Here is a 68,215-nt window from a genome sequence, read left to right on the forward strand (position 1 = left end):
CCATTAGAGTGTGGACATCTGACCTGAGCCCATCAGAACCCACTGGGACCCATCAGACCCATCACCCTTTTATTAGTTTTTAAGTGTCTTAACGGCCTTGGGCCTTCTTATCTGTCTGACCTGCTTTTACCCTACCAGCCCTCGCGCACTCTTTTAACTGTTCCCAACGTTAGAACAAAAACCCATGGTGAATCTTCATTTTATTATTATGGCCCACATCTGTGGAACAGCCTGCCGGAGAACCTCAGGGCTGCTCAGACTGTTGATGTTTTTAAACGCAGGCTCAAGACCCACCTTTTTAATCTGGCTTTTATCTGATTCTATTTCCACTCTTTTCTGCTGCTTCTATTGTTTTTACTGCTTTTAGTTGCTGATTAATAATTTCTTTTTTTTACTTTTTAATACATATTTATGTTGCCTGCATTGTTTTATTGTTTTAATTTTATTGTTTTTAATTTATTATCATTTATTACACTTCATTTTTTATATGTTTATATATATATATATATTATTTATTTACTTATTTCTTCTCTATTCCGTTTAGTATTGATTGTATTTTACTCTGTTATCTTTTAGTTTTTAGCTCCAGTGTTTTCCTCATGGGGGCCCTCCACACCGGGAGCTGTATCTGGCCTGCCTGCGGGGGGTGCCGTCCTGGGGGTTGTCCTGGCCTGGATGGTTGCCCTGCTCCAGGGCCTTATGGCCGTGGTGTGGGCTCCTATCTGTCTGGGTCGGGGTGGTCTCTGTGGTGGTGCCCCCTGTAGTCGTGGGCTGGGACGCCTCCCGGTGTGGATGGCTCCCAAAGAATGAATGGTGTTTCCTCATCTGGTCCCTCAGTGCTCAGCCATATTTTATTCTATCTTTGGGTTGGGTTGGGGTGGGCTGGGGCGTGGTGGGGTGTATGCCTGGAGTGTATGCATGTGTGAAATATGTTGTACTTGTGTGTGTGTGCGTGTGTGGGTGAGTATGAGGGGGTGGGGGATTAGGGTTGTATGTATTTTAATGTAAAGCACTTTGTGTTGCATTTGTTTTATGTATGAAAGGTGCTATATAAATAAAATTTGATTTGATTTGATTTGATCAGGACCTGATGGGTTGGACCAGGTTTGGACAAAAATTGTTTGGTCACATCAGTGCTATTTTAGTGAAACTCCAGTGTGAAATAGATAAAAATGATGGAAAAATTATGGATACTGTCTGTTGTGGGCAACTTCCTGTATAGTGCTGAATTTTACATGACGATGCTGAAGGCAACATGTAGGCTATTTCAGGCAATAAATGTGACCTACCAATGGAATGGCAAAATCTCAGGCTCGGATTTGGGTAAAATTTCCTAAACTGACAGGGTCCATCCTCTGAGGAGCATGGATGTGGTCACCGAATTTCATTGTTATCTCCACAATAGATGTCGAGAACTGTAAATAAGCAACTGGACAATATGGGCTGTTTGAGAAATTCTATGTAACATGCAAATAAGGATATACTTAGCTTCCTTCTCTCATCATACACTTGATAATGATCTTCATTTTTTTCCATTTCTTTTCACTTCCTTTCTTCCCCCTTTTCTTCTTTTTTCTGTTTTTTGATCTTGGTTATACACATTATTATGACTATACTATGTCTCTGTATGTCAGAGACACACAAGAAACAGTGTTCACACACACAAAAAAGAATTTAATCAAAGTGTATAGACAGAGAGTTACTACATAACACCTGTTTAGACCATTAAAATATGTAACAAAATATATGATAAATTCACTCATAAAATCACTGAAAATGATTTGATTCTACATTTCTATTCTAATTTATTAAAGCAGCACAATGCTCTTAAATAAAACAGTGCACTAATGTGAAAATTAAGTGGCTAAATGATACATATTGACACAAGAGAACTGACACAGTATTACAGAAAATAATAATTGCAATATGCAGCTGTATACATTTGTGTTTCTTTTTTTATGATAGTACTGTAAAAATACATGTAAAAATGATCACATTTGTTTAAAAAAATAATTTGACAGAAAAAAAGAAGAGAGATGATATAATGTAAGAAAGTGAACAAAAATATTTCCATAAAGTTTATAGAAATGGTAAAAAATACCTTTTATTATTCAATTAACTTTTTATTATTCAAATTCTATATTTAAAGGTGAGGTCAGTGATCAGGTTTTTCATTTTTATATTGAAAGTCAACTTTGGGGTGCAGATCATGAACAAGTTTGAAAACCCCTGGGTTAAGGTAATTAAGAACAAAGCAGTGAATTTCCGTGTCTGTTTGGCACACGCCTGAGAGGCTGAGGATCAGCCCCCAGCCTCCGGCCCGGCCCTCCCGTGTCAACACACAATAAAGATGTCCAAGCACTCAAGGAGTGGCAAGTGGCAATGCTGTGCCAAATGTCGCTGCAGCCATTAGAGAACACACAAATTTCATTTAAACTGACAGCTGGGGTTGAGAGCCATTCCTGCACAGCAAGCTATTACAGTGTTGTAGAGATAATAGTTTCCATATTGCACTTAAATAAACACACATGTAACAACCACTCACCCATTGTGAACATGTGTTCTCTCCGTGTTTCTGTAAGATGTGTGGGTGATGGGTGAGTCACTGAAGCTGCTTAAAATGAGAGGCTGTTTATTGTTGACTTGCACCTCTTCTGTTTTGCTCTTTCCAATGGCAGAGTTAGCTCAGTGTATGGGGTTAACACATAGGTTGAGATCGCACAATCAGGCTGTCATCGTCAATCTTTAATGTGCAAAAGACGGCCTCACAGGCCAGGTTTGTCTGAAGACACTGAGCATTAAAGACAAAAAAGCATTAATTTCACTCTTACTTCACTCTCTCTCCCTGACTCCAACTTCTAATAACAAACATGTGTATCTTACATGGAGAAAAAACGTTTACTTTGCGTCCATGGATTCTTTCCAATCGGGTGGGTGGGTGGAGTATGTGTTTTTGAAATTCCTTATCATATGGCAGTTGAATAAAAAATAAATAAATGAATAAAAAAATGAACACTACTATTGAAATGTTCCCCTCTCTAACTGAATGTCTTGCATTCTTCTCTCAGTGTATCCTCAGTTAGGCTGGTTTAACTATTAGATTACCGAGTGATATATTCATGTTTCCTTTGGTTCCAAGTGAATTCATAACTACGCTTAGCATGCAGAAGCATTTCCACTTTCTTCTTATAGATTTGGTGATAATGATGGTTAACCACAAATACGTTATAATGCAACTTAGAAGTGGCTGATTCATGGAGAGTAAAACAGCTGCACATATTACTTTGGTGATCATATGGTATTAGGATTTCAACACCAATATCTGTTTCAAAACCAGGGCATAAGCAAGCCAAATGCCTGCTTAGGGCTCCCGTGGCCACCAGAGGGCCCCCAGGAGCACGAGTAATGATCCAGGGGCCTGCCAGGGGGCTGTCTTTCAGAGGCTGTCCCAGGAAAAGTTTTAAAGTTAGAGTGAAGATACTGGCATCATATGAAACCAGATGACATAAGGAATCCATCAGTATCAGGTAAGCAACACAGCTACAACTAATAAAACTGATAAAAGGTGTGTTAGATTTAGGTGTGTGATGAATCAAGCATTGAGGACAGTTAATGGTATTGGCGGCACTGAGGCCGCATAAAAGGCCCCATAAAGGCTTGGGCCAGCTCTGTTCAAAACCCAAACCTTAATGAAGAGGGGCACTAATGTATGAGCTGCTGCATGATCCTGGAGAAGCGATGACTTTACTTTGCTAGAAAACAAGCAGTTGGGTTTTAAAAATGACTTGCACAAGGCGCTTTGGCTGTTCCCTTCGAGGAAGGACAGATCTGTTTCTAATCACTGTCATTTGCACTGTTACAGGAGGTGACACATAAAAACCTAAATGTGAATTCAGAGCACTTATGTTTTTATGTGTTTCTTCTCTTTCTTTAGCCAGTCTGCATATGTTTCTGTTTAAAGCAGCAATGCAAGAGTACTGTAATCTTGTAGTTAAAGGGATAGCTTGATTTTGAAAAATTTGATATGATTTCCCTCCCTCCCTAGCTGTTGTGTAGGACAGTAGTGGTGCTATCTTCCTCTCATTGTTACTGAGTGCTGGATACTGACTGGATGCTCCAAATGCTAACTGTTAGCCTCCTGCCATTGAGGTGGACTTCCCCCCAGCTAACATTCTGAAAAATAAACACCTTAATCTACTCAAAGAAGGTTTAACATCACTTTACAAGTGCCGCTTTCCTAAACCAAAATGCATGTACAACTATCCTCAGCTGCAATGGTGGCCAGCAGGTGCCTGAAAGGTTCGTGAAACACGTGAGATAGAGGGGAGTGGAGGAAAAGAAGCAGCTAGCCACAACATTACTAACCAGCTATCTGTTGGTGATCAGAGTGCTGTACGCTCAACAGAGCCCGGCTGTCTTTGTGTGAGCTGCTTGACAAAACCTAAAGCCCCAAGCTGAGATAACTAGTATCATGATGGTGGTTATCAACTGGCTTTGAGAAGCCAGGCTTTCACGGACGTTCACATTAAAAGGGGCGTTTAGTCATGTGATCTCCCTCTGCACAAAATGGACCAATCACGTACCACCTACACTACCAGTCAAAAGTTTTTTCTTTATTTTCATGACTATTACATTGTAGATTCTCACTGAAGGCATCAAAACTATGAATGAACACATATGGAATTATGTAGTAAACAAAAAGTGTGAAATAACTCAAAACATGTTTTATATTTTAGATTCTTCAAAATAGCCACCCTTTGCTCTGATTACTGCTTTGCACACTCTTGGCATTCTCTGATGAGCTTCAAGAGGTAGTCACCTGAAATGGTTTTCCAACAGTCCTGAAGGAGTTCCCAGAGGTGTTTAGCACTTGTTGGCTCCTTTGCCTTCACTCTGCGGTCCAGCTCACCCCAAACCATCTCGACTGGGTTCAGGTCCGGTGACTGTGGAGGCCAGGTCATCTGCCGCAGCACTCCATCACTCTCCTTCTTGGTCAAATAGCCCTTACACAGCCTGGAGGTGTGTTTGGGGTCATTGTCCTGTTGAAAAATAAATGATGGTCCAACTAAACGCAAACCAGATGGGATGGCATGTCGCTGCAGGATGCTGTGGTAGCCATGCTGGTTCAGTGTGCCTTCAATTTTGAATAAATCCCCAACAGTGTCACCAGCAAAACACCCCCACACCATCACACCTCCTCCTCCATGCTTCACAGTGGGAACCAGGCATGTGGAATCCATCCGTTCACCTTTTCTGCGTCTCACAAAGACGCGGCGGTTGGAACCAAAGATCTCATCAGACCAAAGCACAGATTTCCACTGGTCTAATGTCCATTCCTTGTGTTTCTTGGCCCAAACAAACCTCTTCTGCTTGTTGTTTTTCCTTAGTAGTGGTTTCTTAGCAGCTATTTGACCATAAAGGCCTGATTGCCGCAGTCTCCTCTGCACAGCTGATGTAGAGATGTGTCTGCCACTAGAACTCTGTGTGGCATTTATCTGGTCTCTGATCTGAGCTGCTGTTAACTTGCGATTTCTGAGGCTGGTGACTCGGATGAACTTATCCTCAGAAGCAGAGGTGACTCTTGGTCTTCCTTCCTGGGGCGGTCCTCATGTGAGCCAGTTTTGTCGTAGCACTTGATGGTTTTTGCGACTGCACTTGGGGGCACATTTAAGTTTTTGCAATTTGCGGTCTGACTGACCTTCAGTTCTTAAAGTAATGATGGACTGTCGTGTCTCTTTACTTAGCTGATTGGTTCTTGCCATAATATGAATTTTAACAGTTGTCCAATAGGGCTGTCGGCTGTATAGTAACCTGACTTCGGCACAACACAATTGATGGTCCCAACCCCATTAAGAAGGCAAGTAATTCCACAAATGAACCCTGATAAGGCACACCTGTGAAGTGAAAACCATTTCAGGTGACTTCATCATGAAGCTCACTGAGAGAAGGCGAAGGGTTTGCAGTGCTGTCAACAAAGCAAAGGGTGGCTACTTTGAGGAATCTAAAATATAAAACATATTTAGAGTTATTTAACAATTTTTTCTTTGCTACAAAATTCCATATATCTTGCTTCATATATTTGAGTACTTCAGTATGTATCTACAGTGTAGAAAGTAGGAAAAATAAAGAAAAAACACTGAATGAGAAGGTGTGTCCAAACTTTTGACTGGTAGTGTACTTCACTCAGTAGGAACATACTGTCATTATGGATTATGGACATTATGTCATTTTTTTTTAATTTTTTTTTTTCATTGTGGCCGCAAATAAGGCCAGAGAAGAACGTTTGCAGAAAATTGCTTATCATTTAAATTCAAAAATTATCTTCCAGTTTGTTTGCATTAATTAAACATTACACTCAAGAATTTAGAACTCACACTATCCTATAAAGAAGGATACATGTAAATCACTGTAGTTTTTGTCAATATCAAGTGAAATAAATGTAATTGATATAATTAGGCCTATGTGTGACAGACTTTGTGTTTTATTAGATGCAGTACCAGCAGTGTCAAATGAACTTGGCAGCAAATAAGAACCGAGCATAGAAATATCATTCAAAGCAGCATGTTGCTGCTGTGGCTTATTATTCTTGAATTTTGTGGATGATGTTCAGTGTCAATTTTAAAGGGTTAACTGGTACAAAAAAAGCAGATTTTAAGCTGAAACTCTGAACATAACCTGGTCCAGAGCAGGTTATGTTTGCAGCTTACGCTACCATGGTGATGAAGCCGAGCCGCCTTCGTGACACGGCAAACTCTGGCTTTAGACTCAACATACCTCGCTAACCCTTTAATCTTGCCGCATAATACATGTGAACATGTGTTTCATAAAGAAAACAAATGATGTCAGCTTCAGCGATCGACTTCTAATTCTTCACTATTGTACAGTATCAGTTGGTGATAGAGAGTATCACAATGGAGATTTATTCATATAAAAAGGTTGTAGATTATTACTTTAATTGCAAAACTTGATGATGCTCATAAAACCTGAACTAGACCTGGAAAAGCCCAGAAACAACAGGATGGAGGCTGTTTCTCCTCTGACACACAGCAGTGATCTGAGGAGAAACCCTCCTCCTTGGAGGTTTAATTCAAACCCTCTTTTACTCCAGGACTACACTAATATTTGATCTGGATTGATCAGATTATTTAAATATAGATTTGAGTTAAATCTAAGGCTATTTCAATGAATGAATGAAAGTGAATTTGAGTTATTTCAATGTAAAAGGCTCCTAGTCTGTGGCTAGGCTTAATCCCTGTCTGGGAACCTGCCCCCTAGAGTCCAGTTTTTTAGATTCATATTTAGTGGTATCAAATGCTCTGTTGTTTCTTCTAGGCCTGTTCTAAATATTTTGCAGAGAATAAAACCCTCCCTCTCAGCCACTTCAACATATTCACAAGACCAAAATAAATGAGGATTTGCTGCATGCATCTGATCAGTTAAAAGCTGTCTTACATCTCAATATACAGTAGAACAAAATCCAAAATGAAATTCACACCAAGGTCACACAAACGCTGCTCCTCAGGCATGCTGTTAAACCTCCCAGCTTCAGCTGCCTGAGCTTGGACACTGCTACATAACTTAGCACATAGCGACCTTTGCCCTCTTTCTAAATCATAAGTGATGTATGTTTCTGGAGAGTAATGCATCTTAATAAAATTCCCTGCTCCCACTTCACTGTAAAATTCAAGAACAGGAGAGCTACTCCCTCAACAAGAGGCCTTTTACATCTGCCATCTGAAAACTGCCTTGCTCCATGGTCTCAATGTGTGTTGTAATCTCATTTAACAGATTCTGCTTATAGATTATTTGGACATATTTTTATTTTTGAATGACTTCATTATGTATTTATATCTTTTTGATTGATCTTTATAGAAAATATTTCATGTGTATTTTGTAAGCTACACGCATTACTGTTTTTTATGTATGATGTCAAATCAGAGGTTAACCACCACAAGATAATACACGCCTCATATGGATGATTGACAGAGACAGTATGGCTGAAACACTGGCACGAGCATTAAATCATGAAGCTGTCTTTGTGTGCGGGATTTTTTTTTTTTTTTTTTTTTTAAATAGTTTTCATCTGTGAGCAATATTTTTCATGTTGCATTCAGATGTGAGTGTTTTTTGCCTCAGATGTGTATGTTTCAATTAACTGGTGAAGTGCTTTATTTATTTTACAAATGCACAATCTTAATTGCGCACGCAAAGAAAAGATTCACTGATGGAAATGTCATTTTTACATGGGAACTGGGAAACTTCAGATGCTCGCATGTGAAATCCAATGAAAGCAAAACAAGTGCTATGAGTTCACACATGGATTTAAACCACTTTTTTTTTATTTTTATAAAAGACAGCAGCTCTGAACCTTGCATAGATGGTCCAAGTGTTCCAACATCAACATCAAACACCAACTTGTATCCGTTATTGTGACATCCAAGGAAGGTTAAAAAGTATTAAAAATGGTAAAAACACAGTAACAAATAGTTGATTATTAAAAACAAACTAGAGATACAGGAGCGGCCACAACAGACTGCCACTGGTGGAGCCCCTCCTTCGAGCATGCCGAAGTGTCCTTGAGCAAGACACTGAACCCCTAACCTCTCCTGATGGGCAGCTTGGCACCTTGCATGGTATCCTCTGCCTCTGTGTGAATGGGTGAATGTAAGGAAAACATTATATTAAGCGATAAGAACGGACGGTAGACTAGAAAAACGTTCATTTACCATTTAAATTGCATCTCAGTGACAGTGACACAAGTGTCAGTGACACTTCTAATTATTAGGCTAGCCATTCACATGAACAGTAGGTAAACTTTTCAACCCAAATTTTAAAACTGAAAGATACAATTCCTATTAGATCATACATCTTCATTTACTTGGTATGTGAGATATTACAACACTATCATGTCATGTAATACATTGTAAATGTCTGTATCTTTATCTATCTATCTATCTATGATTACGATTGTTCTCCCTGGTGTTAGGCAGTCAGAGTGAGAGCCTGATGTTGGCAGCTGCTTGATCTGTCGCCAGGCGTTCATGGAGTGCTGCTGGCTTCTTCAGCAGGTAGACATGAAGCATGTCAGGGCCTGGAGCAGCTTAACTCTTCATGCTGGAGATTCAGTGTTGCATGTTTGCCACTGTAAAGGTAACTGGTTCTTGCTTAGGGACATTTCTGTAGTTTGCTCCAAGGTCCACCAGCCACTGGACATTGGTGTGATGCCTCCTTCTCACATACATTCTTCCAGTATCGCTCAGTCTCTGCTCTGGGGTGTGATGTTATTCCCTTGTTACTTTGCAGCTGGGTGTACTCCTTAAATGGTTCTTTGAGGAACAGGCCAATTACTCTTTTGGCTTCAACTACTCTAGTGCATCTCTTTAGCCTGGCAGCCAGAGCTGTGAGCCTTTGTTTGCCAGTTTCCATGGCCTCACTCATGGTCATCTTCTTGTCCTTCTTCAGCCCGATGATACTTTGAGCATTGAACTCCTCCTTGTTCCAGTGGGCCATTTGTCATCAGGTAGTCCTGGTCATGGAAACTCCTCACAATGTACAGAGGGCACCACCCAAAGTCCAGCAGCCGAGGATTAGCGGCTGTCACAGCCACTATCCAGGATGAACCAAGGAACATCCACGAGCACATCAGAAAGAGCACGAGCTGCTGAGTGAGCACGTCAGGCAGCAGAGGACAGAGAGGTGAGGTGTGTGTTGTACACACATGTACAACACACACACACACACACACACACACACACACACATGTATCTATTTGTATAATGTGTATATGTGTATATAAGTTTGTGTGTGTTTGTGTGAGTGTATATACCTATATGTATGTATGCATGTATATATATATATATATAGATAGATAGATAGATAGATAGATAGATATGTATATATCTATATATATATATATATGTTGAGTGTATGTGTGTGTGTGTGCGTGTGTGCGTGTATGTGTGTGTCTGTGTGTGTATATACATACATATATATACACTCACACAAACACACACAAACTTATATACACATATACACATTGTGTGTGTGTGTGTGTGTGTGTGTGTGTGTACCTGGTATTGCTAATGTTGTGGGGACATACATCTGTTTACACAGTCATGTTGTGGGGACTCGCCTCCCTTATGGGGACAAAAAGCAAGTCCCCATAAGTGAAAATCATTAATTTTAGGGTGAAGACTTGATTTAAAGCTAAGATAACTTTAGGGTTAGGTTAAGGTTAGGGTTAGGGTTAGGGTTAGGCAGGTAGTGGTTAGGGTTAAGGTTAGGATAAATCTCCAGGAAATGAATGTAAGTCAATGTAATGTCCCCAGAAGTGATGGAAACCAACATGTGTGTGTGTGTGTGTGTGTGTGTGTGTGCTTGAATCTGGGTGTTCCAAAACAAAAGGTTAAAAGATCAAGTGGATTCCTCCTTATTTCCTACACCTGAACATGATTTAATCTGGAGCTCCTACATTTATTCTGAACTGTGTCAAGTTTCTGCCAGACATGGTTTGTTAATACAGACCATGTGCTTAAGTGATCCAACCACCAATCGTGCACTAATACTCTTCCTCCCTCCACATCCGCAATCTGTCCACTGCTTTCAGTATCAAAGAAAATCAATGCATAATGTACACATGTTTACTCTCGCTTACACATGCACGCAGACATGTCCAGGTTTCGTGCAGGCACACCCTGACAGAGCAAATGGCGCTGCTGAAAAGGAGAGTCGGTGTGTCATGCATTAGCTCACATTCAAACCTGTGTGTCTTCAGTTGGCCTAAGAGCACTGGAGCGATTACAGGTTAACTGCCTTGCTCAAGGTCACCTCAGTGCGTTTCTCATTTACTTTCCACGAGCAGAATCTGACAGTTTCAGGGAGAGTGGCATGTCGCGGCTACACCTGGGCGAATGGACCTCTGGGAGGGGCTGATGCTCCCACTTGACCTAGATCCAATGATGCCGCTCCCACGTCGAGCTAGAGGTGTGGGCCAGTGCATGCACTCCTGCTTTGGTGTATCTTATTTGGATTCAGCACAGACTATATGTAAATAAAGCCTTTCAGCTGCAGTCCGTTTTTCTTTTTTCTGCATTATTTTTATTCTGGTGGGGAATGTTTTCATATTCCCTCCACTCTGTGGCCCTGGGGTGAGAAACACATTTCTTATTGGCTCAGCAGTATGAACTTTGCAACCAAAAACCTGCAATTTTGCAATCAGGGAACATGAGCTCATTTTTCATTTTGACAGCATAGGACAATGATGCTTTAAATTTTATTGAATCGGAGGAGAAACAAAACAAAACAAAGTAAAAAACAAAACAATGCATAAACAGAGAAGAATTGCATTTTTTTCACAATTACAATGACACTTTCATGTTTTTTTGGAGAATTCAGTACAAGGGATAAGCCAACAACTCCTTGTGAAGAACAATTCTTAGTTGGGGCATGAGGAATCCATTCATAGTGGAAATGACCGAACCAGGGAACATCTGGGCCTGATGTACCATTTTACATGATGTCCACTCTTGAGGGAACGTGCCTATCAACATGCAAGCAATAAACACTTTTTAGCACTGAATGCAATCACAAATTCTCATGTTTTACTGTGGACCTAGAGAAATAATGGCATGACTGATACGTAACAGGCGAATGTGACTGTCTGCACTCAGTTCAAGCTATGCCAGTATTAAAAAAGCTTGGGTTTTGTTTACATTGCCAGTGATACCTGTGAGAAGCAGAGCTAATACACAATGTAGTCTCTGGTTTCATTTTGTGACAGAGTAATGTAAAAAGGTAAGGAATTTTGCATTTGTTGAGAAATTTTGGAATGGATGGGCAAAGAGGAGGATATGCTCAGATCAGTGAAGGCACAAGAGATTCAGAAAGCCTGACTGCTTCTCACATATATAAGGGTACTGTGTACATTGAGCAGCAATTGTATGTGACAGAGGGAGGGAGAGAGGTGGACAGCGGGAGAGAGGGAGAGAAGCAGATGGTTGGGCCAGCAAAATGATGACATAAACCAAGCAGGCCAAAACAAAGGACAAAGATGTGATTCAGGATTAACGATGATAGATGATGAAGGAGAGGGGAAAACAGTTAGCGCCATTACTGTCGGCAGTGGTGGGAGGCGCTGTGAATTTGCCAATGCAATTGTAGTAAATGAATCGGCACCCTCGGGAGGTTTAAGAGTGAAATGGAGAGAAAGAAAAGATGGAGACCAGAGGATAAATGGGAGAAAGGGCCCAGGAGAAAAAGAGAGACAAGAAGATGAAGAGAGACAAGACAGAGAGTGAAGAATCCACAGCGGTGAGAGGCGGGTGGGGCTGGAGGGGGAGGTGGGGGTGTTGTACTGTGTCTGAGGAGGATCTCCTCTGACCAGAAACACATGGAGAGAAAGTCTGGCTCGGAAAGCAGCGTCAGGACAGCAGTTAGTCATTTAGGGTGGGAAAACAGCATGGCTACACAAATACAGGCCTACTTGTCCAGCCTGTGCAGGTGACACAGTATACAGAGGGAGAACGCCTACAGAAGGAGGGGGTTGGGGTGGGCTGTGTAAAGCAACACTGCTGTTTGTTTCCTGTGTCGACAAAGTATTTTCATCCAAACCATGATCTCTTCCTAACATAGCAGTTTTGGGGACTCATTTCACATTTTATGACTATGCTTTTTTTTTTTTTTTTTTTTGCTTTCCGCGAATCATTTAATGCTGTTTGATCCCCATAAACTTCAGCTAAGAAGAGATGCTTTTCATGCCACAGTGCACATACTTCTAGACAACGGTGAAAACAAACACCAGTCTCGCTTCACACAGGAATCGAACTTCAGTCTCACACGCAAACGTCCTGTCTTCTGTTGACCCGACCACCTCCTTATGTGGACTTTGTCACTCTTTATATTGCCTCACCTGGACATGCCATCTTTTCACAATGGAAGACCAAATCGTGTTAAATGACATGCAAATAGCAAAAAAAAAAAAAAAAAAAAAAAAAAAAATAGCATAGTGATAATACATGAAATTAACTTAAAAAGTGCAGTGGTATTTATACACCCTCCCATGATATCACATTGACTTGTGGCAAAGGGAAAGCTGCTCCTCTGGCGGAGTGATACAGGGAGTGCAGAAGTTACCGGATCTTTCTGAATGTTACTAAAAGGAAAAATACAGTTTTAAACATTAATTTGACCAAAACTATTCTCCATGTGCTTGATAGTTGCATGTGCACCTTTGTTTTGGAAAGTAACACTTGTAAAGTGATGTTAAACCTCCTCGAGTAGTTTAAGGCAGTTTCTGTTTTTTTAAGCGTGTTAGCTGGGGGGAAGTCCACCTCAATGGCAGGAGGCTAACAGTTAGCATTTGGAGCATCCAGCCAGTATCCAGCACTCAGTAACACTGAGAGGAAGATAGCACCTCTACTGTCCTACACAACAGCTAGAGGGGAAGGGTGTGTGTGTGTGTGTGTGTGTGTGTGTGTGTTTGAAATCTTTTTTTCAAAATTGATTAACTATCAAGATTTCCATGTGTGTTTTTCTGAAAGGTGTCGGCGTACCTGACCTCCCACAAATGAAAATATTTCAACATCCTTGATTACAGAAGCGAGTTCCTTTGCTGTGGCCACGACCGGAGAAGACCTTGCTCTTTGACGAAGATGAAAAGCTGCCCTTGAATAACACCATAAGGAAGTGAAATTTTCAACTTGGACAGGGCACTCGGTGAGAGAGAGGCACGTCCAGGGGTTAGAAAGGAGACCACATCCTCCTTTAATCATTCAAGTTGTGCTTCAGAAAAGAAATATCACAAAGAAGTTCAGCAACAAATGGAGCAGCTCACTCAGAGAGTACAAGTCAATCATCATGCTGATAGCACCGCATCCACGAGGTCTGCCATGCTGCCTGTACCAGTGATGCAACTGTACATGAAAAAAAAAAACATAGTGTGAGCTTTGAAACTGTTTTTGACACTGAATACCAGAGCAGCACGAATTTAGATTTTATTTGAATAAATATACTTTAATCAAACTGTCATCAGCCTCAAATGTATTGTAATGTGGCATATAATACAGTATATATAATGATGTATAAGCTTTTTATCAGCTTAAAAAGAAGGTAACTATTACAGAAAGCTGTGTAAATTGAGATGTGCTTAAAGGTGCACTAATTTAACAAATCAGAAGAGAAAAATCTATCATTTTTGAGCACTTTAAACCAAACAGAAGCCCTGAAGATGCTTTTTTGAACAGTTAATATGTATGTAAACTACAGTGAATTGGTAACTTTTCAGCTGGGGAGCCATTTTCCCTGTGAGGATAGTTTGTTTGTTGTAATTGTGTAACTGTAATGTAATTTTTAGATGTGCTCTAGAATTTCTCTCTCAAAGCTACATACTGACCATTAACCTCCAGCTCCGTCCCCTCCATGTGGCACAGGGAACAAGGTGACCATGTGAAAATACAAGAACACTGAGGAAGCAGGGGTCATGGCCGAAGATCATTTGGATGTGACTCAGGGTGTTATGAGCACAGGAAAAGGCTCAGTTAAACTTGTGACCATATTTAAGTTAAATAAAGGTCAAACAGCTGCATCCACACAGCTTCTGGATAATGTGAGGTTACACAACAGTCAAGTCATCCATAAGGCTATATCTGAATGCACAGTGGACAAGGATTTTTGGAAAGATTAGGACAGTTTAGTCACATGTGATAAAATTTCACACATGATGTTGTAGTTAGTTTGCGGGACAATTACACTGTCTCAAAAATGCACAACAGTTTTATTTTTTCATTCTTAGGGTCTGTGACAAAGTTATTGACTGTCATGGAGCTCATTTGCACTCTCACTAAAAGAATATGCTCTGAACAAGCAGGAGCATAACTCGTTCAGCTGCACGTGTTCGGTGTCATGTCTTCAAAGTTTTCACACGAGTGCACACAAGGGACCGCAGCTGAAGAGGACGAGGCACAGCAGAGCTTTGTTAAAAATGCACAAAAGTAACTGGTTAAGTTTAACTCTCTGAAACCCACAAACCTGTAGGTGGGCTTTTATGTTGAAAGGTTTTACTTCACCCTCTGAACAAAATTCACAATTTCTTTTTATTGCCATTTTTTGACAATTTTTGTGGGACTTTTTTTTTTTAAATTCTAATGTTGTGGTGTTTTGTTTTGTTTTGTTTTTAACAAATTTTATTTATTTATTTATTCATTTATTTATTACATATTCCAGTAATTTTATGGCAATCTTTAACAGTTTTTAGGTGGAGGCTTCTAATAAGCCCACTAGGTTTTTTTTTTTTGTTTGTTTGTTTTTTTGCCTCTCCCTACACTGGATGTCAGTTGTTATCTTTGTCATGTTTTATATGTGTGTATTTTTTTTTTTTTTTTTAACTGTGCAAAACATGAACCTAAATACAAACTTAATTTCATGGTAATTTTCTTGAATTTTTATTTCTCTAAGATTTGGGGTAATTTTGTGTAATTTTCTTGCAATTTCATTTGAAATAAAACTTAAAAAAAAAAAATGTTTTTGAAAGAAATCAAGTGGCATCAGGCATCAGTTTATGGTGGTGAGCCAGCTGTCTAGTAAAAACACCACAGCCTGCATTCACAGACTGAACAGGTCATTTATGAACACACAACCATGAGTGACAACAATGAAACAGTTCATCATCTTTCCTTTTGTAATCATCTGCCAACTGAACCCATTCAGAAATCCCTGTGGTAAACTATATTTTGCTGTAATGGAACTAAAATTTCTCCCAGTGCACCACTTTGGCACGGTACTAGCACCTCACTCTCTGCATTCCACTGCCTGAACATTTTATAAAAGTTAAATCCAGACGTTACAGTCTATACAAATCAAATGGAAATCTATGCGGCTCCTCAAAGGTTCAGTGACTGCAGTATGGCGCCCCCTGTTGAAAAAGAGTGTGGCAAGAGCTGGCTTTCAATTCCATAGTGAGTCACTCAGTGTGAGACGCATGTTTTTTTTTTCTCAGTCTTTAATGTATGTACGAGATAATTCATGCAAAAACTGAAGGCATGTGACACCTAAACGTGAATATGTGTGTATGAGCCCGTAAAAGCTTTTATTACATTTGCAGTTTTCCCTAAACTCCAGAGTAACATGTACATCAACACAATTACAGTCTAAATAAAAGCAATCGCTTAAAAGCTAATTTTCCATCTGCAAACCAAAAGCACATTGTGGACATAAAAAAAAGATTTACATGGGCAATAAATTTTGATTGTGCATTTAAAAAAGAGAAAGGATAAGCTGAACATAGAGCAGAAGTAGCTGTGGCAGGATGATGGGTTTAGTTGGTCTGTCCCTCAGCCAAAACATCGAGTAGAATGTGCTGTTAGATGGCCTGCATCTACAAATATGTAATAGCCTATGCCTCTTGGTTTGATGTGGCACTGGGATGCTGATTTGTTGCAATGTATTGCTGTGGTCCTAATAGTTATTAATGCTGTTCTCATCATGTATGTCGGGGGAAAACCTGCTCTCACTTTCCACCACAGGCAAGTCAGCGGTCAAAACCCGCACCTGCCATCTCTTTATTAGTGCACTTCTGAAAAAGTACTTGAAAGACTCCATATTAGTCATTGCGTGCCATTCCTTCTCTTATTGCTTCCAGGGAGCAGAAATTCGCCGAAATGCTTTCCATCACACACCCAGTTTGTACCGGATGCATCCTCTCTGATCTTCAGAAATCAAGACAACTCACTTATTTCTTCTGTGAATCATTAGGGAAATTAATAGGCGCCAAGGTCTAATGCCCTTGTTCTGGGTTGTTTTAATGAAATGGAAGTAGAGGGAATACTTCTCCAATGTTTCCAGCAAGTAAGGCTTTGTGCCAGTCCGGCTAAAGCACAGCCAGTCAGTGTGGAGGACGTCAGCCAGTTGGTGAGGGAGATGAATGGAGAATGAAGGTGGTCTGATGTACAATAAGAGAAGCAACTATTATTTGGAATAAAACTGAATTAGTATCTAGTTACATCACTTGCACCTAGTAAAAATTAGCAAATGACTGCAACACATTACCAGCCAACACTGGTGAGCAAATGCAGGAGTGTGTGTGTGTGTGAGTGTGTGTGTGTGTGTGTGTGTGTGTGTGTGTGTGTGTGTGTGTGTGTATGTGTGTGCGAGCCGCAGTGTGGAATGAGGTGCAGCTGGGTGCCACTGCGCGCTGTCCTTTCAGCACCAAGCCTTTACGCACGGCGACATGAGGCGTTCCACATGCGGCTCTGGGCTATAACAAAATGCCTTGAGGTTTCCCCATGTAATTATATCTGCCATCCTGTAATCGGATAAGATAACGATTAAAGTGAGCGCCCGATTTCCGCGGGCATTTCAATGAAGCGATGTTGTCACCAAGTGGTTAAATATCGTACGTACAATTAATCTTAATGTTTTTGGAAGTTGTGGTTTGACATTCAGGCTTTTTTGTTTGTTTGTTTGTTTGTTTGTTTGTAATGTGTCGCTTTGCCTTATCTTGTCTTTGCGATATAGCAAACTACTCCACACTTTCAAGGGGGAGGGAAATACAGAATGGGAGCCAATTGCTTGCCTTCACTTAAAGGGCTTTGTACAGACGACGGCAGGCTAGTACAAGTTAATCTACTTTGAGGAGTGCGGTAAAAATTCAGCTGTAGTGTGTTGGTCCGACCAGCAAACCGCTACTGTACCAGGCTTTATAAATCGGCGCGTAATTGATCTCCAAACCGTGATCGTTAGCGGTGCGTAATTGTATTTGTAATCTCCATTGTGGATTTAAAGCGCGCGAGCAACATGGATTTAAATGTGGTTCTGAGAATCGCCAGTGAGTTATGAGAATATTTGCACTGAGATGCCGGTATCTGTCGGTGGTGTGTGTCGGGCTGGAAATCTCAGTCGAAGGCAACGCAGAAAAACGCTTCCTGTAACCGCGTTTCGCAGATAGCCTGTAAGTGGAGTAACGGAAAGGAGGGGGCGCAGAAAACTTCACACGGCATTCGAGTGATGGTCGGGAAACTTAAATTGACTTTTTTTTTCCCTTCAGGAGTGCCCACAATGTTTCTTGTAATTAAAGTCATGGCGGAGTAACCCACTTGGGACAGGTCGCCTCATCTGCTTGCCAGAATAAAAAGTGAGCTTCACCTTGGCGAAGGATCTGACACTTGAGCCGAGACGCGCACAGGAGCCGGGGACCCGGCTCTCCTAGCTGTTTTTCAGATCTCTCCCCGGGCAGCCAAGGAATAGAGGATGACCACTGATGCTGGTCAGCTTCAACTTTAACTTCAGAGGTTTTTCCATCTGCTATAGAGACGAGGTGACTTGGAAAGGACATATAAAGGATTGGACACTACCAGGAACCTACAGTGATCCTGCGATCCACGGTTTTCTTTGCATTTTGATCACCACTGGACGCACAGGAAGTTTTCAAATTTGAACAGACCGAGGGCCTAAAGGTAATGACGCAATCTGCACTTTTTCAGTAGCCAGTTCTCTCACTCTGAAGTTTGCTAGACAACAAACGTATAACCAAGTAATTCAACCCAAAAGGCTCATGGCTAAAGCCCTTCTCGGGCTGACAACGGAGGCGTAAAAGTCTATCATAAAACTTATCTACACTGATTTATTTTACGTGGTTTGGCTAAAATAGCACATTGAATTGCCTCGATAAAAAAGTTTGTGAAGGGCGCATGGTTCAGTTGGCTTAGTGAGAACATGAGCGCAGCTGAGTGGGACACACAGGCAGGCAGATCCGGGCTGACAAGAAGTAGGCTGTAAAGGTTGCGCCCAAGTGATCAAAGTTTGGAGGGCCTGGGCTGCGACTCCGCTGGCAAAGTGTGTGCACTTGACATGTCTTAGCCTAACGGAGTCCAAATTGATCCTGCATTTTTCTCATTAAAACGGAACAGTGAGCAAAATGGCCGGACATATATTTGAAAGCAATATGTTGAAGATGTCAGAGGAGCGTTCAGGATGCTGCATGTGAGCTGTGCGCCCTTGCCGGTCAACTCGGTGACCTTTAGGCTGGTATAAGTCATTTGTCTAATTATATCAGCAGATTGCGGAAGTTTTCACTGGCAACTGAAGCGACACGCTCTGGGATGTATGCCCTGGGGTTACAGTGGCCTGATGTGTCTTGTGTGATGGTCCTCTCTTGCAGGTGGCTGGTTTAAAACTCGCCCCCCTCAAAAAAGACAGAGAAGGAGTTCACTTTTTCGGTCGGTCTACTGGAGCTATGAGCGGACTGCGCAGCTCCGTCACTATGGGACTAGTGCTGCTCATGTGCGCTCTTACCAGCCACTGTGGCGAGAGCGCGCCCACGGCAGCCCCTACTGTGAGCGGCAGGGACGCGCAGAGCCTCAGGCGGACAGCGGACGTCGTGAAACACGTGGAGGAGAGCCGAGGTCGGAGCAGGGCAGAGACGGTTTCCCCGCGAACATCCCCGGCGAGAGAGCCCTCAGCGGAGCCAAGGGATTTACGTAACCTCAAATCAGACAGAGGGGATCAAATTATAGGTGAGTTGCGTGTTGACATCTGGGCGGCAGGCATAGAGAAATTAAAGGGAAAGGGGGTGCATTAGGAAATACCTTATTATCACTCACCTCGTGAAAAGAGTTCGGATCAGCTTGCGTGTGTCAGTGAGTGGCCGGCACGCAATTCACGCATCTCTCAAACTATATAACCGATTCGTATTAATTTGCGCACAAATTGCATCACTACACAGTTTGCGCAGTCAATCAAATAATCGCAGGGTTGTAAAACTGTTTAGGCAAGTAAGCTGAGGACACAGGCTGATGCTCCCTATGCATTCCTTCAACAGAAATATTTCCCAGAGATCTCAGAAAGAAGCAGAAGTTTCTGCAACACTTAACAGGTAAGCACTGAGCCTCACCCTTGCCCTTGCATATGAATGTGCATAGTTTCTTGTGTTTTGTGTGTGTTTGAAAGGAGAGAGAGAGAGAGAGAGAGAGAGAGAGAGAGAGAGAGAGAGAGAGAGAGAGAGAGAGAGAGATTCCCTATAAAAGTTCCCTATAAAAGCAGAAAACATGAAAGACAGATTATCATGGAGGGGGGGCGTCACAGGTAATAAAAGAGAATGATAGCCGTGGGTAATGTCTATGGAATGGATGCTTGGGCAGGTGGCTAGAGACCTGGAATTAATCTGAAAACCTGCTCTCTTTCAGGTCCTCTGTACTTCAGTCCCAAGTGCAGGAAGCATGTGTACAGACTCTACCACAACACCCGGGATTGCACAATACCTGCATGTAAGCTGCAGTCATAATGATCCCCACAATGAGTTATGCTCCTCTTGGTTGATCCATATAGTCCCAGAACAACATGTTTCTCATGGACTAAAGGATTGCAGAGAGGCAGAGCGCCGTCTTTACAAGCCTGCATGTCGTATGTAGGCTACATTTTGTAAGTGTCTCCGTCTCATCTTTCTCTTCTCAGACTTCAAAAGATGTGCGCGGCTTCTCACACGGCTAGCCGGCAGCCCGCAGTGCACAGAGGGGTAGCGCACTCAAAGGTACTGGGCCACATTTCATAGCCTGTTCGTTTTGTCATGAGTGCTTTCCAGCGGTTTGTTTCAATGAGGAGACATGAGAAGTGTAGTCAAAGAAATATAGGAATCTAAGAAATATAGTAAAAGTGCTGGTGAGTTGAGATTGCACAAAGGGAGGGTGCACTGACCACAGCTGTGATATGCATGTGAAATACAGATCACTAGGAAACAGGATTCGTCTCATTGGGCCTGCCTATGGATTTAAGACACTTAAAGGCCAAGAACAGCCTTTTCTCCTCAATGATCAAAACTCCATTTGTTCTTGAAAATGGCACTAATTCATAAGTCAGGTCTTTTCAAGATACTGAAAAGTTGAAAGAAAATTAAGGGAATTTGTGTGGGGATTAGGAAATTTTAAGGTCCATCATCTGTTTTCCACTTGATTTCAAGTGGAACTAAGGGGTTTAGTTTGGAATTAAGAACTGCAATGTAAGGTGAAACTAAGGACATATTAAGAGTTTGATAGTGATATGTGACAAAACACAGGTAAAATGGGAAAACATGTAAAGACTGGCTTCTATGCTAGTGAAGGGTAAAGGGACATACCAGTGATTTGCATGTTTAGCCTAATAACTACAAGATGTATACTTCTATATTATTTTCCTCCCTTTCATTCCACTATGATATGAAAATGAACTTTCAGAGACTTCAAACTTTCTTCACACCAGTATTCCATCACTGTAATAAAGTCGTCCACATTAGTTTTCCTAAAAGCAGCAACACTGTTGTGTTTTGGATGACTTGAAATTGGGCGGAGTGAAAGGCTCCCTCCACCAGGGAAAATAGTCCCTGGGGAAACTTTCACTTTCCACAGCCAGTTGTCAGCTCTATGGTTCATGAATGTTGATGACTTTGTTTGCCGTAGAAGCAGAACATTTTAAGGTGGCTGTTTCAACCAAAAATTCAAATGTGAAAATTGAAGGATTTTGATTGTGTGTCGGGAAATGTTTAGTACCGCCACATGATTTGCAAATTGGTTTGTTGCAATATAAAAATCAGGTCAATTATAGTATTAATTAATCAAACATTCAAAATCACTGGGATGGTCTTTTAGTGCACAGGTCACTTTTTTCTCAGGTTTTAATGCAGAAAATCCCTGTTTCAGCTTGAAAATCTAAGTCAATCAGTGACATAGTAACATGTCGTTCAATGTGCTGTTTGTGGTTTGAACAACAAATAGATGCACTCTTGGTACTCTTAATTCCCTTCTGTTTCTCACAGTGTAGAGATAATGTTTTTCTCTGTCTTACACATGCATTGTTACAACCGCTGAAAGCAGTGATATGCGTGCCAACACATAACTGCGGCACAGCATGAGCGCCAGATCTTTGGCAAATGGTGCATGCTTCTTGATTTATTTTTCATGATTCATTTTTGGAAGGGAAATAATTTCCCAGACGCTGCCAAGTCTGAGACAGCACTGAATTTCACTTCCTCTTCATTGTAGGTTGCAGCCAAACCCGAGCGATCCAGAAAAGAAAAAGAAAAAGGAAAAAAAAAAAAAAAAAACGGACAAAAGAAGTGCCTTGGACAGTAACAGGGAAGCTTAAACATACTCTGACCAGCCCCGACTGCTATTAGGCGCGTCTTCTCCTCCAGAGTGGTCTGATCTGCTGAGGCATGGATTGATGCCACCCTCTGCCCTGCCTGGCCTCAAAGGTGGGGTCCTGACAGGAGGAAACAACCAGGCAGTCAAAACAGACCACCGTACAGATGGCGCAACAGAAGAGGAAAAACAAGTGGAAGAAGAAAAAAAAAAACTTGCAGCTGAGAAAACCAACTTGGGCCTTTTTCCTGCTGGTAGCCAAATGATTTTTTGCCAAAACAAAAAAGGGATTGCTTTTTTTTTTCTTTCTTTTAATTTTTCCCCAAATGACCCCAATGTAGTAATGTTTTCTGTATGAGTGTGACACGCCCTCCACGACGGGTTGTTGTGCAGTGATGATCTGGGTTGAGCCCGCCTCCTCCTCTCAGCACTACCTATTACTGGACAAAAGGCTCTCTCAGATCCCCACCCCCCCGGCTGTTTCTGCATTCTTTCATCCACTTATGCTCACACTGAGAACTGCGATTAAATTATTAACTGCATGAGCATTTCTTTGCCTCCCGATGTCTTTGGAAAAAGGCATATTAAAAACAGAGACGCTGTCTTAAGTGGTTGTTGCAGTCGAAACGGTGTGTGTCTGTAACTCCTGTGATTTCTTTGTTTGAGCGTGGTACATTATATATTTATATATTCAAAGTTGTCACAAGTTTCCGCTGTACATAATGTAGGCTATGACCATTTTAACCATGTGCAATATGTACATATTGTAAAGCAAAACATAAGAGGAATCCATCTAACGACCATAAATTAAACTGACATATATCAAATGGGTGTTCAAAACAAATATATTTAAAAAGTAAATATATTTAAATAAATTATAAGATTGGTACAAATATGAGGGGTGCTTGTTTTTGCGGTGTTTTTCATTGTGTTTTCTCAGCTCGGGAATCTGAGCCATCCTGTGAATGGCAAATGACTGGAGCAAAAGCCTGGGACAAGAGTCTTTGGCCAGTCGGATCTGCAGTGGCATGTTTACAGAGAGACGATTTAAAAGGGTCAAATCACAGAATGGGAAAAGGTTTTTTTTTAGCAGCAGAGGTCATTTGTAGATCCCCAAAGTTTCCCAGACTGGGAGTGTATCAGAGCTTTAATTTTACTCATATTAGGCAAGATATATTTGGTTAAGAAGTCTTGCCAATGGCAGTTTATGTCCTTGTCCCCCAAAAAGGACATAACTGCTGGAGAATCAATATTACGGGGAGCAGAAAGCTAATATTTTTAAATGTGCCTTGGTTAAATGATAACATGCTTGGAGTACTTCAACATCACGTTGTGTTGTGCAGACATCATTCCCCTGTTGAAGGGTGTATTTATCCATGTCATTTGGCTTGACGATGCTATCTGACACGAGCACCCTTCCAACTTGGAAATTCAACTTTGTGTTTTTCTACTAAATGTCCCTTCTCTTTTTATTTGAAGCATTATTTATTGAACTAGTCTTTTCCATTTGCAATTGGACATGATTGTAAGTATTTGTTGTAGCTTTTTCCACATAGATCAGTCTTATATGTCAGCAGAGCTATTAGTTCTGATCCAAAACATGCATCTTTGACCCCAGAAAACCATCCTGGGTAGATATGTCAGCCACCTTTTGCATCTTGTCAGTGTCTTTTATTATGTAGTGTCACACCAATATGATGTACTGGAACAGAATGCAAGGCAGCTCACATTTACATGGGAACCAGGGAATGTTCCTGTATACAGGCTCAGATGTCCAAAGGCTGGGGGTTAATACTGGTGAAATGCTGTATTTCAATGGTATTCAGATTGGATCGTCCAGACAATGATGAATTTTCCTCTGACTGATCCAGTTCAACAAATAATTGAGTATCTGCCTTTTTTAAAACTGTGTATCCAAGATAGGTTTGTACTGCACACCGACTCTTTTTCTCACGCACACATGCCCAGCCGTGTATCTGCGTTTTCAACTGCTGACCACCGGGGAGCTGCAAGTGGGGCAGCCGGGTGTTAAACGTCTTACCCGAGGGGAGTTCAAAGGCAGTTGTCAGAGTTGGGACAGGGGAGCTGCTGACATTTTCCCAGCCTGTCTGGGGTTATAACTTGGCAAATCTCAGGTCACAAGCTCCTTTCTCTAACCTCCAGATGAAGCTCTGGCTCTTCTCTCTTGTTGACTCACAGCCCTTTCTATTTTCTATCACTAACTAAGCCAAACCTCCATCAGATGTTAACAAATGATGCTAAGGTCAGTGGTAACTTGCATGGGCAATTCTGCGTCCTGCTTTAAATGATTTCCACAGGTCCCTCTCTGAGACATAGACATTTGAGACAGGATATTTTCTACTGAGACGAGAGTGTCCAACACTGTGTATTTCTCATTCTTTCTATTGCTAATAGCAATACCAGGTCAGTGCTAAGAGATCAGTGGTTTTCAAATCGTGAGTTGTAGTCCAATGGTGGACTACAGGTCAATTTTTTCATCAATTCATAAAAGAGAAAAATTTATTTTGAGGATATTCAATATGTAGTTAAGCTCTTATGTTGAACTACCATTTCAAACTGTAGTCCTCATCAGAAACATTTAAAATGTTAAAAACAAAATTTGTAAGTACATATGTGGATAGTAAATATAGTAGATAAGAAAAAGTATAAGTAATAAAATACTTAAAACTATCTAAATGTTTTAAATGTAAAATATACTATAAAATTTTTAATCTTTAAGAAATATTATAATTGTTATAATATTTTAATAATATAATAAGAATTTAAGAATTAATACTTTTACCTATGAAATTGGCTGTGAATTTTTTTTTTAATTTATGCAGCTGTAGAATGCAGATTGTTGTTGTTTAGATGAGAGCCTGCATCTTCATCAGCCAAAGTAATGATCTGAACAAAATTCATTTAGTTAGTGCATGAGAGCAGTGTGAATTACTGCACTTTTCATTGTGTACCATTAAACCGAATGGCTGTGAAGTCAGCCCATGTGTGGACTGTGACTTATGGACCAGTTCAGAACCAATGCTAGGTTAAAATGTGATGTGGAGAAAATGATTTAAAGGTTTAAAAAATCTTGACCCAGAAACTATATCACCACTAGATCCTTTCACTACCTTGAGGTGACTCTTTGCTGCTGAGAGAAGCCTGCTCCCTGTCTTACCGCCCAAATCTGCAAATCCAGCAGGGAAGAGCGGATGGATTTAGTGGCATTAGATTCAAAGGATCATTAGCAGTGATTTTGAATGTCTGGCCTGTCTTGACGCAATTTACCCACGTTACATTGCAACAAAGATTTTGCAACATATCAAAATCCCTTAATTTTTAAATATGATTTTTTTTTTTTATTTGAAACACACACACTGCAATGTTCTGCTTCTTGGCTAACCAAGTCCATTTCCCCAGGGACCATTTTCAAGAGGGGCAGAGAGTTTCACTATGTCCAATTTTATGTCATAAAAACACAACAGTGCTTATGCTTTTAGGAAAACTAATGTGGACGACTTTATTACAGTGATGGAATACTGGTGTGAAGAAAGTCTTAAGTCTCTGAAAGTTCATTTTCATATCATAGTGGAATGAATGGAAACCAACGACTGAATAAAAAGGAGAAAAAAATAATATCAGAGTTCTAAAATGCCACTTTTTTCTTTGGAAAAAGATCCATTTTGTAGTAATTGCACTGAACATGCAGAATCACTGGTATGGTTCTCTAAGTCAAGCTTGTTAGCACTTTGGACATGGATTTCATGCCCAGTGTTTTCACATATTTATAGAAGACAAATGTAAGTTTGAAAAACTGAGCCTGAAGTAACAAAATTAGTTTGCTGGTTAGCACCCAATTTGTCTCAATTTTCCCTCAACACAGGTCCAGCTGCATGAGACTCTGCTGTCAGAAAGACCTTGTTAAACGTCCAGCAGTCCCAAACGGGGCTCTAAACTGCCTAGGGTTGATTTAAGTCAGGACCCTTAATCTCAGCTGATAAAAAAAACATGCAATAACAACATGTAATGGTTGTCTTTTCATGACTCGTATGGCCTGACTCTTTGATAAATTAAGTGCATATTCCATATTTTTGTCAACTGAGCCTAAAAGGTCCAGGCAGGCAGTGTTGCATAGTGCACTTTTAATGCATTGAGTATTTTTGTTAGAACACCATGTGTGGATAGACCAGGTATGAGGAGATGAATTCCATATAAAACTGTAAGTTTTGGCAGGACATTAAATCAAGTGCTTAACACCCAACGAAATAGCAATCAAGATTAGCATTAGGCTAGCGTTAACATTGACCCCAGTGTCCCCTTCAACCTCACCCGATGAACCCCCAAGATCTCCAGTCAGGCTATATCATGTGTAGGATATCTGGATTCATTTTGATACTTAGGTCTATGTTTGCAATACATCTCATTTGTAAAGATAAATATGTCTGTGTAAAAAAAAAAAACAAAAAAAACCTCCTCAACAGTGTTTATTTATTCAGTTACTTTTTTATTCACCTGAATAACAGTCAACATACTCCTCCAAGCAGCATTGTTCTACCTCTACACGGTGTGGTCTGGTTAACAATTAACGACAGTCAACATGATGTCCTGGTGGTCGGGCTGTGATGTCTGGAGCTCTGAGTTGATGTGTGCTCTGGTGGCATGGCCAAAGTATATTTCAAGTGCACGAGCTGGGCGAAAACTGATGCTCCTCATCACAGAACCTGTCCTGAGGTCAGATGTTGTTAGGGGTTGTTGTCCAAAAATGCTTTGCAGCATCTCACGCACTGTTCATACACCTTTTCAAAATCCTCTTCACTTCCCTGGGGAACAAAGAAGGCAAAAACACAGAAGAGCAAGAGGTGAATTTAACCCTTTTTTTGGGGGGGATGAAGGGAGTGGGGGAGGAGGGGGGGGGGGGGGGGGGGGGGGGGTGCTGGTGATCAAGTAATCAAATGCTCTGAAAATTAAACCATCTCAAGTGTTATGTTTGGCCTTGATAGACCCGAGGGATCTGTTCTTGGGCATAGTTTGAAACCGCAAAAACCAAAGTAGCATTAAAATGTCAGTCTCTTACTCAACCATACAAACTCAAGCATTCTCTTCTTTTGTACTTACCCTCTGAGCAGCACTTGGCATGTCACTGAACCCACAATAAATTTTACAGATTTCACTTGGGTAACATAAAACATTTCCAAACAATGATATTTAAACCAATGACATCTTTCAAGTCATTAGCTTTTATTAATACCCTTTGACAGATTTTTAAGGAAAGCCTGTCTAACTCCTTGAGCAATCGGTAAAATCTTAAAATCAACTCTAAATCGAACAGGGAGCCAGTGAAGAGAGGTTAGGCTTGGGGTGATAAGATGTCGTCTGTTAAAACCAGTAGGAAGCCTCGCTGCTGCACTCTGAACTAGCTGGAAAAGAAAGAGTGACTTTTGGCTTATGCCCGAAAGGAGGGAGTTACAGTGGTCATGTCTTGAGAAGATTAATGTGTGGATTACTTTTTCCAGTTCAGAGTGTGAGAGCACTGGTTTAATTCTGAAGATGGTCCTGATTTGAAGGATCTATTTTAATCTGTGGAACAAAATTCAAATCTGAATCAAACAATACTCCTAAATTTCTGGCAACCAGCTTTATGTTAGCAGACAAGGGGCCAAGGCCACTCTCAGTGAGACTGATCGGGTTTGGGGACTAACCAGTACGATTTCTGATTTTGAATTATTGAGTTAAAGGCAAAATTTCGCACATAATTCTTGTGACGCATTGGTAAGATGAAGTTGGTAAAATCCAGGGATTAGTGAGTAGGTAGTAGATTAGGAGTGATTAGCTAAAATTAAAGAGGAAGGATGTTTGTGCTTCTTTGGCTGCCTTTTCATAATTCTTCATTGCATTGTTCCAGATATCAGAAAATACATGCAAGCCTGTTTTTTTTCCATTCATGCTACACTCCCTCCTTAACTGCTCAATGGCTTAATTTAACCAGGGCTGCAATATGCTTTTGGACTTTTTGTCTTTGTAGGGGGCAACAAAGTCCAAGACCATCTTACAAGTAAGGCTGAAAACAGAGAGCAGCTCCTTGGTGTGAAAATGAGGGTTAAAAGCAGTTAAAGAAGTGCAGTGAAAAGCTCAGAAAACTTGGTAGCAGACACACAGCTAAAAACACGATGGCAGACAGGTGCACTGAGATTAGAAGGTATTTGAATAAAACTGCTTTGCGGTCAGACACAAAGATATCCAAGTTGTCAGGGTTGACATCACTATACAGATCCAAGTCAAGTGTGTGTCCCTTAGAATGAGGGGGTTCTAGTATTGCCTGAGTGATGTTAAAATATGCCTAGTACCTGGTCCTGCACAGCTGGGTAGGTCAGGACGATGGATTTTGGATTTGGGAACTGATTAGTGGTTCCCATTCTCTGAATGGGAACCACTAAGGGAGGAAGAGAGGAAGTACTAGCAGCATGCAGAAACATCTGTCCACACAACATGCAATTACTTTGCAGGAATGTCACATTTTTGATACACTCCAGAGTGACGCTAACGTTAATGAATCTCAACCAAACAGCAGCAGGAGTACGGCTAAAGCTAGCGCAGCCAAAGCTAGCACGGTTAAAGCTAGCGTGGCTAAAGCTAGCATTGTCTAAATTCTGATGCTGAAGATGGTCATTAGTGAGAAATTTCTGCATTTTACAGGAAATTTTGTTTATTTATTTTTATGTATCTTCAGACAGCACTCTCTGAAAAGCTGTTTTGCACTAGCATTTGTATTACAGTGCTTGCAAAAATACATATCAATAATGCAGTTGGACGTTATCAGTGGGATGATATCAGATATTGGTAGACTGTGTAAATAAGACAGTCGGAGCTAGGCTAACGACCCCCATAGACCTCAACTCTTTATGCTAAGCTAACATGAAAAGCTACCCGCAGGAACCAAGACACTGGATGCACAGAGGTGAAAATGGCATCAAACATCTTGTGTCAGTCAGGACAAGTCAGAAAAACAATTTTGCCCAAAACATTGGAGTATTTCTTTAATTTTGCGGCTGTGCCATACCTTGAGTGAAATGAGGAGACTGATTGCACTCTTTTCTTGTAAGCAGAAATTTGTGTTATGCATTACTGCTACATTGTGTGGCCTAACTGATGTCACCTGTGTGTGCCACATTGGTTTGGTCCATTGTTGCTGTTTTTTGAAGACTTACTGTTTTCAGTTATGCAAGTAATTTTAATTTTTATTTATTTATTTTTTGCACACAATTGTTGGATTCTTAGTCTTACCCATATACAGTCCAATGTGCTAGAGTCCCATTCTCTCTGATTATTCCTATTCATTATTTCTATCACTATTCCTACTCTTGTATCCGTACCTTTATAAGGACAGATGTCATGCATGGCCTGTTTGCTCAACCACTGATCCCACTCAAAACTGGCTGCCATTTTTACACATGGTGTTAAACTGAAAATGCCTATGAAATAAAGTCTTTTACTTCAAATTCCCTGCTTTGCATAAGAATGCCTGAAGAATGTCTAGTTTTCAGTTTAAAAAAAAACAAAAACAAAAAGACAGCTGAACTGAAAATAACTTGCTTTGCCTGCAAAGCATCACTGACCAGCCATGTTAGTAACGGGCTGGGCACAGCTGGCTGACATCATGTTACAGTGATTTCTGCAGTGATTTAAACAGCTTCCTTGCAGTGCAGTATGGTGCTGCCAACGTGCACCACTGCCAGTAAAAATTTACGGTGAATATTTTCTTTCAGCTCCGCCACTCAAACAATCAAACAAAGAAAAATACAATCAGATAAAAATCAACCTCAGTGGAGTATAAAATTAACTGACATGACAGCACCACTTAGCCAGTCATCTAATACTAAAATAGTTGAGAATCTGTAAAACCACACCTGGAGCTGCTGCAAAAGCAGATATTTAATGTAGGCTCCAACTTCCACCTTGCAGTGATTTCCGCACCATGCAGTCATGCCCCGCGAGCTTGTCATCATCATCATCAAACTGCAGAGACTAGGGAGCTTGTCTGCATTTATCTTGACATAGACAGTTGCTATCTGGCTCTCCTCCCCGCTTGGCTTTGCTGTCATGCCTTGTGGTTGCTGGCGAAGGACCACAACCAAATACTGTTAAGTCTCCCAAGTATTTACATGACTCCAAAACCACATGGGCTTCAGGAAACTCTGGGCCTACACTTCAGACCGCCAAACAAAGAAACACATGCGCACACACACGGTGTTAAAGCAACACCAATGCCAGAACAAAAAGATGAACTGAAAGAATGGACTATATTTACATAAACTTCTGTGGTCAGCTACAACCTCTTCCTTCCAGCGTGGTTGCTAATAATGTTGGCATTATTTTATCGAAGGATCTTGTTCCAAAAAAATCTAAAACACAGCCACGATAACGTACACTAATCATTAGGCCAACTGAGCTCTAGCCACAACATCCATGTCCTCCAACAAGACCACACAAGAAATTGCCCATATTCAAGATGCAGTACTATTTATTTACTGAAGTTATCAAAATATGGCTCAATTAATCTAAAAACCTAACCCGACTGCTCTGGGAGCCAAACAGTCTGAGTCTTCCTTAACATTCCTAAGATGTTAAGATGTCTTTTTAAATGTCTATTAACAGCTGACCTTCAGGTATTACTGTTCTGCTAAGAAATGTCCGTGCCAAACCTTTACTTACTCTGTTCTTGCCACTTATGCTTTTCCCCAATTAAAACCATCATTAAATCCAATTCATTCTAATAAAAAGTGGCCAGGGACCATCACCAAAGTGTTTGGCAGAACGTTCCGCTGCAGAGGAAGTACTGAACATCCAAAGGAAGGGAATGAGCCACGGAGCATGAGATGGCAAATTAAACTGGACCACAAGAAGACATAATAACAATTCTGTTAAAATGGTATAATAAAGTCCAAATAATTATGTTCATTCAACAGTGAGTGAACAGAGTGAGCAAGGAGCAACTGCATGCTATAATTTCACTGGCAAGTGGAGCACGGAGTCTGAGCTGAAACTTCAACTGCTGTGGTCTTCTCCGGTTTACTGTGGAGCAGTGTATTAAATGAACCATGCCTCGGCACAGTCCTGCCCCTCCCCGTGTGGAGGGAACGCTCCCCAGAACCACTTCAAGTCTGACACCTCATCCAAAACCAGGGACTTAAAAAAATAAACTCAAAGTGGTTAATAAACTCAAGTGGCTAAGCTCTTGACGTTCAATGTCTTACTTTCTTCCACAAAACACGGAAAAATTTCCAGTGTTCCTGAGTGTTTATTTTTCAGTGAAGATCATTTGGGGTTGATTCATGTTGCTGGGAGTCCTGTTTGTTCACTCAGAGCTGACAGGATACTGAGGAGAGTGTTGGAAACAATCTAAAAGTGTTACTTAGCTCTGATGGGTTTCATGTTATATTAACACTGGCGCATTGTTGATTTTTTCCAGTCAGAGTTAGATGGCGATCACTCAAGCAAGCAGAAACAGGAACGGTGGTGGAAAGATTTACTGTGGTTTGGAAGTTGTATGTCCGACCTTACAAGCATGTCCTAATGGAGTGGAAGGCAGCATGTTGGTTCTGCAGCAGTTGAACATGAGGTTCAAAAGCTATGCTTATCAATGTCACTTCACCATAACCTGACAAAAATCAGAACGACTCTAAAAAGGCCATACTTACTATCAGGACACCCAGTGGAGAGGAGCTCAAGTTCATGAGCCGCTTGTTGCTTATTAACCAGCCAAAGCAATATGCACACACACACTGAAATAGGCCGTCCAAGTGCAATGGTACACATTTCATAGCTGAAGCAGTGCTGACAAGTTCAATATCAAAGTACTGTAAATGGAATGTACATGTTCATACATTCGACAGTCCGCATCAGACGGGGCAAGCAGCTTGCAAACATGAGACCTTTTTTTCTGCCATGAGTCTATTTTCTCCATCAAGCGGATTGGAACGACACGAGTATAATGAAGAACAAGAAAATACACCATATATACATTGTGTAGTATTTTAACCCAGAGCAGATTCACTTGATTTCTTTCAAACACATGAGAAAAAAGGTGATTAACAAATTAGTAAAAAAAAAAAATTACCAGAACATTAGTTAAAAATTTGAAAAAAAAAACAAACAAAAAAACAAACAAAAAAAACACAACATCTAAATATTAGTTAATTAATTAAATAAGTAATAAAAATAATATCTAGGCATTTTTATGTACCTGAAAAATAGCAAATACATTTTTAATACATAAAACTCCTTTTATGCTAATAAAAATTATATATGTAAATATGAGATCAGCAATGCTTGATAGAAGTCAGGTCTCTTGCATTTAACTCTTTGAAACCCAAACAAATTTTCATTTCTTTCAGAAGAAAAGAGAAAAAGGTAATGAGCAAAATCACAAGAAATTATCTGAAAATGAGCAGAAAACAAGTGAATAGTTACAAGAAAGAAAATGGCAAAAAAAATTGCTATCAAAAATTAAAAAAAAAAAAAAATACCTGAAAATCAGTATATCAGTCCCAGAAAATTAGCAAAGTCAGTAATAAAAAAATATGTGATGACACAGACATGCAGCTCACTCACATTTGAAAGATCTTATCAAGCATTCACATTTTTCCAGGAAAAAGTCTTTCCATTGAAGACAGTTAAGTGTGCTAGTGTGAAAATAGGCCGGCAAAAATCTGCGTCACAAGCATGACCTTAAGTGCTGCACTGCACTTGTATTCTTGCTTTCTCTGATTACTTCACACTGATGACCTCTGAGATAAATAGTCTCTCTCTGGTCTCTGAGTCTCCAGTCTGCCATCCCAATAATATTCAGTATTTACCAATATAGGGATCAGTAAGATAGACAGGAGATTTTTGGGAAAACACTGGGGGATCAACTTTCATATGCCTAAAAATACTCAATCTGAAGAATTTATTTCCACACTTACATAATATGGGTCTTTGATGATCAGCTGTTTCTCAGGGTCATATGAACCAAGGAGTTCAATCTTGGCTCGGTAGTTCTTCACAGAATTTGCCTTCCTTTTCAAGTCACTGTGTAACGTCAAGAGAACAGAGAGGTAAGACATTTATAAGAATGGAACAAGTGACAATTCAGAGTTCACAAGCATCTGAACCCCCAATCCCCAAGAAAAAATAGCTAATTTGCTATAGAGAATAAAGAGCACTTTGTATTTTTCACGTTTCACATTATCTAACCTTTGGATAAGAATAGTAACCCTGATCCATACAGACTGTTACCATAACCTAAAGAAAAAGTGGAGTGTTGCCATGACTGAGGTTATGAATTTTCCATGGTAATTCCTAATCCACACTTGGCCTTAGATTATACTATGAAAACATTTAATGCCATTTCAGACAGATCTTTTAAGAAATCCAGAGTCAACAACATGAACAATCCTTGGTTTTGTTCGGGACTTGCTGAAATGTTGCATGAAAGGGATGCTGTCTGGCGCAAAGCGCAACAACTTAATCATCCTCTGATTGACAGTATCTTTGTCTACAGCCTTACAGGTGTCTTACTGTTATTTGCAATGCCAAATCATCATTCCATGTTTCTGTGCTATCTGAAAGTAAAAGAAACCCAGCAAATTTTTGGAAAATGGTTAAATCATTATCATATAATCCTACTCATCCTTACCCAGTGAAATTGTTCAAGGTTGTACCACTATCTCAAGTGCAAGGGAAATATGCGATGCACTGATTGAACACTTCATTGCATCCGGTTATTTATTTTAAAATGCTGAATTTCCTCACTCTCTCTGATTATAGTGCACCTTACTGGGCAAACAAATTGACCACTCTGACCATTTCACTGAAGCCCTTTATGAATCTTTAAGTGTTTAATACTCTTTATTCTATTGATCCAAAAAAGTCTCCAGGGGCTGATCAGTTACAGCAAAGGCTTTATAGCAGCTCCATTTTTGGTTGATTGCTTAACTTATATATACACAACATCCCTGACTTTTGGAAAACAGCCTACGTCATACCTTTGCATTAAGTGGGTCAGTCCAATGACCTAAATAATTACTGACCAATTTCTAAACTGTCATGTCTATCTTAAATGTTAGAGAAACATTTTTATCTCAACACTCCATTTTAAACCCTTGTCAATCAGGATTTGGACATGGGCGTATCATGATGGCAACATCAAAAGTCTTGAATGATGTTGCTAGAGCACTAGATAGCAAGAAGGATTGTGCTAACCTTTTTATTGAGTTATCTAAGGCTTTTGATAGTCTGCCATCAATTTTTTGAAATGCCTGGAATCTACTGGATTTGATGAAAAGTCTTGTTGTTTTGCAAATTATCTCAGCAGTAGAACACAAACTGTTGTAGCTGAAGGGTATCAATCCAGCTTTATGAGTGTTAATGAAGGTGTGCCACAAGGTTCAAGCAATTTTTATAAATCACTAAGGTGAAAAAGTTAGAAACAATACAATTCATCTGTATGCGGATGATGCTATTATCAATACAACAGCACACCAGAGGATTCAAAACTTGCATTTTGATTTCTTTGCTATACAGCAAACTTTAATTGATCTTAAATTACTGTTAAGCTTGGATGAACCAAAACGCATACTGTTCGGTGAACTGGCCACACAACAGAGGCCACATTTAGGGTCCTAGTGGCCTGAGGTGAAAGCTCTTCCATAGCCTCTCACTGTTGGCCCGGTGTATCCCACACCTTCTTCCCGACCCAGCAGAGACAAAAAAGGCCATTATCCAAAGGGTTGGAATCTTTAACGATTATGAATCACCAACCCTTATTCTTGAGGCACTTGGTGTAAACATTCTTTAGGCAAGTTTGCCAAATGTCCGGTATTCCAGGACCAAATCATGTCTCCACAAAACAAAGACACCACAGCTTGCAATATCCTGCTGAGACCGATGTGAGCACGAAGGTTGTCGAGCACACTATCCAACGCCTACTTCAGTGGCCATCTCAATGCTGAAGTGGATGCAGAGACGGTTTTGCATGTCTATGTGGTCTGGAATGTAGCCGACGTCTATCCCCTCCACCTGTTCCACCATGTTTTCTCCAGTGTTTACATTTGAAAACCTCATCTGGCCAGGCTGCAGAGTTGGCAGTGTCTCATTGTCACATGTTATCATTGCCCAATATTATTCACAAAAAGTACAACTAATATTGTGAGAATTAAGCATAAATTTGCATAAATTTAGTAGAGCTAACAGAGAGGCGATTGGATAGGTCCATGCTGTCTACAGCTGAGATATTTTTACAGCTGTTTGTTGCATAAACTGTTGATGTATACTGTAACTTTCATGGCTTTTATATGTACTGTAGGGTGTCAGGGTGTCCTTGTTCTCAAAGGCCCTCCCTGTTTAACTAAAGGTTATAAGAATAAATGACTGGTTACAAGTTAGCAGCATGCCCTCACATAGAAAACGCACCGGCATCATGCTGGGAACTGTGGCAGGTTTCTAAACTGGATAAAAGCTAACAGGAAATTCTTCAACACCAGCTCCCACAAGACTAAACATGATCATCCTCATGTATCAAACTAGACAGATATCATCAATTTGGAGGTGGAATGACCTCAAGAACAAAGAGGTAAATGGTCTACTCTAGTAAAATTAAAACTCTAACAGCAGGTTGACCAATTAATGAAACTTGCTAATAAATAACAAAGAGATGGATTCTGCTAAGGGAATTAGCCATGGACAGACTGCCTTTTTGTCTAGGACTGGGTCTCTTTTTCCCAGTCTGGACAGCTTAACACTTGTGGAAAAAAGGAGGTAGAGAAAGGAAAAAACCTGCCCCAAAGAGCAAAGACGAGGCATCCAAAGAACTCAGTAAGCTGCTTACAGATCAGATCCGCCATAGGCATGTGATCTCAAAATGATCCCTAAACGTTCAAAGTAGCAAAAAATATCCCTCCCCCTGCCCTCTGGAAAGAGCTTAAGAAAGGATATTGCTCATTAAAGGGAGACATTAACCTACACATTAGGTATAGCTCACTGTTTTACCATGGCTTTCATGTGTGTATGTCAAGGAGAAGCGCACATCCCTCTTTCAGTCAGCAGGCCAATCTCTTCACCTCTTTGAGACAAATGGTTTCTTGATCCAAAACAACCATTAAAATGTAATATGGAACATTTAACAACAGGACGTAAAGTTTCTGCAGGTTTAAGTGCATTTTTATGAGTGACTAGCTCAGGCCATTTCTAAATTTTGAGTGAGCTGTAATGTGTCCAAAAGTGCTGGTCATCATTACATACAAGCTCTTTAAGAAGTGAAAAAAAGGGGAATTTCATTTGTTTCATAACGTAGTTCCCTTAGAATGAGCAGTGAGTGGAGTTGCACTCCATACAATGCTTTAGCATAGAAAAACAGTTTTAGCGATAACATTTCTCAACTATGATCCCCATTCTGCTCTAGATTAAAATATCTGTACCTCAAATTGCTTTCATCCATGCAAAGAATGTAATCGTAGCTCATGAAATCCTCCTTAGTCACCTGGAAGTGGGAGGGAAATGCAGAACAAAATAAATGTTAATTCTGGCAGTGAGTCAATGCAAAACATAGTAATGCTATGCAGGGCTTGCCACAGGTCCTTAAGAGAGATCTCCGTATTTGCTGTGGTAAAAATCAATCAGTTCTAATAAAATGGCAAAAGATCTTGGCTCTCGGAACACACATTCAACATAAATTCTAAAGTCAGATAAAACTGGGATTAGTGCCAGAGGAGGAAAGAGGTGGGGGCGAAAGCGCGCAAGCGAGAGAGGGAGAGAGAGGGAGAGAGAGAAGGGTGCATCAACGAGGTTATGGGATCAAAGCAGCACATCTGTAAGTATGCGGAGCGGTGTTGTGCAACATGTTCAACATACCCAATGATGGTTTGATGAAATAAGGAGCCATGAAAAACACACAGCCCCCGAAATACTGTTAAGGCTTTCAAGGGTCAATTTATAGGAATGCCAAGGGCGAGGCAAGGGCAACAGAAGAGAAATGAAAGAAGAAATGGAAAATGAGAAAGAGAGACGTGAAAGCCTTGATAAGATGTCTATCATGCTCCAGATGTTTAGATATGGACATTTTTGGACAATACAGACAGCAAGGTTCGCCCATGCAACAACAATTAGTTGATCATAACATTAGATCTGTGTGATGCTGGAATTAAAATCTCACAAAATCTGTTTCCATAACCATTTAGTTATAGTTTCTCTTTGCAGCTTGTAGCGTTTCGTGTTTTCCATTACAACATGCCCATGAGCACCCACGCTTTCAAACAGGGTGGTAACCTGTGATGGTGTTAATCACCAGTTGTTGATCTCTGCTCTCTCACTCTCAAAGACACGCACACACACACACACACACACACACACACACAGAGTGGTAATCTCATGCTGAAAGCCTTATGTGAGCCTCTTTCGAAGGTAGACGCAGGCCTTGGTTTGATTTCTGAAATACCTGACTGACAGCTAACTGGGAGGCTGTAACTGTACATGAGGAATTGGTCGGGTGACTAAGTTCACAGTTCAAGCTGAGACCAAATGGGAGGCGGAGGCGGGCGGTTAGTTGTAAAACAGGTCAAGAGCTTCTTATCAAAACTTCATTTTCACCACCGCCAGTGGAGTTGGACGGGGTTATGCTCTCACCCAATTCCATCTGTTTGTATGTTAGCCCTGCATAGCATTACTATGTTTTGCAAACGTTATTAAAAGATTTGCGTGAAACTTGGTGAAAAGGCTGTTCGTGGGACAAGGAAGAACTGACTCATTTTTCATATCGATCAGCTGAAATGGGCTGTGGCAGTGGGCGTGGCTTCACATAAAAATGCATGCAGATTCTCAAAACATCACAAAACTTTGTAGAAAGCTTGGTCATGCGGCAAGGAAGCAATGATTAGCCTTTCACACCGACTGGCAGTAGGTCTGATTAACATTTGGTGAATATCTAACATGTTGACGTGACTTATCTTGACAGCTGCAGAGACTTTGTGTATTTATGTGCTCTACTCAGTGTTTGTTTCGAGATTTTTTCTTTTCTTTTTACAGACTTGCACTTAACATTTTTGGATTGTGCTTACAAAATCAAAAAATGTTTGCAAAAAAAACAATTTGTTAACAAAAAGCAATTTATGTACTACCAGCAAAAAGAGCAAATGCCTAAGTCTAGTTTTCATTTTTGTTTTTATACCAGTGGTTCTCAACTGGTCCAGCGTCAGGGTCCACACTCACTGAAGTCGCTGAGTCACGGTCCACACATCAGCTTACTTAAGGGCCATTCACTTTGACTGTGCAAAATGAGAACTGCAAATGCTCTCATGAACTGTTAACCCTCTGAAATATACTTCTTTCAAAAAGCTTTTCTTTTTTCTTTCTTTTTAAAAACAACTCATCATGTGTGCAAATGTACTTACAAAGCCAAAAAAAAGCAGTGTTCTAAATCCTAAGAAACATTCTGTGGTTATTAAAGAATTGTTTCATATATGAATGTAAACTACTGAGAGTGGGTTGAAAGCACCTCTACTCCCTGATACCTGGCTCCTGTTTTTGAGTCAAGAGGGTCTTTAATAGACGAATTTTGATGTTCCACTGGCAGTGAACTTGGTGGAAAGACTGGCAGCCCTCGGGTGATTTTAAGAAAATAGTTACAGTTAATGCTCTTAAAGTCATGGTCCTAGTGCTGTACATCACCTGGATGTAGGTGTGTGTATTATTGACAAAAAATAATATCAATATTTTTCCGGATTTTGCTGATAACGATGATATTTTGCATATAATATAGATATTTTGAAATGCACTGTTAAGGAGAGGTACGGCTCAGATGTTCTGCTCGACCACAAAACTGTTGCTGTGCAGTTTAGACTCCAGTTTTGCAACATGAATCATACAATTTAGGCAGAGCTGCAGGACTGAAATATTTCCGACTTGTCAGGATGTATCTTGGGTCAAAACTAGTCAAAAGTTGTTTGAAAGCATCTCTCTTGGCCCCTTGAATTGACACCATATCCTCTGCAGTGTAAATGGTGACCTCGTTTGTTATTTCTTTCCATCTGGGGCCCATCTTGACATAAGGCACTCTTTTGCAGAATGACTCTGCCAAACTTTGCTGAGTGTGTTTTTGTTTTGCCGGTACCTTAGCTGCTTGGTTGTTTTCGACCACCTACTCCTGTAATTTTTCACATTCTTCATATTCTGTGTAATGCGTTATTCGCAGACAGTGAAACAAGTTAGTTGTGGAGCTGTCTTTAACGGCAGCCACTTTCTGACATAGTCTGCAGATTGGCATCTTTTCAAAGCCAAAGCACCTCCATGTGAGTGAGGATGATCCACGCCTCGCAGTTCAATCTGACGAGGTAGACTCTGAAGCTGAAGTGTCTGTGTTTTGTCTCCTGGTGCTGTTTGTTCACTCATTTTTAACTTCAGCCATGCAGGCAACTACGCTAGCTTGTGTGCTTGTTGTTTGTTGTGATGCATGAACACTGCATGAGTTCTCACACTAATCTGTCCTTCTTGGCTTGATCATATGCAGTGAATGTGTGTGGACCCTGAAGGCATGTTTTGATTGTTTTTTGCAAAATGAGTGATGTACTGGATTTTGTCATTTCACACATCATTAAAACAACAATTATGGTATTATCTTATACGATATACATGGCACACCCCTATAAACAAGGTGTATTTATGATTCAGCCAACACAACATCCCGAAGATTTACATTCCTCATTTTTCTAGAGTTAAGGGAGCTGGTCACATTCCGAGGTGTTGAATGAATGAACATCACAGGATTTGCATTAGGATTCATATTTTAAAATGCATCTTCAATTCAATGAGGTGACAGTCTCTGCACTGCACTGAGCATGTAAAACTGGTCTGCACTCAATCAAGACTTTGATGTTGATGGGTAAATTTAGGTAGACGAAAGATGAAATGTGGATGTGATGACAGCAGAATGATTGGTATTTGGCTAAAGGGGGTGCTCGTTCATCAAAAGTTGACTCAAAGATAGATGGCTGGTTAGTATCAAATTGAAAGTTCAGCTCTGTTAAACTGAGCATTCATTCTGTGATTTCAGATAAGCCTTAATAGCTTACCAGAAATTCACTCTACACTCCACATAAGCTGTTATGAATCACTTCGGATAAATGCTTGCTTTAGAAAACAAATAAATGTGTTTATATGGGGATTCTATGGTCTCAAAAATCTCACACTTGGCTAGCCAGCTTGGACACTGGCAGCAGCAGAAGTTCAGTGAAGTTCAGTGAGAAAAGATGTTGGGGAAAAGACAGAAAGAACAGAGAGGGAGGAGCGAATAGAGGGTGGGAGCAAAAGCAAATGCTACAAGAGCAAAAGATAGTGAAAGAGGAAAAGAGGAAAGAGGGAAAGCTTGTCAAATTTCATTGTGTGGATTGTGGATTTGGCTGGATTTAACACAAAGGCTGAGCCCCTCCATCCCTGCTTTGAGGAGATTAGATTAGGGTTTGAATGAGTGGGTTTGCAGAAAGTCGGATGAGTAAGACAGCAGATCCCAAGCATAAGGTGAGACCCCTGAGTACTGTCAAGGAACTGACTAAGACCTTCTTGGGGATGTGTGGATGGGTGGAGTAGGTGTTTCACTTAGGATGTGTCGGCACAGGCTTGAGGCCCTCCAAGCACATCTTGGTGTAATTAAACCCATTGAAGCCTGTGCAAATTTACTTGATTTCTTCCCAAAATATGTTAAATAAATTAGGAAAAAAAAAACACTGGAACATGACAAAAAATTAGGAAACAGCAGCAACAACATTATTCCAACTTATTCCTGGATGTAACAGTCTAGGTGGCAAGGTGATGGGGTAACTGCCTAAAAGACCTTTTTCACAACAGCCATTATGGCATAAAACAGGTACAGGTACACACAGGTAATGACATTAATTAAACTTGTGCTCCATTTAGGTCTAGCTTAGGCCTAATATACTTGCGTTGGAATGGGAGCACCAAGATCAGTAAATCTAGTGCAAATTGGTTGTTTAGACACTGGCGAGTAGGGATCAACCAATTTTCAGTCCTGAAAAAATATCCCCACAAAAGTCCCACAATCAGAAATTTAAGAAATTTAAATAATTAGTAATGATAATGATAAGTAATTGGTTTAATATTATGGCTGATATCAAAACCACTCAGAGGCCGCCTCATTTAAACACAAGAAATCTGATGTCTATCACGTATCACCAATCTGACATTTAAATATCTAATTTATGCCTTTTTATTACTTTTACCAATATAACATTCTATAACATATTAATTAAACATTTATCAATTCAACGCAAGGTTTGTTTCACATTTTCTAATGTAAATTTTGACATTGCAATTTTCAAATTTACTGCAAATGAATATCTGACCTAAATATTGATCGATCCCTAGCAGCTAGTATCTTGCACACATGCACACTCATACAGTAACAAGGCGAGAGACCCACGGGGCATCTAGGTGTACCTGTCGGGCCCTATGGTTGGTTTCAATGCCATGCCTCCTTAGGCAGGCCAGACCACGGGCGTCCGGTGAACTGCCTGTATTCCAGTCAGACGTAGCGCCACTGTCTATGACCCACTGCAACAACAGAGAACACAAAAGGGCGAGCTAGCTACTGCTGAGACAGGAGAGGAACAGGGTGGTCGTACCTGCCTGGCCACATGCCGCATGGGCACGCTGTGACTCTTCATGCAGGCTTGACCGCGGTGGTCTGGAGGGTTTCCTATCTCATAGGTGGAGGTGGCAGCACTGTCTATCCTCCACTGTACAGACCAGAGCAGCGTGGGTGTGGGGGCGGGGGGGGGACAATAACACAGCAAAATTGATTCACACACCCTCACCTTCACATACAGGCAAACACACACAAATAAAACTGCACATGCTGGACACCACTGTGCTCCTGAGGGCCAAATTAGTAGTGTGACAGTAGTAGTGTGAAATGAAATACACTTTAGGCTAAATGGAAAAAACACATTCTGCATTAACTGTAGGGATGCACTGATTTATTGGAGAAACATTGGTATCGGACGATATTTGCCTTGTTGATTATTGGCCAATAAGATGGCATTCACCAAATCCGGTAGCAGATATGTATCCGTCCATTTTTGTCCAGGGCTTGAGACGAATGGTGTCCTGTCAATGGAAAAAATATGTTGGGGATGGACAAACTTCCACAGGACTCCTCTCGGAACAAACAAGATTTTCGGGGATTTTATTAGCATTATTTTTATTATGCCTGTCAAATTGGATCGAGAGCACATCTGCAGTATAGCGACTACAAAATAATATTTTCCACTGCCAGGTGTTGACTACAACTGAGCGTCTCTTCTCCTGCTGTTACTGTTTGTAATCACTGGCTGTCCTCTTAGTTGACTGAGGTGTGAGACCGATGAAAGATATGATCATTCTGGTTCACATGGTACCGACCGTTTGTCTCCTCAAGCCAGAAAAACATGTTGCATTATTTGGATAGAGTACTTGGAGGCACCGTTGCACATGAAACTGACACACAAACCTACCGCAAACATCACAGAACTGTATCTTTGAATCTGAGTCGGCCAATGAGTCAGGACTGAAAAGGGATGAGGATCAATGTCTGAGTTGGAACATGGTCATAATTTCTTGAGACCCGGGTCTCACTAAGCTGCGTCCTCATCCTCAGTGCTGTTGACTCATTAGAGGTTTATCCAGTTACACAATGATGCGTTCAAGCTCCATTCACTAAACATGTGTATCAGCAAAGATAAATTACTATTACAAAGCTAATTTTGGCAAGAAGTTAGAATTAAAGAGTCTGTATTCGTTGTGGGAGTAAGCAGTTGTTTAATGGGCTAGAAAGGCTTTTGGAACAGCTATTTTCCACAAAAAAAGAAGGTTATATTAAAAATGGTTTCATAAAATTGTATGATTGAATTTGTGCTCATCCAAAAATAGCACAATGAAGCCTAAAAGACTTTAAAAAAGATGAGTCACAAAAAATGTATGTACTGCTATCGGTTATTGGCCAAATTGCTATTTTACATATCGGTATCGGTCCAGAATTTCACAATCAGTGCATCCCTAATTAATTCACAATCATTACTGATGCATGATTTACAGCCAGGTCTTTAATGTCTTACTAGGTTGAAAAGCAGAGCTGCTTTCTGCCCTTTTGGCATGTGGCATCAATGACCTCAGTATTTTGACAACAGCAGATGTTTGAAATTAAATGGTTTCAAACTGAACATTTCAATGTTTTATGAAATGTCAATATTGCCAATAAGCAAATATTTTACTAATGGTGGAAACTAAAGCCATGGCTTGCAATCATACACAACTGTGCAGCTTTAATTGTATGTAGAGAGATTCAATACAAGAACACACCAACTCCTGAACATTAAGCTCCATCCTGGACTTACCATTGAAAAGAGTGACAGCAGATTCACCTATGCATGTCTAGTGTTTAGCAGGGCTGTAGCCGTCTGGTCGGTTGGTCAATGGGTTGGTTGATATGTTCTTGTACGACCCAACTGGTCACACAACCATTGGTGTTACTTTCATAAGCAGAAATGTGTGTTATTTTCCGATGACCTGATGTATTTTTGCCTGTCTCTACTTTTAAAACCGGATGTGACGTGAGCACGTTTTGATGTAATCATTTTCAAGACTGATGAAATGCATCGTAGTTTGTCTTCTCTAGATTCTGGAGATGAATGCAGATTTTTTTTTCCTACCGACCAATAAGCTTGCTGGAGACTGTGTCCAATTTCATTTGAGCAAGTTTTGATTGACTGGTTGACTGAAGCCCTTGTATTTAGTACACCTCAATGCATATATTAATGCTCTTAGAATGATGCTAACCTACAGATGTCTGACAACTTAAAGGAAAAATCAACATTAAGTGTTGTTGTGAGGTGTTGGGTCTTCACAAGCTAAAGATCCTAAATGCTCCGTGGCAAAGATTCTCCAAGTCCCTGGAACTTGACTGGAGGGATGGAACACCATTAATCTGAAAAATCTTCAAAATAGAGAGGGATATTATAGTAGGAGGGCAGTGCATAAACCCCAGCACTCTAATAAGACACTTCATGTTGTCTTTTCCTTTAATTGGTCATCCATCTGTATCTGTGAATATAAACAATTTACAACCTGAGGCCAGAGTACAACTGATCCTCACAGACAAAAGACAGATGAATCTCTGACATGGTTTAAGGCATAGTTCACTCATTTTGGGGAAAAAAATGCCTTATTGGACAACTTAGAGACCTCCTGAGATTTACTGGCACCATGACGTGTGAGTGGGAGAGCTTGAAAGAGGGAAACAGGGGTTTTCTTCGCTGTGTATTGTAGTGGATTTAAAATTTGTAGTTTCTTATGTGTGAGCAACAACTATGGCAACTAAGAGACAGATCGACGGACAGCTTGGACCGCAGAAAACTGTTTTAGATAGATGAATGGATGGATAGATAGACTTTTTTTCTTTCAACAGTCAACATTTTTACACCATTTTGGGCTGTAAAACCCCTCAACAATTTGAGTGGATAGACCATTTTAGTTTCAGAAAGCAGCACTTGCAAAGTGATGTGTAATCTTCATTATCACTGGGGTGGAAAGATGTGTCTTTTGAATTGTGTTGTTTTTTTATGGGGGGGCGGGTTGGCGGTTGGAATTTGCTTTGTCAAATTCTGAGACCTTTATTGCATGTCGGTGAGCAGCACTTCTGGCAAAGTGAAGTAAAGCTCTGTGCTGATGTCATGAAATTTTGAACATACATAACTGTCATTCTCTAGCAAAACCTAGAAAAATAATACTGGTGTTGAAAATAACTGGAATTATCCTTTAAGATTCATGCACAGTTAATACAGGTAAATGTTTAGTTTCCAAGTGACAGCTCAAAAATTACCTTGACTCAGAGCAGCTGCTGAAAAAAATGTAAAAGAAAATAACCTGCCAAAACTGCTGAGCTTGTGCGCAGTGAGGACACACAGTCACAGATTTCTGCCTATATGTGTAACTTCAAAAAATAAATAAATAAAATTTAATACAAAAAAAAAAACATGAAAAAAACATTCAGCTCACTAAATAATCGAAAGTGTTCTTGTTAAATCTTATTTTAAATGTTGAATATTATTTTAAGTGCTCTGAAAAAAATACAGGACAACCAGGAGTTAGGCCTATTCTATAACATCATCGTGATCTTACCTTATCAACAGCGCCAGCATCTGTGGCCAGCTTCCTGAACACTGCCTCAGCGATGGGGGAGCGACAAATATTCCCTGTTCAAATGGAAACAGCAAATTGCATTTTCAATCCCAGCTGTAAACTGCAGTCAGTAGTGAGTGTATGCACATCTGACACCCACATACATTAAACTACATAAATCCAATTTTGTGAACACGCCACTAAATTTATTTAAAAAAAAAAAAAAAAAAAAAAAACATAGCAGCACAACAGGTTGTATGACTCATAATTGTAGCCAGTTCCAGTCACCCTTTTAGAAAATATATTTTATTTTTAGCTTTTCAAATCGAGATGTCACTTGACTTTTTGGTAGGAAACTTTAAAAAAAACTGCTGGAGACTAATTTGGGATGGCAAGAATAAGCCTGAACCATATCAAAGAGCACAGAATGGCATGGTGCATTACAGGATGAGTAGGACAGTTGTTTTTTTGTGTTCAGTCACAAACTGCAGTGCTCACTAGAACAACATATCCAGACTCCCCATGTTACAATAGTGCTTGACTTGACAAACAATGACATGGCGTCTAAAATATATCTCCAGAAGCGGGAAAAACAGAAAAAACTGTACTGCCGATGCCACCTGATATATTAACTTCTTTAAAAGTCTCTGTCCCCTGCAGCCCTCATGGGTGCCATTGGTCATGCCTTTGAGAAACCTGGCGGACATGAATGAGGACCTTTCTCCAAATCATCTCGGTCCACTGCTTAATTTGGTTATTTCAATGAAATCTCGAGGTTGAACACTGCGTCAGTTGTTATTTGCTCAATTCTTCTCCCAGAGAAAGACAGCATGGGGAGCACCTAGAGCTTTAAAAACTGAACCGCAAAAAAACCAACACGTTCAACCCACAACAGTTCGTGGAAAGTGCAGCGTTACCAACACATCCACTGTGTGAGAGCCAGCTAACCACACACTGAGCCGAGGAACTCATGAATGCACTGAAAATATTTCCATGTTGGTCTTTTAAATAGTTTAAGTGGACTTAGGCTATTTGTTGATTTCATACTGTTATCGCAAATCTCTTACTGAAAAAAAGGTTATTTTTGTAAATAAGACAAAATTGAGAGAACACTGGATAGGGTAGTGTTTTTTCTCCCTGCTGTACAAAACAAACTGAACCAAAATTGTGACCCAAAAGCCGTAATACAAACTGATACCCCCCTGATATATATGTATATCCAATCCAATCCAATCCACTTTATTTATATAGCACAATTTAACAAACACAAGGTTTTCCAAAGTGCTGCACAGCAAGATAAAACACCACAAAATAACACAACAAAAGCAGAATAAAAAGGTAAAAAAAAAACACAGTAGGATAACACGATAAAATAAGATAAGATCAATTAAAATAAAATCAGATAAAGTAAATAATAATAATAATAATAATAATAATAATAATAATAAAACAAAATAGGATAAACAAAATAGGATAGAATAAACAAAATAGGATAGAATATGTAATGTATGTAACTACATATCTATATACTTGAACTTGATATATATATAGACAGATAGATAGATAGATAGATATTTTTTAATTTATTTAAAAACCTCTTAATTTTAGAATTTAATATTAATAGCAGTTTGCCACAGTTTGGAGTACACTGACAGGCATTTTTTTTTCTTTAATAAAACGTATCAAGTATTGATGCTGACAAAGCAGTTTTATGTTTTGCAGTTTTCCCTGTTATTGTACTAGAAATGAACCGAATCGTGATGTCTGAAGCGCGGTAAGAACCGAACCCAGATCAGCTCCAGGAGCCGGTCCGGGTCCAGAGTCCACAGCTCAGCACCCGACATCATGTCAGCTGACACGGATCTGTTTTCCTACAGTCCGAAGACACTGAAGTGATGAGCGCGCGCTGTCACACTGCTGAGTCATCAGCACGCGAACTTACCGACGAACTGAACCACCGGGAGCTCGCGACAGTCCGAGCTTAGTTAGCCCTCATTCATTAGTTAGCCCTGGCAGCTAACGGGCTGTCACTGGCTAAACTAACGACATTCAAGTCTCTGTAACTTTGACAGCACTTCGTTAATGATCAGCGTGACAAGGGGGGTTAATTCCCGGGAACTCTGTTGGGTTTAAATAGACGTTTCTTACCCAAGCAAACGAACAAGACTGACTTTCCACTGCTTGATGCCATGTTGCTCTGAAGGGTCCTAATGACGCGGTGGTAGGTGACCAATGAGTGCCTGAACAAAATTATTTTCCAGAGCAGGTAGGAGTTCATATTGGATATACAAACAGACAGGCAGGCAGACAGACAGGCAGGCAGAGAGACAAAATCATTTCCAATGTATTTGTATTATGCCATATTTTGCAACAATAATAATATGTGAAATTTGAAATAACAATATGAAATCAACAAATACTCTTTCTAAGGCAATAGTCTACTTTGACTATTTAAAACAAACATAAAATACTTTCAGAATATTCATTAATTCCTCTGTTGAGTGTGTGGTTGTATGACTCTCAGAGCAGATGTGTGTGTGTGTGTGTGTGTGTGTGTGTGTGTGTGTGTGTGTGTGTGTGTGTGTGTGTGTGTAACACTGCACTTTTCAACTCAACAAGCTAGATGGATGGATGGATGGATGGATGGATGGATAGTTTACTATATAGTCATAAACTATATATAATATGCATGTGGCTACACTTACTTACTCATTGATTCCATAACATAATGTATCTGTTATGAGTTTGTAGGCCATTTTGGTCATGATGACCTGGTTTTGTAAATTTAATAAGTCAAACATGACATTTTGATAAGGGATAATGGATACGGGACAGATATGGAACTATATTCTGATGAAAAATTTGAGACATGAATCAGAATCTGACTCACCAATATCCTTTTGAATATCCTTTTACTGATAGATTAGCCAATCCCAACTTCTAAGTGTTTTACATGTTGGGGTTAAGGGGCCCAAAACATATTTCCTTTTACAGAATGTGTTTTAATGATATGGAGACAAGACAGAGCTGCTACAGCATGCAGATCTGTAAGTAAGTAAGTAAGTAAGTAAATTTTATTTATAGAGCACTTTTCCTAGATACAATCACAAAGTGCTGTACAGCATAGACAAAATGCAATAAAATACAGAGCTATTAGACAACAGCACAAAGACAGACAACAACACAACAGCAAGTAACCTCACAGAGGCCCCAGAGACGTCAACAGTGAAAAGCCTGTCTAAAAAGATAGGTTTTAAGTTCTCTCTTAAAACCTTCAGTGGACTCTATGCAGCGTAAAGTCACTGGAAGTGCATTCCAGAGGCGAGGGGCACTAGCCTGAAAAGACCGATCACCTTGTGTTTTAAATTTGGTTCGGGGGATCATCAAGAGTTTCTGGTCTGATGACCTTAGGGAACGTGAGGGAGAGTAGGGTCTCAGTAACTCAGTTATGTACAAGGGAGCTTGATCATGGAGGGCTCTGAAAGTAAGAACTAAAATCTTAAAATGAATCCTAAAAGTAACTGGTAACCAGTGTAAAGAATATAAAATTGGGGTGATATGATCCCTTTTTCTAGAACCAGTTATGAGCCTTGCTGCTGCGTTCTGCACAGTCTGAAGGCGATTTACAGCCTTTTTGTCAAAACACATAAAAAGAGTGTTGCAATAATCAATACGAGATGAAACAAAGGCATGAATTATCATCTCCATTTCAGGTTTTGAGATCATGGACCTCAATTTAGCAATATTCCGCAAGTGATAAAAGCAGTTTTTCACCAGCTGTTTACAGTGGTGGTCCAAAGACATGTCCTTGTCAAACACAACTCCTAGGTTACGTAGGCTAGGTTGGACAGAGAGACCTAATTGACCTATGTGCTGCTTTATGAGGGGAATGGCAGTGTCTGGGGCGATAATCAGTGTTTCAGTTTTGGCAGAGTTCAGTTGGAGGAGATTGTTATTTAGCCATTTTTTGATGGCAGTCAAGCAGGCAATTAAGTTATCTAATTTATGTAGCTCGGTCTGCTTGAAAGAGCAGTAGAGCTGTACATCATCAGCATATAGATGATAGGAGACATCACTGAACTCACTGATTATCTGACCAAGAGGGGTCATGTAGAGTAGGAAGAGAAAAGGGCCAAGGACTGATCCCTGTGGGACCCCACAGGCTAGACCTGTTGGGTCGGATAAAAACTGACTGACATGGACCAAAAAACTCCTGTCAGTCAGGTAAGACCTGAACCAATCAAAGACAGTACCAGTAATCCCAAAAGTGTCTCTCAGTCTATTTAATAATATTTTATGATCCACCGTGTCAAATGCAGCGGTGAGATCGAGCAGTACTAGGACTGTATATTGACCAGAGTCTGCTGCCATCAGGACATCACTAGAAACTCTCGTTAAGGCAGTCTCGGTGGAGTGTTTTTTACGGAAGCCTGATTGGAAGGTGTCGAAAAATGAATTTTCATCCATAAAGGCATTTAATTGTTCAGCTACTACCTTTTCCAGAATTTTAGATAGAAAAGGGAGCTTTGAAATGGGCCTATAATTTTTTAAATCAGTAGGATCCAAGTTTGATTTCTTTAATTTAGGTTCCACTGCTGCCTGTTTAAAGAAAGCGGGGACGACACCAGTTTGAAGGGATTGATTTATAATCTCTACAATGCAGGGGCCAATAGAGCCAAAAGTTTTAAGGAACAGTGATGTTGGGAGTATGTCCAGAGGGCTAGAGGACGGTGTCATGGTAGCAAGGAGCGCACTGATGTCTGACAGTGAAACCAAAGAAAACACAGACCATTTACACCGAGGAGGCAGAAAAGTGCACGGGTTTAGAGTACTTTGAGGGATATTTGCCCTGATGTCATTGATCTTGTTTACCATAAAACTGGCAAAGGCATTATAATCAGTCGTAGAAGGGGCCAGGGCCGTGGGGACATCAGGAGATATAATAGAGCTAATGGTGTCAAACAAAAACTTAGGATTTCTCTTATTTAGAGAGATAAGTTGGGCAAAGTAAGCAGCTCTTGCGGTTTTTAGCAGATTGTTTAGAGCTGATCTCAGATCCTTGAGGTACAGCCTGTGGACCTCAAGCTTCGTAGCTTTCCACAGCCGCTCTGCCTTGCGGCAGCTTCTCCTGTGATTTTTAATCTCTTCATTTATCCAAGGACAAGGCTTCCTAAGAGAAGTGGGTCTCGATTTGATTGGGGCTACTTTATCAAGTACAGACTTGCATCGAAGATTAAAACACAGATCTGTGTGCCTGTGTCCTGCTGTACATTTATACCGATGAGCTGCAGCAGGCAAACAGACGCTCATGTCTAATGTCTTGAGCAGCTTGGGCCCTGTTGGACTGCATGATGCATCTCTCACCTGTTTTGTGTTTAGCTCAACCTTTGGCTACAACCTGTCTCAAAGAGCCATCAATCACTTTTAGATCTTGCTTGAGGAAATCCACCCTTAAAATATGGTTCCATATTGTGCACATACATGAAGAAGCTGCCAATCTGTTTCCCCTGCTTGAGCTCAGCTCGTCCCTCAGACCGTCACGGATCTCTCTCTCTCTCTCTCTCTCTCTCTCTCTCTCTCTCTCTCTCTCTCTCTCTCTCTCTCTCTCTCTCTCTCTCTAAGAAACAGGGTGTGCTATTTTTAGTGGGGTGGAGCATTCCTTTAGGTTTTCTGTATCCTGAGCAATGACTTCATGGGTCATTGTAAGAAATATGCAGATGAGAAAATCCAGGATTTAGACAAACTAAGACGTTTATCACAAGATTACATGCTGGCTACTGTTGTATAAACTACTTACTGCACTGTGGCACAAGCTTTTGTCTCGACCTTGCGGACGGACAGTTGGACGAAACCTACATGTTCAAGAGGTGACTCAGTTGTCTAATAATGCAAAGCTTTATTCACAATGGACATCCAATAGGAAAAAAGCTGCTTCCTGTGGGACTGTACTGGGTAGGTGAACAGCCTGATCATATGTGTATCTGTCTGCAGCTAATCTTGCATACCACTGAGCCTGTCAACCTAATATTTTCTGAGCACAGTTATGAATGTATGATCAAGGGCCTCTACCAGTATCCAGCGCTCAGTAATGATGAGAGGAAGATCGCACCACTAACTAAGAGTTTCAGCTGTACTCAGGCCTCAGGTTGCAGATCTCTTATGTAAGGGATAATCAAATAGTAGGGTGTGCAGGTAGGTGTGCATTAAACATTTTTAAGGCATAACGTGATGTGAAGTGCCTTAAAACCTTTTAACGCATACCTACTTGTTTATTATCCCGCTTATACCATAGTCATGTACCACCAATATTAAGGAAAGAGGAGAAAACAATACAAAAAAATCCATTGGTGTGTTTCCCCTCCTAGTTGTTAGCTTATCAAGGCTATAACTCAGCTGTGTATATGAGTAAGCTCTGACAGCTGTGCCTTTTAATGTTGCTATGGTTACACGCTGGATAGCAGATGACTTTGGAACAGTGAATAAACTTGAGCTGAACTACTACTGTGCAAATCATGGTTTTAACAAGCACCTCACGGCCAATCAGAGTATTCACCCGGTCCATGGTACAAATTCATTTATTTGCACAAAACATGAAATTCTATAATAGTATAAGGAACAGAAAGGCTGCAAGAGGAGCCCTGAAGCCCATGCAGTTTGTGGTGTGACTCTTCACATACTTAAAATGACCAGAAGGAATAATGTGCTATTCAGCAATCCTGTCACATAAAACAGTGTAGCATGCTGATTTGACATCATTACTGTTTTCATTGCCATCCCACAGTGCCGTTGTTCTCATGACAATCTGGATTATGGGACATTTTAGGGCCTCAATATAGTGCTGTAGTGTGTTTTTACTTTGGCCCTGTTTTCAAAGTTTCTTAAAGTTTCTCAGAGGTTGTAAGTGCAAATGTAAAGAGCCAGTCCGAGTTGCCAAACTCTTACAACTCGAAATGCTGCTCTTGGATGCAAAGTGCATAACTCTAAATCACAAGGTCACTTCTTGGAGAACGCCCACTTCATTTAAGTACAATATTCCAGTGCCTGTTGCTGCACATGCACTTCATTAAATCAGTTTGACATGGATTTTCAATCATTGCTTCTAATGACAACTGCAGTATCTAATGGTGTGGTGTCATTTGTAAAAATACACCCTTCACACAGAGTATAATGCAGAAATGAGAATGCATGACAAATTGGTGACATAATGTACATTCACTCAATAAGTTTCATGTTGTACACATGTAGTCTTCCTTTTAAATAGTGTTTTTTTTTTTTGCTTCATATTAGACACTAGTCATACTGACTGTCAGTAAGCTGGAATTTGATCCAAAAATCAATCAATCAATCTATCTATCTATCTATCTATGTATCTATCTATCTATCTATCTATCTATCTATCTGTCTGTCTGTCTGTCTGTGTGTCTGTCTGTGTGTCTGTCTATATTACAGTAAAATTGACAGAATTTTGCAAAATAAAAATATCATACAATACAGTGGAGAAGATAAAATAAAATAAAATAAATAAAAATCAAAATTTTATATTCAGAGACAGGAGCCAAAGAGTGAAGTGGTGCTTACATTATCCAGCAACATCAGCACAAGGCTGTAAAAAAGGAGAAAGTGCAGGACCAGCTAAACATGCCAGCATGTGGGATTACATGGGACAACGGGCATTTCACCATTCTCCATTACTCAGCCTAGCTGAGGCATACTGTTACACATGGAAGTGAAACATTTACGATCACCACCAATGAATTCTGGACGCCTGTATGTATTGGCAGAAGATTGCCAGGGATGAACAAGGCAAGTAAAAGTATATTGCAAGAGCGGATAAGTTGTGATTTTATTAGAGCACCAGAGAAAATGGATCATTGCTGCATGTGCACAAGTAAGTAAGATACTCTGAAATCTTTCCTGCAGCGTGTCTGCTGTGTGTGACTCATTCGGTCCTTTATGTGGTGTCACCATATATCAAATTGGATGACAAGAGGTCCCATGCTGTGTTACGAGCAGTGATACATCACCAAAATACTCAACTTGTTGAATTTTGGGACGTGCCTTCAGTGTTTTGAGAGCTTGATTGTGGTTTGTGCATGATCAAGCAGCGCTTTAATGTTGGAAGTTGCTTTAGGGGTTTTCAAAGTATCATTTCGTGTTCATAGTCCACTGTTGGCTCTCAACAATGCAGCAGCAGAAGTTCAACATCGTATCAGCTGACTGTCAACAAGAGTTTCAGCAGGTTCAGTTAGGCATTTTAAGTTCACTCTCCTAAATGTTCAACAGCTTAGGTTAAGTTAGGTTAAGGTTTGGGTTCAGGTTAGACAAATACAACAACGAGCTTAGGGTTAAGCGAATCACATTAAAACCTGCTTAATGTTTGGGTTACAGGTCATTAAGGCAAGGATGGTGCACCCATTTCGAAAAATGTGACATTTATTTTGTAAAGTTTGAGTTTGAAGATATATGTTAGAACTTTTCTTGTGTGGTCTAAGCTCTCTGCACAGGTCCTCAGTTAGAGCGGTGGCTGGCAGGAGCCTGAAAGCTTCATGAAACATATGAGACCGAGGGGAGAGGAGGAAAAGAAGCAGCTAGCCACAACATTATTAACCAACTATCTTTTAGTACTCTGGAGAAAGTTGTTATTTGTGTCCTCCAACATGTGCACATGTGTTCACTGAAGAAAACAAACCATAGGAGCAGAGTGATACAGGAAGAGCAGAAGTTACCTGATCTTTTACTCAAAAAGATCAATAACAGGAAAAATACAATTCTAAACAGTAATTTCAGCAAAACTATTGTCTGTGTACGCTTGATAGTTGCATGTGCAATTTTGTTTTGGAAAGTAACACTTGTAAAGTGATTTTAAACCTGCTTTGAGTGGATTAAGGCACTTAATTTTCAGAATGTTAGCTGGGGGGAAGTCCACTTCAATGGCAGGAGGCTAACAGTTAGCATTTGGAGCATCCAGTCAGTATCCAGCACTCAGTAACAATGAGAGGAAGATAGGACCACTACTGTCCTACACAACAGCTGGGGGGGTGAAATATCAAACTTTTCAAAATGGGCAAAATATAGAATTGACTGTTCATTGAGGCCAGCAGTGAGATGGGGGGGGGAAGGGAGGAAGTGAGATAATATTATATTTTACAAAATGGGTGAAGTATCCCTTTAACTTACAAATCCAGACTCAAAACTCACCTGTTTAAGATAGCCTACTCTCTTTAACTGCTTTGTTCCATTTTTCCATTTTTTCTTTTTTTTACTGTGTGTAGCTTTTATCTGTTGTTTTATTGTACTTGTTTTATCTTTGTAAAGTGTCCTTGAGTGTGAAGAAAGGCGCATATAAATAAAATGTATTATTATTATTATTTATTATTACAAAGCAATTTTAAATGGAAAAAAGTGTTTATTACCAGCTGATAGTAAACAGATATCTGATCCCATCCGTTAATTAGTAACTGATATGACCTTTTTGTCGGCTAGAGACCGGTTGACTACATGCTACATTTCTGCTGAGACAAATCTTGTCGATTACCATTCAGCAAGACAGTCAGCAGTCATCTGAGATGTTGTAGTCAACTGTGGATCATCTAATAAGGCACTGCTGTTTAAAAAAAAAAAAAAAAAAAAACTCAGTATTGAGAAATGTTCATAAACAATTGTGAAAAACAAAAACCTTTTTTCACGGTTGATTTTAATATAATTCTTCCAACAAAAGTTCATGCTCTAACAGCAGTTAACAGAGCCATCCGAAGAGACTCTCATTTTACTAAACAGCTCTATTCCTACTAAATAAAATGCCAAATTATTTTCAGTTTTTGAAACCATGCGCTGTAAGAAAACTACAAAAAAAAAACCCAACCTATCCCCTCAGGAATACCAACAATAAAACATATTTACTAGAAGGTTCCAAAAGCCTTTTTTCCATGATCTGATTTCATGGATTTTTTATTTTGTTGACAAAACATTTTTCTTACACTAAACAAATGTCTTTTCCTCATAATTTTGGAAATACTACAATATTTAACATTTCACAGCCTCACATAATGAGAGTATCGGCCTTGGTGGAGTTTTTCTCATCTGGTCTGACACATTCCTCTGGACTTGGGTTCTTACTCGCAAAACAACCAACACATCCATCCAAACAGTCTCATTCTGAAAACCAGTGTTTTTATTTTCAAAATGAAGAAGCGATTTCTGTTCAGATAACATTTACCTAGAAACCACATACTGACATCTAAACTAGCCATGTCATCTGTTGATTAGATAATACATTGATCTTTCTGCACACAGGAACACTATTAGGAAAACATGATTATCAGAAAATTCCAACACATTGTTCCCATAATTTGATTTTATGGAATATTAGCCTTGATCTGTTTAATGATATTGTTTTCTTTGCAGTGAACAAAACATTTGTTCTTTCAAATTTTGACAGTGCTATAGTTAGTATGTAATGTTTCATTACATCAGATCACAATATGCTTCACTGTTGGAGTCAGTGGTTTATTGCTCATTAAACCCTTGAGTCCTGACAGGCCAAAGCATTTATGGTATAAGCTGTTGAAAGCAGTGCAAATGAAACATTAGATGGTTAGTTTAAGGTACGTTTAACTGCAAAACATCTGTGTGACATATTTTGTGAGCATGTACTTTTGTTTATTGAGTTCTTTGTATAGGATTTGGGGGATTTGGCATTTTGCATGAAGTGAGCTTTGCAAAAATGCTCAGTGGTTTATTTATAATATCTGTTGGGTTTCTGTAAAGCACCTTGGGATTACTTTTGTTATGATTTGACGCTTTACAGATCAAATTGAACTGAACTGAATTTGGCTGTGGGAACTGTTCTGTGAGCATGGACCTTCATTTAGAGAAAACAGCTGAGGAATTGGAAATCCATAAATCCAGAGTATGAAAAGGAATCCTGATTGGATAATCTTTTCTGGATAATCTCAAGATTAGAAAAAGGTTCATTGCACATTGTCTTTTGCTGAAAAGTATAGTTTTATTGATAATGTGTGGTTGGGTGGTCGGTTAGGGTCCTGAGTGGCAGAACTCAAAATCTGTTTGGTGGATCGTCATTAAAACTGATGACAACAATGTTGGCTGGAGGATGAAGCCTGTCCAGTTTGGTGACCTATGACCTTTCCTCCAGCTCCACCAGCAGGTGAAATGTTTAATTTGCACAGTAATGCCTCATAAACCTTTTTTTTTTTTTTTTTCATTTCCTTGATATTGTGTGACAACATTCTTGTTAGCCAGATGATGATATTTGTCATCTTTGGTGGCTCCATGACTTTTCCTCCAGCTCCACCAGCAGGCCAAAGTGTCTGCTTTTCACCAAAGGCATCACAAAATGTTGTACACGTTGTAACAATGGTTGAAAGAGCGGAAATGTTGGCGATAACAATCATGTTGGCTAGAGCGGTGGTTGTCAACCTGGGGGTCAAGGAGAATTGTGGGATGATTAGGACATAGGGGAAAGAAAATTTCATCTTCATTATGCAAAAATATGTTTTTTTTTTTTTTAGGTTACTCGCTTTTCAGTTCTCTTGTGAAATACTGAATAGTTTTAAAATGCGATGCCTCCTCTGATAATGAATGCTTTGACTAGGCTTATGCAGCTCCGCTCTACATTGTTCAGTGAATCTCCTCTATATCTGAGTGGAAGTTACCTCTGTGAACTGATTCTCCATAATGTTTAGCTGATCATATACATTATGTTGAATCCAGCTGGATCTGTCATGCATGGCATCATGTAGGCGTCACCAAGCTGTACTTTTCTCACCTCCGCCTGCATGCCGTCATTTTGCTCACTATAGAGGCCTTCATTATTACCAGTTTTATTGTTCTTTCTTTTCCCACGTCGCTCTCCTCAGCACTAAGACAGATTTGTCCAAAACATGGATAAATGTGGCAGACATACAGTCTCAAGTTCAGTCATTGTTCTCTTCGACACCTGAGTTCTCATGTTTTATGGATTCTGTATGCTGCAGTGGCTCCTCATTATGTTAACCGGGGTCTGGTTTGAATTGTGCAGAAAGTAAGCCTGCAGTGTGAAAACTGTGTGAATGTCTTAAGGGAGGTCTTGATTGGTGATCGAAAGTGTAATTTGCAAATCGCTCTGACTCTTTTCTTTGAATTACAGTCAACTCTGTTTGCCGACGTGACATCTCCCAATATGTTTTTCATCTGTTCCACTGTGAGGTATTTTAGGGCAGTATTGTCCCACAGCCTATGCTGCACTTCTGTTTGATTTCAGTTTTCACATTTTTATTATTTATGCCGGCATTTTCACCATTATGTCTTTCAAATCTTCCTTCAACCAGCATACCATGTTTTCTGAGGTTGGTGATTTCTTCTGCTATTAAAATAGGAGGACTTGGGATGAAGATGGAATGAAAATGGGATGAATACAAATGCATTTGTCACTTATGATTTACTATTCCACTGTTTGTCTTGCCGGTCCACTGACAAGAGAGCAGTGACTGATTCTAGGTCGAGCTCTTGTTAACATGATGATTTAAGATGTAGGAGTTTTCTCCTTTTTTATAGAAAACAGACGCCAATGCTTTAACGAATTCAAGTAACACATTTCCAGACTCTGAAATGGCTTTTTCGTTGTCACTAATAATTAAGGTTCACAGAATGTCGCCCAAGTCCCAGTCCCTCTTTTTTTCCTTTGCTAATTTTGAGGATTAAACATAAAATTGAGGATTAAACATATCTTGATTTTAGTGTTTTCATTTGGTGCTGTTGATAGTTTATATCACTTGCATGTGATATGTTTGAAATAGGAATTACTTAAAACCTTGTGATCTGACTATGCCAAAAGAAATAAGTAATCATGCTACAACTCACACTGATGATTTATATCTCAAAAAACTAATATCCCTTTGTGTTTATGCTCCTGATAACATGTAGGCAAAAAGCGTTTGTTTAAATATTTAGTGCTTTTTCTAAGGACCTGTTTTCCTAGTCAGTAAACAAAGAACCTGATTCTCTTCATCTATAAATGCTCAGTGACAGGCATAAGGAGGCTATTATCATCGCTGGAACTGTTTGCTTGTATGGCAGAAGCTGATGTTAGCATGCAAGATAAAGGAAACATCCCCATTAAGGGAGGGGATGGGATGGAATAATATTAGGCATTTTATTGTGAATAATTTTGCCAGAATAAACAGGCGGTTGTCCAGCAAAATTCCTGGATTTGAAACTTAAACAATAAACTGGCACCATGAGACATGATCCTCTCAGACATGAGACAAAACATCAAACAAGCAGGGAGGCTAAAACAGCAGTGGAAACCTCGACGCATCATGTAAGAAGACAGCAGCATCCAAACATACACACGCTCCCTTGTTTTCTGTAATACAGTAAGATGAGCTTGTGTTAAATAGACACTGTCTGTGACTAATTGAGTGGGAGGTGACCCTCTAGTCCCGGCAATTAGCACTGCATGCATAAATTCCTATTATCGGCTACTTACATAATGCTCAACCAATAACTGCAAGCAAAAGATGCCTGCAGCAATTACATCTCACAATTTGCAAGCCATCTTTAATTGAGGCCGCCAGTTTCATTCACGTCTCAAGGACGGATGCTAATTATCGTGAATGACTCAATAAAAACACAATTAGGTGATGATGCAAACAGTGTCACATTAAACTGTAAAATATATTTTCCTAACAAGCAGCATAAGATAAGAATTTCAAAGAAGAGTGAGAGGGCTCAGGGGAGAGGTGATTAATTCAGACTGATGTCAGTGCTCCCCTCCCTCTGTCATCTGTTTTTTTTTTTTTTTTTTTTGGTTGTTGCTAATAATCGGAAGCAGATGTCAGCAGTCTATTTTCCTATTTTATCAATCAGACTATGCTACATGAGTGTCAACACAGTCATTAAAGCATTTTCAAATGGGACGTTTACTGCAGACAACTGCAGACAACAGCAGACACAGCGATTTTGGAGATGGTGTGGCTCCCAGGTGTCAGGAGCCGAGAGAAAAAGCGAGACATCAAAGCAGCACATCTGTCAGTGTCTGGTGAAAATTGTGTGAGTGTGAGAGTGTGCATGGTGTGTTTAGGATGTATGTTAATTAGTGAGGACCTGCTGGGCATGCTGATCCCCTGGGTGTGAGGGGGTCTCCTCTCATGTGGCTTTTACATGTCCAAAATGTGTGAGACAAAGTTTGGACCCGGCTCAACAGACAGCTTCAATTAACAGCTGCAGGTCACTGCTTTGAGACACATGGGAAAACTGTTTTATTTTCATCTGTTAACAGCTATTTGTTGATCTATGAAATAACTTGTAGGAGCCACACACAGTCCATGTGGCTGGATGCTCCCAGAGCAGCTTTCCCTGTAATTACTGTGGCAGTAAGAGCAAAATAAGATCTTATTTTTCAACTTTTATGAAAATTGGTAAACCCACTGTTTTACTAACACTTGACAATCACAGCCCTGAGACAGTTTCAGTGATTATCAGGCAACAGACTATCACTTTAAAAAAAAAACAATCTTGAGATGCTGAGTAGTTTTGTGCCCATTGCTCATATTACTTCATACTGCATGCCAATATGAATTATATGACATATTAAAATATATGACCTGGGTGTTTACCAAGAGCTTCCTCATGTTTGCAAAACAACTCAGTTTTGCCAAAGTCAGGTTTTGATACAATTACAAACTGTAATGAATTCCAGTCGTTGGACACAGAAATCAAGACATGACACAATAATAATATGAAGTATCAAGCCCTATCAGTCAGTTTTAGCCGCTTTCACAATATACTTGAGTGAGGAAGTGCAATAAATATTGTGTATCTGATATCCATGGCAATGACTAAATCGAGCAACACATTATTATACTGTTAAAAAAAATCGAACTCTCGGGACTTCAAGCATGCATACTCTGAAGCATGAACTGAAGGTCAAACATGTTAGGAGATTTTAAAAATACTTTTTGTATGGAAAAATGCATTTGCCATTTCTTCAGACCGACATTAATGTGCTTATTTTTCCCCTCAGAAAGAGCTGCACAAAAGACAGGAAATATCCAAAAGTAACATATTTGTTGCTTTTTTCAATATTACAGCATCTAAGATGAATAAACTATATATGCACAAAAATATAGCACCACAACATGGCTGTTATAGCATCACAGCATGGTTTGGTAACCTCTCTGTCAAACTCAAATCATAACTCCAAAACTGAATCAAAAGGGCTGGGCAAATAATCGGCATGTTGTCCCTTGTCTTCCTTTCAGGAGACATTTGAGGACATGGGGTCTGAAAAGGAATTGTTAAAGTTGTTAAAGTGGGGTCCTGGTACCCCCGGGCATCATGAAGAGTCATCCAAGGGGTCCCCAGCAAAATGAGGAAACTTTTCTTTCACTTTCATTTGCATTTACTTTTAATGCTTGTGAAAGGAGAAGAAATCTGATGTTGATCCAGTATCACCGATCTGACATTTAAATGTAACATTTTAAGACACACATGCCAAGAAACAAGTTCAAAAAACAATGGGTAGTGTGGGTTAATAACAACAATAATAAAAAATAAAGAAAAGTCAATAAAGAAAGGTTTTGTAAACGAGCAAACTAAAGAAATAAAAGCATCAATTCTGAGAATCTGTTGTAAACAGTTCCATGTGGAAGCTGCATTAATTAAACCAGATGGCTGACTTCCCAACTCAGTTTTGACTGAGGGGATTTTTAAGGTAATCCAGTTGTTTGATCTTTTTCCATGAAGATTTGGGGCCCAGTCTAGCACGGAGCCTAGATGTGATTGCCTAAACAAGAGGCAAAGCCAGGGTAGACCAGGTGATAGAAGCTTTGTTAAAGTTGTGTTGTTTTTTTACTTCTTTGTTTCTGTGTTTATTTGTCGTAATCATGTTGGTGTTAAACACATTACTGGAAATTAGAGGCAATCCTTAGTCATTACATGTAAACTGTGTTCTTGATTAGGACAGGTTAATTTAATCTAACAAAAATAAGCTGTAACCAATGATTAGGACTTTCATTTGAAGTGAAGCTCTTTTGCCCATTTTGTGTGTGTGAACATTTTAATGCCATACTTGCGCATTGACACTGCAGTGAGATTAAAAAAAAACAAAAAAAAAACTAAAACCTAATGCTAAAATACTTAAATTTTATGTAGCTTAACAATTTCTATTGAATTACGTTATAATGAAATCAATTTGAAATTGTTTTGATGAGGGTGGCTTGGCTTTTCTCTCCTGGCCAAGATGCTGGGATCTGTAAAGAATTAGCATGAGTGGCTTAATGATTATTGACTGTGCATATTTCTACGGGAAGAAATCCTTTTGTGACATGATCCACAACAAACCAAAGGAAAAACACAACAGTAGGGACGACGGAAGGGAAGGAGTACGAGACTGAGTCCTGAGGCATGGGAAGTCTCAGTAAATATGCAGTTTAACTCAGTGAAAACAGAAGGTCCAAGCAAAAGCAAAGATCCAAGCCATTATGTCTCATTGCACAAATGCAAGGGACTGTATTTTACATGGCAACAGTAGAATAAATATATAGTAGAGCCATGCAGCAGCCTAGTCTTTTATATGGAAAAAAATTGGCATTTTTAATCTATCCTTGACAAATGAAGTCTGACTCATACCAGTTGATTTTGACTGAATCTTAATGCTTACCTGCTCCATATTCTGACTCAGAAAATAGAGAGCTTTGCTCCACATTGTTTCTACACACCCTCTTTGCCACATCACTGATCCCAGAGATCCAGCTGAATCACAGATCCCATGGTGCTTTGGTGTTATTTCAGTTTTCACACATGATGACAGTATCATTCTCCTTTAACTCTTTCATCATGAGAAAAACAGACATCCGCTTGTAAGTATAGCTGTATACTATATGTCTTCTCATGGAGACATATTCATTTCGGTTTCCTTTTTGGAATAACTGCAAAAACAACATTGGAAAAAGTTAGATTTTTAAGGCTTTTTACGAGCAATATCCCCTTGACATATCACGGTCACACCTCTTGCATGCCTCTGCCTCGCACTTGACCTCAAAATCACAGAGCATTTATCTCAAGGAGATGAATATTAATTTGGAGCAGAGGACAGGGGAGGATAAAGTCCAAGTAAACATTGGTTAATCCCCAAATGTGCTGTTAAGTCTGATTTTAGGGAAGCTGGTCAAAAGAACCTGTTACGGTTGAATTAGTGCAATCAACCCCAAAGATCAGATGCTGTATGATAATTATGAGCACAAGATGAAAAATATGTTTCCACTCATAATGACTGGAGTGGAGCTGATAAAGAGTGCAGTAGGTCCTCAGTTAAACTAACAGTGACTAACAGAATACAACTGTGTTAGTGTCGACTTCTCTCCGGTAATGTGTGATGATAGAGAGAGAAACATGAGGTGGAGTTGGACAACTTCTTCCAGCAGCAACATAAACCACCTGATCCAGGTAGAGTTTAGCCATTTTGGAGCAACTCAACAAAAGGAAAGAGGACTGTTGGTCAGAGTGCTCTCCACATGATGCATTCAAGTGCTGCCCTCTGTCTTTTGAAAAGTTACAGAAGTACATTTATATTCATGCTCAGCTCAGACACAAATGTTTATGAGTTGTTTTTGTTCCCAAGCGGAGGATACTGAGGACCAAAGTGGACTTATTTGCAAACATAAAAACAAATGAGGACATAAACAAAATTCTTGAAGAAACTTAGAAATAAGTGAATGAATAAATAAATATATGAATCGCCAAATAGATAAATACAATGCACTATGAAACTGAGAAATAAATCTTTGATTGGGTAAATCATGTCACTCCTAATTATTTATTGTATATTTTTATTGTTACTTCAGGGTTTATATTGCTTCAGTGGGACTGATTTTTAGGGTGTGGCCAAATTTTATTTATGGATTGTCACAGATTTGTCACTGACCAATCAGACAACTTGCAAGGATTTGGTTGACATCCCTATAATTTGCATATCCGCACAAAATCCTGCTGGGAAATGAATTCTGCTGTAGGAAATTTAAAAACTGTAAAATATTGTCGTAAGAGATAAAGTAAATGAAATGGAATTAAATAAATTACACGTTTATGGTTTTATTTCACAGTTCAAGAATTGAATTGAATTTATTGAATTTATGAATTTACAAAAAAGTCAGGTTTGTAGAGGAGAGCAGCTGCAATCTCCTTAATACTGGCAACAGGGCTCGCAGTTTTATGCAATGGTCGATACGGTGGAATTTATCAAGCAATTATAAGCTTACAGAGCAGGTTTCAACAAACCCTCTTAGTCATGTCATGTCAGGGTTGCAGTTTTCCCTGTGAATTATTCTGGTTGGGGCCGAAAGTCAGATAAACACATGCAAACAAGTTCAAATGGATACTAAATTATACTGCTTTATCTCAAAAGCATGCACACACTGACACACACACATTTTTCCACACAATTATCTCCTGGCACTACATATGACACCAGTGGATTACTCCAACGCCCATTGGGAGAATGAGCCAGAATACAGAACACAATATTTTTAACAGGTTTGTGGGAGTGATAAGTGTTATTTGAGTGTTGGTGATTTCTTTGGCCATTCGCGCCATTTGTTGACCCAACAAACCCTTACATGAGTGGAAGGTCATAACCTTGAAATGGGATATTGTGGCGTTGCACTAGTGGCTGAATCTGCTGTCAAATTAGCATTGGGCCTAAATGGTCTCCTGTGTTTTTTGAGTATATTGGTGCTGCTTTAAGCATGTATCTTTTGGCATAAAAAAAAAAGGAAAAGATAAAGAAAAATTGGAGTATGCAAGGTACAAGTAAGTGTGACTCATAATGTAGAGTAAAAAAAAAACTGTAACTTACAGAAACTTTTAGCATATTTTCAGAGAACACATGGACACAGTTAAGAGGAAAATGTGGATTTTTTTTTTTTTACTGGGATACCATATCTGCCAAAAGAGGATCAGCTCACTCATCCAACATTGTACCGTCATTGAGCAATAAAAGACGCGGTAATAGTTTATGCCTCTGTGAGTCATTAAAATGGTTGCACAACAGAAAATAGTGCTTTGATGGGACAGAAGACGAATCACCATCTTTTTTTTGTCACATCCTATGTATGACACATCACTGTTCAGGGTGAATAGGCTAGGATTTACATTTTATTGCACAATATTTGCTGTGCACCTTGTGTCCAGCTTGTTTTATGAGTTAGTTTCTGTGCTAAGCCTATAAGAGACAGACATAGACATTGCCAAAAACAGAAATAAGTTTTATTTGGAGGAGAGATTATATGGTCCAGTTCCCTTTTGAGGGAAAAGGAGCAAGACCTGCATTTCCACCAACAGTAGAAAAAAAACAGCTACAGTATCGGCTTTCACTAGTCACTTGTGATGGTATCAGGTGTACTTTGAACAAGCCTGTGTTTGGTTAAAAGTAGCCTCACAGCCTGACAGGATGGGTGGGGTAATGTGCTGTGTGTTCGGACAGAAAAAAAAAAAAAAAAAAAAAAAAAAAAAAAAGGTGAGCGCTCCTGTTGTGATACATGCTCAGGCAAAGATCGGGCTTGCGTGGAATCTATCACCTCGTGGGAGGGGAAACTTCACGTGAAAAAGGAAACCTACTACTTCCAAGGAAGAGATCTGAATGTTCATTCCGGGCAAAATGGAGTCGAGTGGTGATGTGGATGCCTCAAAGATCCTGGAGAAGGGTCCGGAGTACCTTCGAAAGCAAATGGAGCTGGAGAGCGAGGCGAAAGGAGGCATGAGTGCCGTGGAGAGGCTTGCCGCAAGCAAACTAAAATACGTCAAGAGTCAACAGGTGGTCAACTCCACACAGGAGCCAGTGATCAGTCTGGGATCAGCCTCTGTGAGTAGCACTGGATCCTCAAACCGGAGCTCCAACCGTAGTGGCAAACTTGTTCCAGGGAGGAACTTGCCAGTGGTTTCAGGTGGTGCACAAAGCCACTCACAAGGACAGGACAATGTGGTGCGTCGATCCAGCTCCAAAAAACGTCCGGATTCCCTTTTACTTTACCGGCAGAAATGCGAATTACTGAAAAGGTCAACAAATGATAGAGATAAGCGGAGTAAAGCTCGCAGGTTACTACTCAGCTCTGTGGATAAGAATGTTTCATTACCTGAGGCAACAGATAAGGAATGCATGTCAGAGGGCGACGATGTACTTACACCTAAGGGATCTGCAAATGAATGTCAGTCAAATGATTCTCACTCTGAGCAACTGCAACAGCAAAAGGTTACAGATCAAGAAAGCCCACGGGACAGGGAGCCTGTGAGAAAGGCAGCAGTCCTGCGTAAGCCTAATCACAGAAGAGTGGCTGAGGTGCAACAAAGGAGTCGCACAGGGGTCAGCCGTTCTCACTCTGACATCAGCTCAAGGTACTCCAAAAACTTTGCAGACTTTGATGCTTTCTTCAAGTACTGCGGGCTGGACGGCGAGGTCATCGAGTCCTTGGGCAAGGAGAACTTTTCGGCGCGCTCCGACGAACTGGCCATAAAAATCCGGAGTGTCAGCGTCTCAACGTCAGATGATGGCTTTTCCAGGAGCAGCGGCGACAGCGACGGGCTCTTGGAAGAGGAGCTACATGAAAACATTCGACAGGGGACGTCAGTCATCGAGCGCAACGCAAGGATTATCAAATGGCTGTACAGCTGCAAGAATGCCAAGGAGACTGGGAAAAAGTTACGAGAGCTTCATTGAGACATTGTTCCTTTTTTTTTTTTGAGGCTTGGATGTATTCTTTGCCAACTTCATGCCTATTTCACTCATTTATCACTTCTATGCAGGCCATACTTCATATAGCTGAAACAGATGAACAAGTGATGAACATATTTATGTACAGGCCTGATTTATGACTCGGTCAAAACTGGCTCTTTCTAACAAGCAGCAATAGGTTATTCCAGGCCTTTGGTTATAGAGAACACTATTTCTGTCTGTGCTCCATTCTGTGTGTGTGTGTGTGTGTGTGTGTGTGTGTGTGTGTGTCTGTATTCACATGTGCATATATATTTATGTGTCCTTGGTGTTGTGTGCACTCAAGTGTGTCACTGTTAAGCCAGTTTCAGTTGACATTTCTGAGAAAGAACATATGTGTTGTTAGAGCTGTTGTTATAGGTTTTAAAAAACCGTCCCTGTGATTTGGAATAGCTGGCCCATTTACTACAACTTAGCCACAGTTTATATTGCAACAAACCATACTGCAAATCATGCAGGGGTACTAAAGATTTCGCAATCAAAATTTACCTCATAATGTTTTCCTTCTACAGCTACAAAGTCACAACCACAGAACTGATAATTGGCTGTGGAAAGCAAATGTTGCACCAGGGACTGCTGCTGGAGGGAGTGTTTCACCCAATTTCAAGTCATCAAAACTCAACAGTGCTGCTGCTTTTAGGAAAACTAATGTGGACAACTTCATTACAGTGATGGAATACTGGTGTGAAGAAAGTCTTAAGTCTCTGAAAGCCCATTTTCCTATCATAGTGGAATGAATGGAAACTTATGCCTGGAAAGAGGAAGGAGAAAAATCATATTGCAGTTCTAAAATACCACTGCTTGCTTTGGGAAAAGATGAGCAGAAATGTGATGTATATACATTTTGTAGATACTATGTTAAAAATGGAAAATCACTGGTTTGGTTGTTTACATGTTAGCTTTTGTTCAGACTTGCATAACGCTATAGCTGACCTGGTGCTGTGTGTGTGTTTTTCTTTTTTGTTAAGCTGGTGGCACGGAATGCACACAGAAAGGAAGGACACACACATCATACACACATACACTGACAGACATACAAGGATGGTCACAGATTTCCTTGAGAGCAGCAAGCAAGAGAAAAAGGGGCTTCCTTCCCCAATGAGATGACAATCCGACAAAACTTACTCTCAACACTCATTCCTGGTGTTTTCAAGCAAAGGCAGATTACTTTGCCCCATTTGAACTCTGACTGTGTCAGAGATTCTTGCCATAACCATTTCAAGCCAACTTTCCTCTGTAAAAATAATAATGTTCATAAATTATGCTATGCAATAGGGCTTTCAGGCTAAGTGCCCGTCTGTACATTAACTTTATAGGCGTCTGAAGTGTCCCATCTAGCAATCCCCACTGTAAAATTTTTTCTGTCTAGGTGAAAGCTTTGCATTCCATTGCACATACACACACTATTTTATGTGCTTTATATTGACACAAGCTGCTTGGATCGATATGAAAATTTCAATAAATAGCAAGATGTTTCAATCTCAGGAGGAAATCAGTCTGTGTGGAATCTAAATTCCTTAGTCATTGTGACAGTGAATTATGGACAATAATTAAACTGGTTAAATACTCGTCTGTGGTGGATCAGCCAGTCAAGGTTATAATTATTTGCGGTCCAGGTGAAAATTTGGTAGACTTCAAGGCCAAACCGACAGTTATAGAAAAGAGCTGGTAATCTGATGATGTTATGCCAGGCGACCCCTTTTATGTGTGTCTCCACTTCCCTCCCAACCTGTCTGTCTGCTTTGCACTTTTCTCTTTGTCTCTTTTAGACAGGTTTCAATGCAGTGTCTGCCTGATCATTACCCCAGCTCTGTAACAGTAGGGCGGCTTGAAAACTGACTGTGTGTGAAACAGAATTCTCTTTCATTTCTCTTTTCTTACTTTAAATTATTGCCCTTAGTCACTGTTTACCATCAGACAGGGATTTACAGACCTATAGATGATAGGAAAAAAAAAAGATATGTCTTGACCTAAGCCTTTCTGGCACTGAGGACAAAAACTCCCAAAATTCCCCAAAAGCCAAAAAAAGGAAAAGCTCAAATCAAATCCAGCCTGTTAAATAAATACAAAGCCTTAAAGGGATAGTTGACCCATTTCAAAAAATTTTACATTCTCTCCCCCTAGCTGTTATTTAGGCTGGAGTGGAGTTATG

The 68,215-nt window shown here is 40.0% G+C and overlaps 3 protein-coding genes across 4 annotated transcripts; 2 read left to right on the forward strand and 1 right to left on the reverse strand.

The window, feature by feature from the left end:
- The first annotated feature begins 17,641 nt into the window (after nucleotides 1-17,641).
- On the forward strand, nucleotides 17,642-22,068 carry alkal2a (ALK and LTK ligand 2a). The gene is made up of 6 exons (XM_030047356.1): nucleotides 17,642-18,446; nucleotides 19,151-19,505; nucleotides 19,811-19,864; nucleotides 20,175-20,255; nucleotides 20,443-20,518; nucleotides 22,002-22,068. Exons 2-5 carry the CDS (start codon nucleotides 19,226-19,228, stop codon nucleotides 20,505-20,507), a joined length of 480 nt encoding a protein of 159 aa, XP_029903216.1. The 5' UTR covers nucleotides 17,642-18,446; nucleotides 19,151-19,225; the 3' UTR covers nucleotides 20,508-20,518; nucleotides 22,002-22,068.
- A 4,515-nt stretch (nucleotides 22,069-26,583) lies between these two features.
- Nucleotides 26,584-47,540, reverse strand: acp1 (acid phosphatase 1). 2 transcript variants are annotated; one of them, XM_030047665.1, is made up of 6 exons: nucleotides 47,445-47,540; nucleotides 45,297-45,370; nucleotides 41,580-41,693; nucleotides 36,554-36,615; nucleotides 33,062-33,167; nucleotides 26,584-26,920 (listed from the first exon to the last, which is right to left on the reverse strand). In XM_030047665.1, the coding sequence occupies exons 1-6, from the start codon at nucleotides 47,485-47,487 to the stop codon at nucleotides 26,843-26,845; spliced, it is 477 nt and encodes a 158-aa protein (XP_029903525.1). In that variant the 5' UTR covers nucleotides 47,488-47,540; the 3' UTR covers nucleotides 26,584-26,842. The 2 variants fall into 2 exon arrangements, with proteins under 2 accessions (XP_029903525.1, XP_029903524.1); XM_030047664.1 differs by lacking the exon at nucleotides 41,580-41,693 and adding an exon at nucleotides 41,765-41,878.
- Nucleotides 47,541-64,953: 17,413 nt separating this feature from the next.
- On the forward strand, nucleotides 64,954-66,287 carry fam110c (family with sequence similarity 110 member C). Its single transcript, XM_030047353.1, has one exon. It carries the CDS (start codon nucleotides 64,954-64,956, stop codon nucleotides 66,007-66,009), a length of 1,056 nt encoding a protein of 351 aa, XP_029903213.1. The 3' UTR covers nucleotides 66,010-66,287.
- Nucleotides 66,288-68,215: the final 1,928 nt, after the last annotated feature.

The sequence above is a fragment of the Myripristis murdjan genome, chromosome 24 (genome assembly GCF_902150065.1).
Source record: "Myripristis murdjan chromosome 24, fMyrMur1.1, whole genome shotgun sequence".
Lineage (NCBI taxonomy): Eukaryota > Metazoa > Chordata > Actinopteri > Holocentriformes > Holocentridae > Myripristis > Myripristis murdjan.

Coding starts and splice junctions, on each gene's coding strand:
- acp1 (XM_030047665.1), bottom strand. CDS start 47,487: ATGGCATCAAGCAGTGGAAAGTCAGTCTTGTTCGTTTGCTTGG. Junction 45,371..47,444: donor AGTCTTGTTCGTTTGCTTGG/GTAAGAAACGTC, acceptor CCATTTGAACAG/GGAATATTTGTCGCTCCCCC. Junction 36,616..41,579: donor CCAACCATAGGGCCCGACAG/GTACACCTAGAT, acceptor TCCCACTTCCAG/GTGACTAAGGAGGATTTCAT.
- alkal2a (XM_030047356.1), top strand. CDS start 19,226: ATGAGCGGACTGCGCAGCTCCGTCACTATGGGACTAGTGCTGCTCATG. Junction 19,506..19,810: donor CAGAGGGGATCAAATTATAG/GTGAGTTGCGTG, acceptor TTCCTTCAACAG/AAATATTTCCCAGAGATCTC. Junction 19,865..20,174: donor GTTTCTGCAACACTTAACAG/GTAAGCACTGAG, acceptor GCTCTCTTTCAG/GTCCTCTGTACTTCAGTCCC.
- fam110c (XM_030047353.1), top strand. CDS start 64,954: ATGGAGTCGAGTGGTGATGTGGATGCCTCAAAGATCCTGGAGAAGGGT.